Raw genomic sequence first — 61,969 nt, 5'->3', positions numbered from 1 at the left:
TAAACAAACGGCCAGAAGAGAACCAGGGAAATGAGGAAATGTATATTTTTTTGCCTAAAACTTGCTTAGCTTAGTTAGATATTTCTGCCCATCAGATTTACAGTGCTATATATATTTTTTTTCATAACTCGGACAACACCTTTAATGCTCACACCCCCTATTAGTTTGGCTAAAGCTGCCTATTGATTGTGGCAAAATAAAATTATTTTGACCATGCAGTAAAAAATGCTGTTGAAAACTCACTTGGTTTCACCGTAAATACAGTGGTTCTGTGATGTGGTTATTGGCCATGCAGTTTATATAAGTGAAATCTTTTATCTTATATTTTTAACCTGGAAAAAATGCATGTCAAATAACCAGAATACAAAACTGCAGCAAACCTGGGAACTGAGTGCGGTTTTAAACACCTTTTTAATTCAGTTTTGACTGTGTGGTTAAAAACATATCACCTAAATATACACTGCTGGTTTTTTGGGGGGATTCTGAGGTTTCGGTTGTGGCAGCGTTTTTTGGTGGTGCAACACTTGTCACAGCCAAACTCACCATGTAACCTAGCCTTAGGGCTCATGCACACGACCGTATGCCCTCTGAGACATGCGGGCCATATGCCCCAGAGCGGCATACATCATGCGCACGGTAGCGCACAGCATCATAGGTTATTATGATGCTGTGCGCATCTCATAAGATCATATGAGTGCGGGCGGACCGATGCACACAGCATCATAGTAACCTATGATGCTGTGCACTCCCGTGCTCACGATGTATACCGCTCCGGGACATATGGCCCGTTCAAGGGCCGTATGTCTCGGAGGGCATACAGTCATGTGCATGAGCTCTTATTCTACCTTCTTTATTAATTTAAGATTAAGAGTTCACAGCTGGGAACATTGACCTATGTTAAGAAATACACATATGTAGTACACCAGACTAGGGGTCTGCATTGCTGCATTCTTATATGTATTTCAATGCAATGTAATATGATTTGTATCATGTCATTTTATTCAGCAGGGGAGGTACTGGTTGTCAATGGCTGGCTGTAACAGGGCTAACCTCCCTCCTCCACCCCTCCTGGGATAGTAGGCTGGTCTGACTTCCTGCCAGTAGGGAAGTCTAGAGAGCAGTGGGTCAGTCTAGAGGAGTGCAAGGCGGAGAGAGGATGTGGGAGGTCCTATCCTGATAGTGGGGCAGTTGGGAAGTAGCTCATAGAGCACCAACTCCTAGGAACCATATACGGGGGCCAGGATCTCCTGCCAGAGAGTTTGGATGTAGCTTGTAGAACATCCATTCTCAAATACCTTTTGGAGAGTTGGGAAGCAATTTGTGGAGCACCCACTCTCCAGACTCATACTGAAGATACTGCTGTGAAGTGAGGGAATACAACTCGCCACTCATCACCAAGCAACCACTAGTCCAGTATCATCTAAATGCAGAACTGAAGCCTTCCAACCTGCCACCATACCTCGGCTGGTGCCAGAGAAGAATTGCAGTAATGCCTGCTGCTACCTTATGTGTCTTAAGTTCTACGTTGCGCTTAGTAAAAAGGACCTTGTTACGTTTAACTCTGGCCTCATTTTTCAGTACTATAACTTTTACTGCAATAGACCCCAGGGAGCGACGGCCGGAGGTAGGACACCATAACACAACAACCGCACATCAGGGCCGCTACCACTCTTATCCTCTACACCAGCTCCCACAGAGGCTCACGGCACATATGTCTTCATATGTCTTTTGGCTTCCATTTAAAAAATGTATATGTTGCATATAATAAACCCTGAAATGTTGCCGGATGTTAATGGACACAGTGGCATCATTAGATTTATTTAAAGGAGTTTTCCAGTAGTTTTTCCAGTACCCCACCCCCATCATCCAGCTGTGTGGGAATAGGTTCGGGGCTGGAACTACACAAGCTCCATCCTTTGTACAGCGGACAGAGGCGGTTACTGCTGCTCTGTATCCATTCAAGTGAATTTATTAGCAAAGCTACTGTACAACAGTTGATTGGTGGGGATGTGGGGTGTTCGATCGCTGCCAATCAGATATTGATGACCTATGCTAAGGATAAGTCATCAATGTAAAAATATTGGTAAATCCCTTATATAAATGTATTAAAAACAGTATTTGTCCCCCTTTACACTACGTTTGTTTTTGTTAAAATAAAGACACAATATATATATATATGAACATGTCCATGAAGGATCGCATTGTAAAACATTTTGGCATACGTTTTTGTGCAATATTGTCATACATGTAAAAGTATGAATGCCATATACCATTTAACTTACAATAGGGTTATATTTTTAGTTTTATTAATCACGGCAGATGGAGGAAAGTTTCTTCTATAATTTCCCCACTAAATGTATGGATCGCTGGTTAGCATAAACCCTAAACCCTATTTTGCTTCACCTGAATATAAAAAAAACTTTCAGGACAACATACAGACATCCAGAAAAATAAAGTGATTTGACTCCTTGTGCTTAGTTGCTGCAAATGTTTTATTAGCTGGTTAAGCAGACATGGCACATGTAATGCACATTACTATAATGCTAAAGGGTAGTGTCCCATTCAGTACAGACAGGAAGGAAATATATAGCACCAAAGTTGCTTTACAGCTGTATTTAAACAGGACCTATCACCAATCCAAAAAAGGGAGCTATTTGTATTTTCTAGTTGGCCATGCTTCCCTGAGCATGGCATACTTTCACTTATGAATATGCATCCCATCACACCTGTTTTGGAGTAATGTCCCCCGAGACTTCTGTTGCCACTTATGTTAATCTGAAGTGACTCCTGTTGCAGCGTGATCTCGCAAGAACTTAGACTTCCCACGAGACCAGGCTGCATCATAGTTTCCAACAGGACAGTGTCTTCCTGAGACCAAAGAGAGACACCACCGCACAGAAGAGTTCTGTGGCCAAAGGCAGGCTGGCCATAGATCCCACAAGGAAATTTCCCTGTTGCCTAGAGTGCTGCCAGCCGGGTACATAACGATCTGATTCTCTCCTATACACCTAGCCAACAGCAGCAGGTGCTCTCCTGAATTCAACTGTATTACTGTCCTCAGGATGGCAATAAGGTTGAATACTGTAGCACAAGTGGCAGTATTTTGTGCTATACTGTGGCATTTGGTTCTGCTGGAGTGGTATATTGTTCTGCACTACGGTATTGCTGGCTTTGCCTACTTGATTTGCTCCGTCTTCTGTCAATTTGGGCCCATCTACAACAAGGGGCCACTTTTTAGTTTAATTTTCCATGGGTACTTCAAGTTTTCAGTCCGCACATATCTGTGGCAGTGTCTCACTCCGGTCTGAATGAGATGCTGTCCCATTGAAAGCAGCTCAAAATCAACTAGTCAGGTCAGTGAGGCCATACTGCTATAGCTGTGATATTTACCTTCCTCTCATAGAATACACTAATGTAATATGACCAGTATTTGCGTCCACTGTACACCCATGTATTAAATAACAGTTACATTTAAAACTTGGTGAAATGTTCTCAGGAGGTGAGAAGATGAATGGGAAAACACATGTACATATATTCATAGTCTGAGAAATCATTAGACTATATAGACATACACAATTATGGGAACATAGGCACTTTAGAGATGTTTTACCATGACCGAAACAAATATTGGTAACACCAGAATGCCACATAAATGACATTCAAAATTAAAAAGGTCTCTAATTTAGTGTAGCACAAGCTGCTCCGTGGACTATTTAGGGGTGTTACATGGGTATTTTACTTCTCCCCTTCAGTAGACTTCTCCTTCCTGGATTCAGTCACAACCTGCTAGATGCAAAGACAGATGAAATATTGTTTTATAACATATCAATTTATGCAGAGTTATAAGAAAAGATGCCTTAAAGTTCTTATGAAAAGCATATGGACATCAACCCCTCATATTACGAGGCAAAGTGGACATCTGCTGCAAAAAGCAACTCAATGCAAATACAGTAAGTGCTACATGGTGATCCAATAAGTGCAATGTAATACAACATTTTCTGGGCCTTAGAGACCTGTACTGCAGTGACCAGCTAGTTGGCAGGTGCCTTCATCCTATGCATTAAGGCCATAGAATGTTGTAAAAGAAAGTGTTCTAAAACTTTCCATAATATGCAATTAATCCAAAAATTCTCCAAAATTGGGCAAAATAAACAGCACTGCTTCTAGTAATCTAAATTAGGCCACTTTCTGAAATTATGACATTAAAGGGGTTATACAATGACACAAAAAGTTCCTGAGTAGTTTCTCAAATAAAATGTACTAATACACTTTAAGGAGGTTATCCACCTTTTTCTTACTGATGATCTATCCTTTGGATAGGTCATCAGCATCTGACTCCTGCAGATCAGCAGCTTGAGAAGGCACCTGCACCTCCAGTAACGCCGCAGCCTTTTCGCTGCTTCCTGCAGGCCAGTGATGTCACGACTATAGGTCACATGGCTTGTGCGCAGCTAAGCCCCATTCACTTCAATTGCGAGTGCCGCTGCCTTCTCAAACAGCTGATCGGCGGGGGTCCTGGGGGTTGGCCCCCCGCTGATCAGATGCTGATGACCCATCCAAAGGATAGATCATTAGTAAGAAAAAGGCAGATAACGCCTTTAATTCTGAAAACTTTACAGATGACATAATTTCAGTCCCCATTCAATGGTCCCAGAATTGAAGCTTCTTCTGCAATCTGTTATTACAGTGGCGGCTGTTAGCCATCTCTGCAACACTTTTCTCCCCTCATGGCCCAGCCTCACCTCCTGTTGCCTTCTTCCCGGCGGGTCCAGTCACTGCTCCCAACACTTCCCAACAGCTAGGTCAGAACGTCCTAGATAGCAGGCAGTTCGTCAAAATGACCATTTTGCTTCTCTCAGTCCAATCATACACCCCCTCTCAAAGTCAACTGGGCAAAATGTCTTTAAGTGCATCATGGAGCCATGTCTAGTAGACAATGATCTCTCACCAAGAGGTACACTACCCAAAAGTAGCCTCCGAGAGAGTTCCTCTAGGAGAGTGGGAAAAGTGCTTTTACACCCAGTGTCTAATCAGACCTCATATGTAATCATTTACATATTTGCAAGAACTGTACGCCTAGTTTTTCAGCAACCCAACATTTCTATCTGAGAATAGTATTAATTTTCATTAATTTACATTTGAAAAACCGCTAAGGAACTTTATGGCATGTTGGACAACACCTTTAAAGGGAACCTGTCACCGGGATTTTGTGTATAGAGCTGAGGACATGGGTTGCTAGATGGCCGCTAGCACATCCGCAATACCCAGTCCCCATAGCTCTGTGTGCTTTTATTGTGTAAAAAAAACTGATTTGATACATATGCAAATTACCCTGAGATGAGTCCTGTCCCTGAGATGAGTCACATACAGGACACATCTCAGGTTAATTTGCATATGTATCAAATCGGGTTTTTTTACACAATAAAAGCACACAGAGCTATGGGGACTGGGTATTGCGGATGTGCTAGCGGCCATCTAGCAACCCATGTCCTCAGCTCTATACACAAAATCCTGGTGACAGGTTCCCTTTAATAAACACATTATTTTGGCATTGACATGTAGACATTAGAGCTCACCTCTCCATCTCGAGTCTCTATAGTTTTAATCACAACAGTTTTCCTGGTGTGAACTTCAGAGCTATGATCTATTTCAGGAGCTGCTGAAAGATAACATGAAAGCATGATTCATTTTAGTAGTAACATGGTTGAGAACCAACAAAAAAAAGTACTTAGAAGATCAGTTATGGCCATGTCCACATATCCGGCACAAACTGTGGTAGTCTGTTCTGGCAGAGGAACGGACTACTGAAGTTTATGGTATCGCTGGATCCCCAGGGATCTGGCAGCTTTCCGGCATAAATGGCAGCATTCAGTAGGAGAAATACCACAGCATGGTGCAGTATTTATCCTGCCGAAATCCCACAGTCAGTGGGGATCCAGTGGTGTGCAGCAGTATCTGGCTATGGCGGACACTGTAAGTTCCACTACTCTGTTCGTGTTGCAGAAGTGAACCTACCTCAGGGCGCATTTACACGTGCCGACTGAATAGGCAGTTATCAGGGCATAGCTGTCTGCTCGTCATTGGTGGTAAGAGCGGCATTTACATGCATCAATCACCTCCACTGTATGGTGACAAGTGATGGATACTGCAATCACTCGTACTCATACAGAATAATTGTTTCTGGGTAGCAGATTGCTATTTATTTGCTATGATTTGCTGCCCAGAAATGATGACTTAATGTGCTGCATAAGCAATTCACCTGATGAACAATTGTTTGGCCTGCTAATTGGGTGATCGGTGGTACCTTTATATGGGGCAATTTTCGCCTTTGACATGAGAGAAGGAGAGCTGCAAGACCCTTTTAGTATCTTCTGCGGAAATCAGTCCTTCTCTCCCATGATATCTACGTTGTTGGCTGTAACTTTTATTTCAATATGTACCTGTTAGGCTTGCATTCAGGCCTATTATTACCCCCTTTTTTTACTTTAGGGCCACAATTGATATTTTCTGATATAGCACACTCAGTTTAAAAAAATAGTTGGCTGATTCAATTGAAATCTATGATTTTGGCCTATTTCTATTTGATTTGCATGACTAGCTAAAGAAATACTGTACATAAGAATAGGGACTACTTTTATTACATTAGTATTGTTATGATTATGTTGTGTGACTGAAGCTGGCTCCCTAATTGGCCAGTTTAGTCTCTCCTGTTGCTGGCGGGATCTTTTGTACGAATAAACTCACGACTAAACGACTGGTCGGCCAAATCGCATGTGGCTTTAAGGTATGACCACACGGCATGGTCGTGTGATACTTGCAGTTTAGCCGCAATGTTTAGTCAGTCTGTATTGTAAATGGTTGCGGGACACCTTCAATACCACACGGCTTATAACCACTTCCCATATACTGGTGAACTCTTACCCTCTGTACTGAATTATCTTTACAGAATGAGTAAACTTCAAAGCAAGAATATGAATATATTAACCACAGTGTTATATCGGTAGCCTGTGCCTGTTGCCGGTCCACTCTCCCAGGTGGGCATGAGTACCGGCCTTCCGCTGCTCCCTTTACGATAGGCCCATTTACTGGATTCTGACCCTCTGCTGCCTAACCTGACCTGTGCCTGACCTCTGTATTGAACCTTCACTGCCTGCCCTGATCTCAGACTGACTACAGTTCAGCCGGATCCCTCTGTGCTTTGCACCAGTGTCTCTTGACCCCATGTGTCAGCTGTCAATCACACAGAGACTACTCTAGGAGTTGGCGGCCTGGTTGTTCCCCTGCAGTGAAGTCTAGATCCCTGTATAGAGGTTAGAGGGTGAAAACCAGGGTTCCAGAATAACGCCCTTAGGAACACAGTAAAACACAGATTTGTTTTTTAGATTTATGAGATATATTGAGGTGAACGCTGTTTCATTCTCCATAAGGTGTTACATAGAAACATAGAAACATAGAATGTGTCGGCAGATAAGAACCATTTGGCCCATCTAGTCTGCCCAATATGCTGAATACTATGGATAGCCCCCGGCCCTATCTTATATGAAGGATGGCCTTATGCCTATCCCATGCATGCTTAAACCCCTTCACTGTATTTGCAGCTACCACTTCTGCAGGAAGGCTATTCCATGCATCCACTACTCTCTCAGTAAAGTAATACTTCCTTATATTACTTTTAAACCTTTGCCCCTCTAATTTAAAACTATGTCCTCTTGTGGTAGTTTTTCTTCTTTTAAATATGCTCTCTTCCTTTACCGAGTTGATTCCCTTTATGTATTTAAAAGTTTCTATCATATCCCCTCTGTCTCGTCTTTCTCCCAAGCTATACATATTAAGGTCCTTTTAACCTTTCCTGGTAAGTTTTATCCTGCAATCCATGTACTAGTTTAGTAGCTCTTCTCTGAACTCTCTCTAGAGTATCTATATCCTTCTAGAGATATGGCCTCCAGTACTGCGCACAATACTCCAAGTGAGGTCTCACCAGTGTTCTGTACAGTGTTCTGTACCTTTTACAATATGGCTTTGAAGTACAACTGTGGAGGAGAATCACCTACCTGGGCTTTTGATACTGAAAGAGGTCATGGAATGAATCGGTACAACAATCCTGAAAAAGAACAAAGCTTGCATGAGAAATCAGATTAAAAAAAATATATAGGAGGCATTTACTTGTCTATTTACATCACTCTTGTGGCGTAAATAGGTTGGTAATTTTGTTGCACGCCATTTGTGTAGTAAATGGCTTTCATTAATGTCCTCTGTCCCTTTCCGCTGCTCTCTTAAAAGTTTCTATGGCTTTTCAGTCTCTGGTTAGAAGACAGGAAGACGGAGGGGCGGTCCTTCACACTGCATGCCTGCATTAGGCTTCAGAGTAAGGAGGCGCGTCTCTCAGTAATCCAATCTGATTGGCTGGCAGGGAGCTGCTGGCTACAGCAAGTGTGTATGGGAAGTGAGGGAAAGCAGTTTTGGCCTCAGAGAACTGGCAGAGGAGCTATCTTGAGAAGGTCCTCATATTGTAAATGCTTAAACAGCCGTAACTAAGGGAAAAACTCAAGGAAAAAAGTGGTATGTGAAGAAACTAAAGATTGCTTTATGCATAATGTTGCTGCAGCAGTAACATATGGTAAAATTGATTTTTTGATGAAAACATGACAGTAACCCTTTAAATCTATGTCAGTAAGAGGGTTGGAGTAGAGTTAAATCTGTTGCACATCGATGAAGAGCCCAACTCATGTAGAGGCCTGTGCTTTCTCAAGCAGTGCAGAGGAACTTGAGACCGACGTGTCCCCTATGTCCCCAAAAAGTACAGAACTTTTTAGGGTGCTTACATTTCGGGCACCTGGTAGAGGCGGCTCCATGTTACCCCTGGTACACTTTGTGTACTGTACAAGACTCAAAGGAAGCTCCTGTCTTTTTATTTTATACTGTATGCAAGGGCTTTCATTAAATGCATTGTTTTTCTGCTTACTTTGGCCTCATGCACACGGCCGTTGTTTAGGTCCGCATCCGAGCCGCCGTTTTGGAGGCTCGGATGTGGACCCATTCACTTCCATGGGGCCGCAAAAGATGCGGACAGCACTCCGTGTGCTGTCCGCATCCGTTTGCTCTGTTCCGTGGCCCCGCTAAAAAAATATAACATGTCCTATTCTTGTCCGCGCTTTGCGGACAAGACTAGGCATTTATATTGAAGGCTGTCCGTGCCGTTCCGCAAATTGCAGAACGCGCACGGATGCCATCCGTGTTTTACGGATCGCAAAACACACCACGGTCGTGTGCATGAGGTCTTTTTCCTACATTTTCATTTTACCTTTTTTTGAAATTACTAGTTTTCAATAGAGATATGGTCTCAATTTACAACATTTTTTGCATATAATAATTGTCCTAGAACCAGCTAATATTGTAATTTGAGGGATGATTTTATGTATAATATTGGATATTGGATAACAATGGTATAAATCACCTTATTGTAGAGAAACACTAGGGAGAATTAATTAGGCCTGGCACTTTTTACACCAGTCTTAATAGAAAGATACGCTAGTGTATGATGTTTCAAATTTATTAAAGGGCACATACCATTTGATAATTTTGGCACATCTTCGGGAGGCACGTGTGCCAGACAATGAAATCTGCACTAGCAAAGAGCTTATGTAGATTTCTGATGCAATGTACACCACCATGTTAAATGTGTCTGGCCATATAGGTCCCACCCACTACCTGCCTTTTCCACCCATACTCTGGCCACCTTTTAGAAAAGTGGAGAATGTGCCGTAAAAAGGGGGGAAAGTTGCAAATTTTGGCCCAAAATGGGAAAATTTTAGACATCTACCCACTAGAAAACTTGAGTAGGACTTTAATTATTTACCCTCATTACATGATATTATTCAGATAACAATAATTCTATGTAATATTAAAAATATTAAAATCTACAACTGCTGTGCTCTGGACACACATTTTTTTTTTTACTCAAATTCTCTCTTTCAGCTAACCTGTGAAAGGAAGAGAGTTTCAGCATTACTTAAAGGGGTTGACTCATCATGGACAATGGAGGCACATTGCTAGGATATGCCCCCGTTGTCTTATAGGTGGGGGCCCACCACTGGGACCTTCACCTATATCTAGAACGGAGCCCCATTCACTTCTATGGGGAGCCGGCTCGGACCAGAGTCCTCCAGCCACTACCTTGCCGGGCTTCGTTCTCGATATAGGTGTGGGTCCCAGTGGTGGGACCCGCACCTATAAGACAATGGGGGCATATCCTACCAATATGCCCCCATTGTCCATGATGAGACAACCCCTTTAAGGGCCCCTTACACGGGCTGAGAATCATAGTAACTATCGTTAGCGATGATCGTGTAAATTTAATGTGGTGTAATCTGATAGTTTGTGCGCACGGAAAAATTAATGTTTACCGGCAGCAGATCTCCTGCCGACAAACAACAAGTCCTTATGGGGAAGAGCGACGGCATGTAAATTCAGCGGTCTCCTCCGCTTGTGATCAGCAGATAATATCAGCAGTAATATCGTCCCGTGTAAAGGGACCTTTACCCTTCTGTCACATTGATGATTCTGCAATCTCCGATGTGATCACGTGACCACCTGAATGGCTGCAGGCTCTTCCTCTCAAGTACTAACCGGAAGTCCTCCTATGTCTTCCTGATTAGCTGTGTAATGTACATGTGGCTCAACAGGAAGAAACAATCACATCTGATCAGGACTTCAATGAAGAACCTGCAGTCAGTCTGGCAGTCACGTGATCACATCCTAAATCACGAATTTGGTGTCATGACAGAAGGGTAAGTACTGTTGAAACTCTGTTCCTTCCACAAGTTAGCTCAAACAGAGAATTTAGGTAAAGCTCCAGAGAACCCCTTTAAGTTACAGATACAGCTGCATTCCTTGTCCTCTGACATAACAAGATACATTCCGCATATCCGTATATATGCACAGTATGCATGTATACATTGTTATATTATGCTACATTGTTAACATAGACTATCTTGCACCAACTTGTCAATCTTTACCTGCTTTCTTCACCTTCCAGGAGTTTCCTGTAAGTTGCAATCTCAATATCCAATGCCATCTTGACATTGAGGAGGTCTTGGTATTCTCTCAAGTGACGAGCCATTTCGTCTTTCATATGGTGCACTTCCTGTTCCAGACGTCCAATGGTATCATGATAATTCGATGCTTCTAACCCAAATTGTTCTTCCATCTCCTTCATCTGACGGATCAGACCTTCATTCTATACAGGACAATAAAACAGGCCTCCACATAAACATATGACATACAATGGCATATTTTGCCAATAGGCTGCCATAGTCACAAATGCATACTGTGCAGTTATAGGTTTTATTACTAGATGCCTCTGTATGGCACACCACAGAAGATTGGTCCCCCCTTGCCCCACCTAGTTTCCCAGTAGGCGTGCATCAAACACTGTCAGGCAAGGTGAAATGCAAAGTGTGAATAGCCAGATTTCTGATTAATTGATTTTTCTATCAAGTGGAAGAAAATTTGTAATAAGAAAAACATGTCCTCCGCCTCACCCACTTTAATTAACGTCTATGTTAGAAACATTGGAACAGGTGCTTTATAAATATCGTCCTCATTCTGAACAGCATATTTCTCAATGTACTGGAGAACTGCAAGAGGACTGGCATAAACACACTGATAACTCTCCTGCTTCCCACGTATTAGAAATCCGGCTGCCTGCTGCCACCACTAGGGGGAGCTCAGTGCATTGGAATTCACAGTTACCATGCAACTGAAGCTTTAAAAAATCTCTTTGCACTGAACTCCCCCTAATGGCAGCTGTATGAAAATCCTTTGTTTTCATTTCAGGAACAGGAGTTCAGGAAAATAAGCTGAAAGATGTGATGTATACTATGTAGATTCTGTATCTACTGCATGTCAGTAGGACTATGGTTTGCTTTTCTATTATAAAGATTTGGGGGTAGCTTTTTACATTAGTTGTCAGGACCACTGTCTGCTAATTGCTTGAAAACTCAGAACAATGGGTATAGAGGCAGAAATACATAAAAGTAGGCGTGATGAGAAGAAAATACTCACTGTTCCTTTAAGTCCATCAATTTCACTGGTCAAGCTGTGGATCTGTCGTCGGGATTCGTTCATCTCCTGCTTGGCTTGACGCAATGCCTCATTATTGCGGTTTGCAGCATCAGACAAGTCAGCAAACTATACGACAGAATACAGAAGAAATTACTTTTGTATATGTAATGCCCATCGATAACTTACTTCTCTACCGTATATTACATCATAGCTTATACATTAGGCTGACTGAGATTATTAAAAATTAAAAGGTAGTGTTGTAAGTGACATTACCATGAATGGTATCACATCAGTTTAAATCACATTTACCCCCCCCCCCCCCCCATTCCCCAGATAAAGACAGATACTTGGTCTATTAATAGGCTATTAGAATAGCTTGTCCACATTTTCCATTTACCTTGGATTTATACCACTCCTCAGACTCTTGCATATTCTTGGCAGCAATGGTCTCATATTGGCTGCGAATATCTCGAAGAGCAGAAGTCAAGTCAGGTTGCTTGGCTGCTTCAATTTCTGTATGAATGGTTTGTACATTTACAGATACTTGCACATCTTGGAGTTCCTGTGTTGGGATGACATTACAAACTTCAGTATACTAATAGTATATGCCAAACAGCGCACACAATTTGTTAAAAAAAAAAAAAAAAACGCATAAAAATTCATAGAAGGGCAGCACGGTGGCTCAGTGGTTAGCACAGGTGCCTTGCAGCGCTGGGGTCCTGGGTTCGAATCCAACCAAGGACAACATCTGCATGGAGTTTGTATGTTCTCCCCGTGTTTGCGTGGATTTCCTCCGGGTTCTGCGGTTTCCTCCCACACTCCAAAGACATACTGATAGGGACCTTAGATTGTTAGCCCCACTGGGGACAGTTGTAAAGCGCTGCGGAATATAGTAGCGCTATAAAAGTGCATAAAATAAATAATAAATAAATAAATTTGCACAACACCCTCTAAAATAAAAATAAAAAGTTGTGCAGACTTCAATCATCCAATGTATGCCTACTTGCACATATTTTTTTAGAAAAACTATAAATGAGGATTTAAAAATCTCAAGATGCCAGTGAACATTTGAGTCATGGAGCAGAGAAGTGGTCTGGTTATATGCAGAAGGCGATTACATGTGCAACTTCTCACCTTCTCACCACTTAAATGTCCTAGATTGAAATTCCCCATTATGACATATCCACTGGGACCTTCTCCTATCTCCAGAACAGGGCCCTGACGCATCCGGCTGGCAATGGAGATGTGGTTATCCATGGCTGTGGCTCTTTAAATTCACTTCTAGTCAGCCCATCTCTTTTCAGAAGCTCTACTAAAGTGATTGGAGCCAGTGTCAGACTGAGGTTCCTTGGGCCAACAAGAGGAAATTATTCTCGTGGCCCAACCCCTTTATTATCAATAAAGTCTAATAGATTTTAAGTCAAAGAAATCGACTCTAGAGACAAGTGACTCCAAAGAAATGTTTTGTTTTTTTCCTGGACCTTTGAGGCCCACTTTAGTATTAGAGCTATGGTATTTGAGTTTGGGCCCACTGAAGGATCCTCCGGTACTCTTGCGGCCCTGACAGCTGGGCATGCACAGCCACTTCGTATGGAGATAAACAATGATCATTTATCCCTATACAATCATGGAAATGATCAGGAGCGTTTATTTTTATCATAATAATTGTCTGAGCATCAGCTTGTCTAAAAGCCCTTTAGGTATAAATACCCTCAGGCTGTGCGTTTACATGTTGGGGTAAAAAATGCAACTTATAACCTACCATACCACTGCACTTCTAGTGCCCTAGATAAGGTTTAAATGCAGCAGTCTAGGCAGATGTACAGAGGAACAAGAAGTGTGGCATTTGGGTAGGAGAGGAGGTGCCTCAGAGAGGCAAGAAGGGATTTCATAGATTAAGATGTAATCCTGTAGTTCACAGGAAGTAAGATGTAATCCTGTAGTTCACAGGAAGTCAGCCACACAGGGGAGACTGACCTGCTGTCTACATAGGAGAGCGTGCACTGGACTGGAAGTCAGACTGGGGATCGCAAGACACAACTGCCCATAATGAAAGGGATTAAAATGTATGGTTGCAAATGTAATACAGTGGGTGTGGACCCACTTTGTCACAAACAGATTTGGCACAGAGTTACTTCCAAGTGCACCCCCCAGGTCTTCACCCTTTAACCCCTATACAGTGATCTGGTCTTGGTAGCAGGAGAACCACCAGGTCATTATCTTGAAGTAGTCTCTGTTCAAGTGACTGCTGACCCACTGGGATGATGAGGCAAAACTGTAGTCAGGGACAAGCCAAGGTCAGGGCAGACAGAGTTTGTGAACACCAGTAAATAGTCCGAGGTCAGGGCAGGCAAAAAGTTTGATGGAGTACCTCTTCAATGCTATGTCAAAGCACGGGATCTGGAGTTTAAATGAGATTCCCTGGAACAAATATTCACCTGTCCACAGAGTAGATGATATTTGAATGGAATTTGAACATACTTGCTGCCGCTTCATTTAAATTATAAGCAACTGAAGGAGACAGCCATGTCCAGAACTTTTTAACTACATGAAGTTGATGTTTTTTTTTTTATTAGTGCAAGACCACGATATTGAAAGACCATTGGCCATGATATTGCAGCAACTTTTGCAAGACAGAGCTGTAGCAAAACTAATAATTGGGTGACTATGAGTGTTACAGATACCGTATACCTCATCATGAAGTTTCTTTAGGAATTCTATTTCATCCATCAGAGATTCAATCTTTCTTTCAAGCTCCAAGCGGGAGAGGGTTGCATCATCTACATCCTGCCAGATAATAGGGGAATTAGTAATTAGAAATATATTGAATGAGAATGTATTACACTGTCACTGTGGCCACATACTTTCCAGTTCTAAAATGGGTTGTTTATTTAACCTTGATCTATACTGTAGAGAACATGGAGAATTTATAAATTGGTCCTGCAAAGCGAGGAGCCATAAATAACAAGGCATTGACAAAATGTAACAAAGTGGCTGTGGATCCACTGTGCTCTAAACAGATTTGACTCCTGAGGGGTTAACCAAGTGGTCCACTAGTGTTCACCCTTTTACCCCCGTACAGGTATCGGGGGCTCACTGCAGGAGCCACCAGGCCGTTACATGGAGGAGTAGGTGCCTGAGCAATTAGAATCCTAGCTTGTCTAGTTCCTGCAAAGGTGTACGCTAACTTTTGCAGGAACCAAAGTAGGAAGCTTATTGCTCAGGCACCCTCCCCCCGCATAGAAGTACCATATATACCTCAGGGAAACATTGTAATAGGCTGGGGATAGATTAGTCTGTGTACGTGCGGAGCGGAGAAAGCACACATGCCCTATGGGAGAGATGCTGATGGACATGGACAAATTCCAAGCAATTACACAAAATCAAACAAGTCCACTAAGTATTGTCAGGAAAAAAAAGGAATTTAAATAAAGAGGACCCTACTTGCATCACCCCATGTAATAATAATTTTAAAGTATCTATTCTTATAACTCGCTAATGTGGCTTTACGTTATTATTGCTACTAGAAGTTAAGAATGAATTTTTAGCAGTTTGCAATGAAGGTCCAGGTGGGATTTATCAGTTGGAGTTCATCGTATTCGACATAGCTGGATACTGCCACTCACCACCAGACCCCATTGTCCATAATGGGATCTGGCCAGTTTCCGGTATGAGTGCTGGGTTTTGGGCGGACAAAAAACAGTGCATGCACTAGATTGTGTCTGGCTGAAACCCGGCACTCATGCCAAAAACTGTCCAAATCTCATTATACTCAATGGTGAATGGCAGTATCCAAATATGCTGGATATGGTGAACTCAGGCTAAAAGGGAAGATAAACACACACAGCTTTTATCTCACTGTATGGTGGGGCATAGACAACTATGTTTTCTGATACAAGAGAATCCACCCAAAAAACTATAGCAAGCATTATGGGGTCAATGCGCAATGTGTTCAGCCGTATGTAACACCTACACATTTGGCATATACTGTGTATATGTCAAACATGCACCAGAAATAGAAGGAAAAAGAGCTTTATAATCATCATGTATGCTTAAAGAGGTTGTCCAAGTTATATTTATTGATGACCTATCCTCAGGATAGGTCATCAATATCAGATCGGCTGGGGTCCGACACCCAGCACCCCCGCCGATCAGCTGTTTGAAGAGAAGGCGTGCAACGTGCCAGCGCTCCCTCCCCTTCATTGTTTACCTGCTCGCCGTTGCATCTGCAGCGGTGAGCAGGTGTAATTACACCTAACCGTCCCATTCATTTCAATGGGACGGATCGTTTCCATACACTTGTAGAGGAGTGATCCGTACCATTGAAATGAATGGGACGGCTTGGGTGTAATTACATCTGCTCACCGCTGCAGATGCAACGGCGAGAAGGTAAACAGTGAAGGGGAGGCAGCGCTGGCACGGCATGCGCCTTCTCTTCAAACAGCTGATCGGCGGGGGTAACGGGTGTCGGACCCCAGCCGATCTGATATTGATGACCTATCCTGAAGATAGGTCATCAATCAATGTAACTTGGACAACCCCTTTAATATTACTGGATTCAAAATGCTTAAAAGGGCTTCTGTCACCCCACTAAAGTCATATATTTTTTTGGGCTAGTTAAATTCCTTATACTGCGATATATAAATATATAATGCTCTTACTCACTTTCCTTCAGCAGTTTCTTCAAAAAACGGACTTTTATAATATGTAAATGAGCTCTCTACCAGCAAGTAGGGCGGCTACTTGCTGGTAGCAGCCGCATCCTCCTTTCATAATGACGCCCCCTCCTCATGTTGATTGACAGGGCCAGCGAACGTGCTCGTCCTCTGGCTGGCCCTGTCTGCGTTCAAAATCTGGCGCCTGCGCCGTACCTGTCTTCAGTCGGCGCAGGTGCACTGAGAGGAGGATGCTCGCTCGGCCGCTCCTTCCTCAGTGCGCCTACGCCGGGTGTAGATGTGACGTCAATGGCGCAGGCACATTAAGGAAGGAGCGGCCGAGCGAGCGTCCTCCTCTCAGTGCACCTGCGCCGACTGAAGACTGGTACGGCACAGGCGCCAGATTTTGAACGCAGACAGGGCCAGCCAGAGGACGAGCACGTTCGCTGGCCCTGTCAATCAACATGAGGAGGGGGCGTCATTATGAAAGGAGGATGCGGCTGCTACCAGCAAGTAGCCGCCCTACTTGCTGGTAGAGAGGTAATTTACATATTATAAAAGTCCGTTTTTTGAAGAAACTGCTGAAGGAAAGTGAGTAAGAGCATTATATATTCATATATCGCAGTATAAGGAATTTAACTAGCCAAAAATAAATAAATTACTTTAGTGGGGTGACAGAAGCCCTTTAAATCCCTTCATTACTAAATTAATTGTCTATGACAATCGTTATGTTTATGGTAATTAAATGGAAGAACATGGGAGCTTGTTTGAGCGGTATATCATCAGTGACTTCAGTAAATACATGATAAAATATGTATCGATAATACAGTCATTATTGGAAGGCTCATTTGGGATTTTTGCACCGATGATCACTTACCTTCCTGAACAGAACTAAATTGTTCTCAGCATCTTCTCTCTTGTGGACTTCTTCATCTAGTCTACAGAAAATGTAAATGGACAGTGAGAAATGTATATATCTAATTTTTATCTTATATGCTAATGGTCCTTTGTCCAACTATTATGTCTAGCACAGACAGTCTGGCTGGACATCTGCCAGATCTTCAAGGAGAAACCCTCTGCCACACCCTGTAATCAGTAATGATCAATCTGCCCATAAAAAAAGACAAAATGCAGCGATAGATGAGCACACCATGCTATGTCACTGGTCAGACTGGTTACTGACTGTCATACTACAGTATAGACCACTAGTTTTTACAGTTGATTGACTCAACACAATGGTGCAAACAAAATGGGGCAAAATGCTCCAGAATTCAGGTTCAAATTAAGTCAGAATTCTGGAACACATACCATGAGGCACATTTATTAAGTGTTTTAAGGTCCTTATACACATGAATTTTGAATGCCATTTTTCCCCTATAGAGAAGGTGATGTGATATGACAAAACACCAATAGCTCCAGCATGCTGCGATTTTGAAAATAAGACATTGGGGGAGATTTATCAAAACTGTTGCAAAGGAAAACTTGCTTAGTTGCCCATAGTAACCAATCAGACTTCACCTTTCATTTTCCATAGGAACTCTGAAAAATGAAAGGTGGACTCTGATTGGTTGCTATGGGAAACTAAGGCAGTTTTCCTTTGCACCAGTTTTTTTATAAATCTCCTCCATTGTGTCTATGGCCAGTGGTGGCTGCTGTAAAGCATATGTCTAAATGCTGTAAAGAGCATCTCAGGCAAGATGCCGCCCCCATAATCATGTTCAGAAAGTAGAATTACAAAATTCCCTTTAACTAAGGGAATAAATATTCATTGCCACATTCCCTTTAGACAGGCCCTGTCACCTCTTCCAGCATGTCTGTTTCACTAAATAATTGTATTCGCTGTGCAATAATTCTGGAGCATTTTTCATATAACTCTATGTTTCATTTCTTAGCTACTAGAAGTTTATTAATGAATCTGTCACAGGATGTTACCCATTGGGGGGGGGGGGGGGGGGGGGGTGTCCCTGCACAGCATTACATCGTCCAATCAGTGTCAGACCATGCAGGGACACATCCCAACTAGTAACACTTGTTTTCAAATTCATTAATAAACTTCTAGTAGCAATAACAGAGGAACAGGACTACTAGTTATGTGAAAAAAAATGTCCCAGAATCATTATTTCATGGGAAATAAAATTATTTAGGAAAACAGACACACGTAAGGAGTGGTGAAAGGTCCCCTTTAAGAGATCTCTCATTACTAACTTAAATAATTATTATGATTAGGTGACATTGTGTCATGTTAGGTGACGTCGTGTTGAGGCTTTTCTTCTGTCTGCTGTCTGACGGGTCTGCATGCCATCTTGCATAAATTAAGTCCTTTTGGCCAATACAAAGCATTAGTCAGTGGCGTAACGAGAAATGACTGGGCCACAGCAAATTCTTGAATTGGACCCCTCCCCATCAACTTGTTTGCAACCCCTCTCCTCCCGTGCAACCCCCACTCCTGCGGCTAGTCAAGATCGCTCTCTCAGAGGAGGCTTGGCAGCCGCTCTGTCCGTTTCCTACAGTGTCTCGGCATATAATGTAATTTTATAATATTGTAGTGGGGGTCTTGACAATAAAATCTTTTAGTTCTCTTCCTGGGTGTGTCCCTTCTGAGTTCCGGCCCCAAAGCAGCCGCTTTCCCTTCTTCCCCTATAGCTACGCCCCTGGCATCAGTATATATGATGCACCATATAATATAAAACATGGCGTATACTGTACTGCAGTAGGTTATTATACAACAGTAATTAATAATACTAACCAGATCTAGCACTATAAAGGGGTAATCTGACTTTAATAACAGCTCATGCACAGTCACTACTATACTAAAAATAATTAGAGGACAGTCTCGTTTTCAGGAGTGGTGAAGGTTCTGGATGGCATCCCCACCCCACCCCATTTTCTTGCAAAAGGCGTTTTTAAGTCCCATGGGACTACCGGAAATAGCCAAGTCAGTGCGTCTCCATTACTTTGGGGGGCCGTTTTGGATATAGGAACGGGTCCCAGAGGTGGAAAACCCACCTATCTGACATTGATAGTATATACTAGTCATATGACATCAGTGTCTGAGATAGGAATACCCCTTTAAGCAAGCTTTAAGAAGCTCTTCAGCCTAAGTGGTTGGTCTAGGCAGAAAATACTAACTCTCAACTGCAGAGAAAAGGTAGACTGAAGGTTTAGTGCCCCATGAGAGGCTAAAATGATAAATCAGCTTTCTTACTTAATTCAGTGGGAAAAATACCAATCTCCATGGCATCAATAATGGCAGACCTATGTCGTGGGGTCAGCTTTTACTAAAGTGCATACTAAACATGTCTCTTTCTTCTCAGTGACCTGGCTGGTGAGATATTCCATGGGAAAAGTAAGAGAACAAAAGCACAAATGCTTCCTTAATGTTATGGTAATACATTGACAAGTATGAATACCTGAGACAGCAAAAGTATGGTACATCTTTAACAAATCAATGTTTCCACATCAGTTATTCCCTATTAATGAATACACCTTCAGGCTACATTCTTAAGAACTCTAATTGGAACTTACTAGGAAAATATACGACTCAAAAAGTTATTAGAATCTGACACTAAGGCAAAAATTAAATTAAGAACAAAATAAACTTGAGTAAAATCATGTCAAAACATCTATAATAACTGCACAAACAACTCTAATGGGCCGTACCTATACTATTAGGGATATTTTATTTTATTCTATATTTTATTTTATTCTATTTTTTTATTCCTTAGTTGTTAGAATATAAACTATACTGGAGGGGCTGATAGATAGGTCTAATGCTAAATTTCCATCTTTACGGAGAACCACACCCCGTGTGTTCTAGGGATGCCTACCTGTTAGGAATATAAGAAAATGTATTCTATATTTTATTCTATTTTATATTCTTATTCCCTAGTTTCTAGAATACAAACTTAACTGGAGGGGCTGATAGACAGGTCAAATGCTACATTTCCATCTTTACAGAGAACCACACCCCATGTGTCCTAGCAATGGCTACCTGTTGGCAGCGCTCATCCCTCTGTGGTAATACATATACTATTAGGTATATATTTTTTTATTCTATTCTATATTTTTATTCCCTAGTTGCTAGAATACAAACTATACTGGATGGGCTGACAGACAGGTCTAATGCTGTATTTCCATCTTTACGGAGAACCACACCCCATGTGTTCTAGATATTGTTACCTGTTGGCAACGCTCATCCGTCTGTGGTATGATGTATCTTAAGAAATATTCATGCTGTTTTATGCAGTCTACATATTACAGAGTCTATTAGAATAAGTGATTAGCCAATATCAGTAATTCAACTGGTTTCGTGTATATAAAGTTTTGTGTCCATGACATAAAAAAAATGTTTGAAAAATGTCTTTGCCGCATGGCAAAACACATGAATGTTTTGCAGAATGTATTACAACTAGGTGACATGACACATATCACTTTTATGCTTCAAGCTACAGTATGTCATCACTGAGTTTTTAATACCATCACTCTACCAATGTTCCCCATCCTCCATATGTTGAGTACAAATTTTATGATATGAATATTTTTGTAGCTCTTGCTGAGATTCTTGCCACCCCTGTCCCCAGCCTCTCACCTCTGCTTGAGAAAACTGAGATCCTCAGCCAAGTTGTCTCTTTCTACCTGGATATGGTCCCTGTCCTTGCCCAGGGCATCCAGCTGTCTTCTCAATTCTCTCAACTCTTGTTGGCACAGGTCTGCAGCCCTTGTGGGCTCCTTAGACCTGGCTTGATTGATCTCAGTCACCAGCACAGCATTTTGCTGCTCCAAATAACGGACTTTCTCAATGAAACTGGCAAAGCGATCATTGAGTTCTTGCATTTCTGCCTTTTCATTACTGCGTGTGGTCAGGAACTCCTGGTTGAGGGCCTCAGCCACTGAGAAGTCCACCCTGTCTGTGACCCGGATTGGGGTGCTGGACCTCACCCTGTAGGCTGATGAGGAACGACTGGAAGGGCCTGGGGAGGGGCTCCCCAAGTGCCTTGAGGTTGAAAATCTAGAAGAAGAGGAGTAAGACATTGGGGATAGAAGAGGAGCCCCAAAAGTGCGTCTGTAAGAAGTAGAAGTGTTCCTTATTCCAGAGTGACTCATGATGATGAGTGAGATATTGCTGCTCCAAGTTGCTTCAGCGATGCTGTACACTTGGTCTGCTGAGAAGCTGTGAAGAGAGTCTGTGTCTCAAGCAGGCTGCTTTATAAGACTGCTGGAAGCATCATTGTGCCCCTCCCTGTGGGACCACATGGATCTATTATCCTGGCCTCAGGGAGGAGGGGGCCTGCTTCTCCATCCCACCACACCCACACTGTCTGCTACTGGCATCTCTGCACATTCTGCTTGCCAGTGCTGCTGAGATGCAACTTTGGGACTTTGTTCAAGCCATTTTACAGGAAAGTAGCCGATGATGTTGCAGATTTCTGCATCTTCATATAACATCCTGCAATAAATTTAGAAAGTGGTTTTTGAAGACCAGCACTTTACATCTCTAAATATTAATTGTAAGGAAACCAAAATGTCCCGCAGTAATAAAAATATCGGAACAGATTTGTTTAGTTTTGGGTCAGATGCGGCAAATCTTCAGTAGCTTATAATCTATTTTGTTCACATTGAAACATGAAAAGTTCCAATCTATACACATAGGGGGCATTTATAAATTGCACTATTTTTTCTGTTAATTTTAAGTCTGCCTTTGGTTTCTTGTGCTGTGCCAAATTGATGAGATGGTGCAACGGTTTTATAATTTCGGCGCACATGCAATGTGGTTTCTCATATTTAAGTGATTGTATGCCAGGGGGTTGCCAGGCTGCGACATTTTGTGGGACATTTATCAGTGCCGCACATCATAAATGCACCTTAAATGTGATCTATATTCCGAAACAGACCAACTTTTTACTCCACTACTGAAAGTGACATGGGAAGCCAATTGTTGCGTCAGCTAAAACATGACAATTTAATGCCACAAAACTGGAGTAACAGCCTTCATAAATGTCCCCCCTTAATATGTACAGGTGGCTACTTTGAAGAACCTAGAATATGACATATTTTCAGTTGTTTCACACTTGTTTGTTATGTATATAATTCCACATGTGTTAATTCATAGTTTTGATGCCTTCATAGTCATGAAAATAAAGAAAACTCTTTGAATGAGAAGGTGTGTCCAAACTTTTGGTCTGTACTGTACGTTTAAGGGAGCCAAAATGATGGTGCAAAAATATATTCCAGGCTGCATAATTGTTATCGAGCATCATTTTAATTTAACCCCTTAAGGACACGGCCATATTTCACCTTAAGGACCATGCCATTTTTTGCAAATCTGACCAGTGTCACTTTATGTGTGAATAACTTTAAAATGCTTTTACTTATCCAGGCCATTCTGAGATAGTTTTTTCGTCACATGTACTTCATGACCCTGGTAAAAAAGCAAGGGTTAACAGCCAAACAAAATGCTATATTTATTGCCCCGATTCTGTAGTTTGCAGAAACACCCCATATGTGGCCGTAAACTACTGTACGGGCACACAGTAGGGCGTAGAGGGAATGGTGCGCCGTGTGTTTTTTGGTAGGCAGATTTTGCTGGACTGGTTTATTTACACCATGTCCCATTTGAAGCCCCCCTGATGCCCCCCTTTAGTAGAAACTACATAAAAGTGACCCCATCTAAGAAACTACACCCCTCAAGGTATTCAAAACAGATTTTACAAACTTTGTTAACCCTTTAGGTGTTGCACAAGAGTTATTGGCAAATGGAGATGTAATTTGAGAATTTAAATTCTTTGGCAAATTTTCCATTTTAATCCATTTTTTCCAGTAACAAAGCAAGGGTTAACAGCCAAACAAAATGCTATATTTATTGCCCCGATTCTGTAGTTTGCATAAACACCCCATATGTGGCCGTAAACTAAAAATTTAAATTTTTGGGCAAATTTTCCATTTTAGTTATTGATTAAGGCTGAGCACTCACCACCTGGGCCATAGACGACAATGTAGTAGTAAAACACCTGGGTAGTTTATTATTAAATAATTCACATATATTGCATAAAATCCAGTGAGATATATAAGATCTAAAATATAAAATCATGCATAGCAGTGCTGGAATAAATACATATACAGCCAGGTCCATAAATATTCGGACACCGACACAATTCTAACATTTTTGGCTCTATACACCACCACAATGGATTTGAAATGAAACAAACAAGATGGGTTTTCAGGTGTCACACAGTCTTAGGTATGTGGGCATGCAATCGTCTACCATTGAGACCCTTGCATGTGCATAGCAGTCAGGGAGAGCTCTTAGGGTTTTAAAGGGCTCACCCATATGCTCCTTAGTTTGGGATCAAGCCAGTCGGTCGTTTTTTTATAAGTTCCAGCTATCTGCAACTTCATCCGTGAGAGGATTCAGGTTGAAGGTAAACTCAGACATGGATTCATTGGAAAGTAAAAGTCAAAATACAAAGTAAGACAAATAAAATCGTATATAATTGCATATCTATTCTGACAGGTGTTATATTATAGGTTTTGCTCCAACATAAACTGTTAAATTTTATCATATATCGCCATCAGGTATATCATGCGGTATTGATGCGATTATTTGCCTCATAGGTGCGATTTTTCCAAAAGTGCGTTTTGTTTCGCTTCACTGCTGGACGAATAAGGTAAGTAGATTCCATGTACTGTATTGTTAAAAATCTCAATATATGGTATTTGTTTTTTGCATTTTAGCAGACACTTTTGGAAAACAGCACCCTAGGCAAAATCTCCATTTGTGGTGTAACTGATAGATGGCCTCCACCCATTCTCTTTCTATCAGTTACACCACGAATCAAGCTTCAATTAACGCGAGAGATACCCTATTTTTAATCATATTTTTAATCTTATTTTCTATTTAGATCATTAGATTTTTCTAAAATTTATATATATTCTACATCCTTCATACATCAGATCTCACTTTAGAGCAGATATACAAAATAACTGCAGACATTATTTGACTGTATCAACGAAGAAATGCCTATTATAGCCTCCAACAATTGAGATAAATACACTGCTCAAAAAAATAAAGGGAACACTTAAACAACACAATGTAACTCCAAGTCAATCACACTTCTGTGAAATCAAACGGTCCACTTAGGAAGCAACATTGAGTGTCAATCAATTTCACATGCTGTTGTGCAAATGGGATAGACAACAGGTGGAAATTATAGGCAATTAGCAAGACACCCCCAATAAAGGAGTGGTTCTGCAGGTGGTGACCTGACCACTTCTCAGTTCCTATGCTTCCTGGCTGATGTTTTGGTCACTTTTGAATGCTGCCGGTGCTTTCACTCTAGTGGTAGCATGAGACTGAGTCTACAACCCACACAAGTGGCTCAGGTAGTGCAGCTTATCCAGGATGGCACATCAATGCGAGCTGTGGCAAGAAGGTTTGCTGTGTCTGTCAGCGTAGTGTCCAGAGCATGGAGGCGCTACCAGGAGACAGGCCAGTACATCAGGAGCCGTGGAGGAGGCCGTAGGAGGGCAACAACCCAGCAGCAGGACCGCTACCTCCGCCTTTGTGCAAGGAGGAACAGGAGGAGCACTGCCAGAGCCCTGCAAAATGACCTCCAGCAGGCCACAAATGTGCATGTGTCTGCTCAAACGGTCAGAAACAGACTCCATGAGGGTGATATGAGGGCCCGACGTCCACAGGTGGGGGTTGTGCTTACAGCCCAACACCGTGCAGGACGTTTGGCATTTGCCAGAAAACACCAAGATTGTCAAATTCGCCACTGGCGCCCTGTGCTCTTCACAGATGAAAGCAGGTTCATACTGAGCACATGTGACAGACGTGATAGAGTCTGGAGACGCAGTGGAGAACGTTCTGCTGCCTGCAACATCCTCCAGCATGACCGGTTTGGCATTAGGTTAGTAATGGTGTGGGATGGCATTTCTTTGGAGGGCCGCACAGCCCTCCATGTGCTCGCCAGAGGTAGCCTGACTGCCATTAGGTACCGAGATGAGATCCTCAGACCCCTTGTGAGACCATATGCTGGTGCAGTTTGCCCTGGGTTCCTCTTAATGCAAGACAATGCTAGACCTCATAAGTCTGGAGTGTGTCAGCAGTTCCTGCAAGACGAAGGCATTGATGCTATGGACTGGCCCGCCCGTTCCCCAGACCTGAATCCAATTGAGCACATCTGGGACATCACGTCTCGCTCTATCCACCAACCTCACGTTGCACCACAGACTGTCCAGGAGTTGGCAGATGCTTTAGTCCAGGTCTGGGAGGAGATCCCTCAGGAGACCGTCCGCCACCTCATCAGGAGCATGCACAGGCGTTGTAGGGAGGTCATACAGGCACGTTGAGGCCACACACACTACTGAGCCTCATTTTGACTTGTTTTAAGGACATTACATCAAAGTTGGATCAGCCTGTAGTGTGTTTTTCCACTTTAATTTTGAGGGTGACTCCAAATCCAGACCTCCATGGGTTAAAAAATTTGATTTCCATTTTTTGTTTTTGTGTGATTTTGTTGTCAGCACATTCAACTATGTAAAGAACAAAGTATTTCAGAAGAATATTTAATTAATTCAGATCTAGGATGTGTTATTTATGTGTTCCCTTTATTTTTTTGAGCAGTGTATATTGGTTTATCCATTGCTCGCTAAATAGGATGGACATTTTGCCTAGGGTGCTGTTTTCTAAAAGTGTCTGCTAAAATACAAAAAACAAATACCATATATTGAGATTTTTAACATTACAGTACATGGAATCTACTTACATTATTCGTCCAGCAGTGAAGCGAAACAAAACGCACTTTTGGAAAAATCGCACCTATGAGGCAAATAATCGCATCAATACCGCAAGATATACAGTACAGACCAGGTGGACACACCTTCTCATTCAAAGAGTTTTCTTTATTTTCATGACTATGAAAATTGTAGATTCACACTGAAGGCATCAAAACTATGAATTAACACATGTGGAATTATATACATAACAAACGAATGTGAAACAACTGAAAATATGTCATATTCTAGGTTCTTCAAAGTAGCCACCTTTTGCTTGGATTACTGCTTTGCACACTCTTGGCATTCTCTTGATGAGCTTCAAGAGGTAGTCCCCTGAAATAGTTTTCACTTCACAGGTGTGCCCTGTCATGTTTAATAAGTAGGATTTCTTGCCTTATAAATGTTAAGGAACACCTAAAGGGTTAATAAAGTTTGTAAAATCAGTTTATACCTTGATGGGTGTAGTTTCTTAGATCGGGTCACTTTTATGGAGTTTCTACTCTAGGGGTGCATCAGGGGGGCCATCAAAATCTGCCTTCCAGAAACCATACGGCGTTCCTTTCCTTCTGCGCCCTGCCGTTTGGTCATACAGCAGTTTACGACCACATATGGGGTGTTTCTGTAAACTGCAGAATCAGGGTAATAAACATTAAGTTTTGTTTGGCTGTTAACCCTTGCTTTGTAACTGAAAAAAACCGGATTAAAATGGAAAATTTGCCAACAAATTTCTGCTTTGGCACCGTTTTTATAAAAAAAATTGACCGTATTCATCTGAGGGGTTAGGTCATGGGGTATTTTTATAGAGAAGATTCTTACGGATGCGGCGATACCTAATATGTCTACTTTTTTTTTATTTATTTATATTTTACACTATATTATCTTTTTATAAACAAAAAAAAACATTTTAGTATCTCCATAGTCTAAGAGTCCGTTTTTTTAAAGTTTTTAGCCGATTATCTTAAGTAGGGGCTCATTTTTTGCGCGATGAGAGGGCGGTTTTATTGGCACTATTTTGGGGGGCATATGACTTTTTGATCGCTTCTTATTACAATTTTTGTGATGTAAGGTGACAAAAAAATACCTTTTTTTTGCACCGTTTTTATTTTATTTTTTTGACCGTGTTCATCTGAGGGGTTAGGTCATGGGGTATTTTTATAGAGAAGATTCTTACGGAGGCAGCGATACCTAATATGTCTACATTTTTTAGTTTTAGTGTCTCAAGTCTGAGAACCATAGTTTTTTCCGATTGTCAGTGGCTAAAATTGGGGAAGGGGATTATAAATTTAGTGTGGTACTCCCTGAAACAACTGTCAATGCAGAGGCCCGGATGATCGGGGCACGTGTCACACTGAGTGGTGGTGTCCTTCCGTATCCACCTCCTGTGACACACTCTGCACTTTTTTGGGGTCTGTCCCTTCTTTTCAGTATGAGGGACCATACCTGGAAAGTGTTGGCCAGGGACGATCCGGGCGCCTCCACTTCCCGAGGTACTCTGGCCTGCTCTTTCCTGGTCAGAAAAGATCAGGGCCTTGAGGACTGCCTCATAGAACTGCAGGAATTTCCCTGTGTTGCCAGCGCTCTAAGACAGGACAAAAGAGTTGTACAAGGCAACCTGTACCAAGTAGACCGCAACTTTTTTGTACCATGCCCGGGTTTTGCGCATGGCATTATATGGCTTGAGGACTTGATCAGAGAGATCAACTCCTCCCATATACCGATTGTAGTCGATGATACAATCGGGCTTGAGGACCGTTCCCGCGGTACCTCGCACAGGGACAGGGGTGATGCCGTTACTGTGAATTGTGGACAGCACAAGGACTTTTGTCCTTATATCTGACCAGCAACAGGTTTCCACTGGTGAGGGCCTGGGTCGCACCCCTGGGGATAGGTACCTGGAGGGGGTGGGTAGGGAGGCAGAGTTGATTTTTTTCCGCCCGGTCCCACAAGTGGATGTGGATCTGGTGGTGAGGGACTGGAACAAGGGGATACTAGTATAAAAGTTATCCACGTACAGGTGGTAACCCTTATCTAGCATTGGGTGCATAAGGTCCCACACAAGTTTCCCGCTAACACCCAGAGTGGGGGGAAATTCTGGGGGTTCAATACGGGAATCTCGCCCCTTGTACACACAAAACTTGTAAGTGTACCCTGAGGTACTCTCACAAAGTTTGTACAGCTTCACGCCATACCTCGCCCGCTTAGAGGGAACATACTGGCGTAAAATGAGTCTCCCCTTGAAAGCAATGAGAGACTCATCAATCGCGACCTCCCTTCCAGGTACATAGGCCTCAAAAAATTTGGCCCCAAAGTGATTAATGATTTTGTACAGGCGGTCATAGGCAGGAACACCTTGGGGGGGACATGCTGCATTATCTGCATAATGCAGGAGTTTCCGGATGGCCTCAAACCAGGTACGTGTCATGGCTGTACTGTAAAGTGGGGTCTGGTAGAGGATGTCCCCACTCCAGTAATGCCTGACACTGGGTTTTTTGACTAGGCCCATGTGCAGCACGAGGCCCCAAAAAGTCCTCATCTCGGCTGCACTGACCGGAGTCCAGCCACCGGCCATAGCCAAAAAGGATATTGAGCAATGAACTGTTAGGCGTACAGGTTCGTTTTCTCCACAAAGTGGTCACTGAAAAAAATGCAAAAATAGTCATATTCAGTGAAGCCCACTGTGGGAATCTGGATTCCTGCTTGGCCAACAAAATGTATCATAGGCTCAAAATGCTCTGGGGTACACCAGACTAGTTCACCGGTAGGGGGCTCAGGTGGACTTATCTGGTGGGCCGGAGAACTAGTACAAGCCCCAGAGCTGCTCGTACTAGTGTGAGCCACAGGGTCCCTGGCATGGCGGTCCCCTTGCTCCACCTGGCAGCATGAGGAGGACGCGGATGACAAGAGGAAAGTGGGGTCATCCTCGTCCTCATTGGGACTCTCGGATTCGGAGGCAAGCAGGGCGTATGCCTCCTCGGCCGAGAACGTCTGGCGGGCCATAGGGGAGTGTGTGTGTGTGTGTGTGTGTGTGCGTGATCAGCGGTACGAAGCTGATCAGTGGTGTGGTGGGCGATGCTATAACAGTGGCCGGACGCTAAGAGTGCCGGCCACAGTCAGCGCATGCAAAAAAACACAGCTTGTACAGCTTCACACCATAGCTCGCCCGCTTAGAGGGAACATACTGGTGGAAAATTAGTCTCCCCTTGAAAGCAATGAGAGACTAATCAACCGCGACCTTCCTTCCAGGTACATAGGCCTGCACAAATTTGGCCCCAAAGTGATCGATGACCGGCCTGATTTTGTACAGGCGTTTATAGGCAGGATCACCTTGGGGGGGACATGCTGCATTATCTGCATAATGCAGGCATTTCCGGATGGCCTCTAACCGGGTACGTGTCATGGCCATACTGTAAAGTGGGGTCTGGTAGAGGACGTCCCCACTCCAGTAATGCCTGACACTAGGTTTTTTGACTAGGCCCATGTGCAGCACGAGGCCCCAAAACGTCCTCATCTCGGATGCTCTGACTGGAGTCCAGCCACCGGCCCTAGCCAAAAAGGAGCCCCGGTGTTGAGCAATGAACTGTTGGGCGTACAGGTTCGTTTGCTCCACCATCAGATATACAAAGCGGTCACTGAAAAAAAGACTAAAATAGTCATATTCAGTGAAGCCCACTGTGGAAATCTGGATTCCTGGTTGACCAACAAAATCAGGAATCGCAGGCTCAAAATGCTCTGGGGTATACCAGACAAGTTCACCAGTAGGGGGCTCAGGTGGACTTATCTGGTGGGCCGGAAAACTAGTACGAGCCCCAGAGCTGCTTGTACTAGTGTGGGCCGCAGAGTCCCTAGCATGGCGGTCCCCTTGCTCCGCCTGGCGGGGTCTCCGCCGCCTTGGGGGCTCATCATCATCGCTAAATGATGAGGAGGACGAGGATGACAAAAGGAAAGTGGGGTCATCCTCGTCCTCACTGGGGCTCTCGGAGTCGGAGGCAAGCTGGGCGTATGCCTCCTCGGCCGAGAACATTCGGCGGGTCATAGGGGAGTGTGTGTGTGTGTGTGTGTTTGTGCGTGCGTGATAAACTTTATTTGGTGTGTGTGGGGGCACGGGTGTTCACGTACTTACCCTAAACCTAACAAACAATAAATAAATAAAGGCCGAAAAATTTGAAAAAATAAAATAAAATATTCAAACTCGCTGATCAGCCGTCCGAAGCTGATCAGCGGTGGGGTGTGCGATGCGCTAACAGTGGCCGGACGCTAAGAGTGCTGGCCACAGTCAGCGTACGCTGTGGGGGCAGGGGGGAAAGCTGCAGCACCCCTGGGGGAGGGGGGTCTAGGGTCACACAGCTTTGCTGTGGACCCCAGACACCCGATTTAGGGTGATGCAATCAAAAACTTTTTTTTTTTTTTCTTCACACTAACTTTCCCTGAATATCCCTGCCTAACCTAACCTTTACCTAAATATATTTTACTGTGGAAGGTCAGAAGGGGGTGCTGGGGCACAGATGGGGGTGCTGGGGTGCTGGCTCTGGAGATCCGTGCAGCTCCTCTCTCCTCAGCTCCCGGACACAAAAGGAGGAGGAGAGGAGCGCTGCAATAATTTGAAGCGCCCGCCCGCCCGCCCCTGCAACTAATCAGAGCCGACCCTGAGAGGTGATGTCACCATCACCTCTCAGGATCGCAGGATGGTGATTGGTGGTGTATTATCACACCACCGATCACCATCCTGTTCCGGGTTATCGGGTCCCCAGAGACCCGAATAACCCGGAAACGCAACAAACTGCAGGTCTGAACTAACCTGCGGTTTGCTGCGATCGCCGACACAGGGGGTCACAGGACCCCCCAGGCGCATTGTCCCCGGGTGTCTGCTCAATGATATGAGCAGGCACCCAGTTCCGATCACCGCCCACCGCGCGGCGGTGATCGGAACTACACAGGACGTACAGGTACACCCTGTGTCCTTAAAAGGTTAAAGGAGTTGCGCAGTGCTAGTATATTGATCACTTATCCTCAGTATAAGGCCCCTTTCACAAAAGCGAGATTTCCGTGCGGGTGCAATCCGTGATGCGAACACATTGCGCCCGCACAGAATCCAGACCCATTCATTTAAATGGGTCTGTGTACATGAGTGGTGGTTTTCACGCATCACTTTTGCGTTTCGTGAAAATCGCAGCATGTTCTATATTCTGCGATTTACACGCAACAATGGCTCCATAGACGTGAATGGGATTGCGTGAAAATCGCATCGCATCCACAAGCAAGTGCGGATGCGATGTGATTTTCATGGATGGTTGCTAAGAGATGTTGTTTGCAAACATTCAGTTTTTGTCACGCGCGTGCAAAACGCAGTAAATCGCATTGCACCCGCGCGATAAAAACTGAACAACTGAACGCGATCGCAAACAAAACTGAATGGCTTTGTTTGCGAAATCGCACAGTTGTCACTGAATGCATCCGCAACGCATCCAGACATAATCCGGACACGCTCGTCTGTAAGGGGTCTAAGGGCTCATGCACACGACCGTATGTATTTCGCAGTCCGCAAAACACGGATCCGCAAAAAAAAAAACATGACATCCGTTTTTTGGGGGATCCATTGTAACAATGCCTATCCTTGTCCGCAAAACGACAAGAATAGGACATGTTCTATTTTTTTGCGGAACGGACTTGCGGACATATGGAAACAGAATGCACACGGAGTCATTTCAGGTTTTTTTGCGGACCCATTGAAGTAAATGGTTCCACACACGGGCTGCAAAAAAAACGGAACAGACACAGAAAGAAAATACGGTCGTGTGCATGAGCCCTAAGTCACCAATATAAGATCTGCATGGGTTCGACTCCCGACTCCCTCTGTTTAAAGAGGCTGCTCGCTCATACTCTTCCATTATTTAACTGCACCGTCTAGCTTTTAGCGGCAATGCAGTGTAATTACAACTGCTCATCCCATTTTCAGACTCTTCAAACAGCCGGTTGGATAGGGGATGGGAGAGGGATTCTGACCCCCACCCATCTGATATTGATGACCTGTGGTCAACATGGTAAATGCAGACTACTACGCAACTCCAGTCCAGGGACTGCAGCTGCTTTGTTTGTCATCCAGCAGTCCTTAAAAAGCACTTGTGTCAAAACTACACAAGTGCTGTCACTTTATAAAGCATTCTTTAGATATAAAGAGAATCAAATCTAATTTAAATTGTTTCGGAATAATCAGAATGGTTGCAATTTAAAAATCCAGCACCAGATTTTTTTCAGTCATAAAAGGGTACTTTCACACTAGCGTTTTTGTTTTCCGGTATTGAGTTCTGTCACAGGAGCTCAATACCGGAAAATAACTGATCAGTTTTGTCCTAATGCATTCTGAATGGAGAGCATTCCGTTCAGGATGCATCAGTTCAGTCCCATTTACGTTTTTTGGACGGAGAAAATACCGCAGCATGCTGCAGTTTTATCTCCGGCCAAAAATACTGAACACTTGCCGGAATGCCGGATCCGGCATTAATTTACATTGAAGTGTATTAGTGCCGGATATGGCATTCAGTGTTCCAGCAAAACGGATCTGGCGCAGACCTTTAAAAATGCAAAACAAAATTTATACCGGATCCGTTTTTCCAGATGACACTGGAGAGACTGATACTGTATTGCAATGCATTTGTCAGACATATCCGGATCCGTCTGACAAATGCCATCAGTTTGCGTCCGGATTGCCGGATCCGGCAGGCAGTTCAGGCGACGGAACTGCCTGCCGGAATCCTCCTCCGCAAGTGTGAAAGTACCCTAAGTGAACTATTTCATAGTCATACGTACTTAGATTTGCAAACAAGTATATTTTTTTAGTCCAACATGTAGCTATGAGGGTACAGGGAGCAGTCATACCCATGTCCCAGTGTCTGAGGGTGCCCAAGTACCCCTTTACCGCCTAAGAAGATACAAAAGTTCTACAACTACTATGTCCAGCATGTTCTAACATCATCAAGACATGCTGGGGACTGTAGTCTTACAATACGTAAGGAACAGTAAACAGAGCACTGCACCATGAAGATAAATCCTGTTCACGTTGTAGGATGTAGGATGTTAATGGAACACTCTATACTAAGCATTACTGGTGACTACTTGTAAAATTCACAGCCTGTGCCGGTCCATGTTCACATCTGACTGTAAACGTTGTGCTAAATTGTATTTTATTTTAAGTTGTGGTCAACCTTAGAGCATATGGCTGTAATAGAGGGTAGTACCCCAGTAAGGATCCCCTTTGTTTACTAGGCTACAGAGCTGCTACAAAGACCAGCTTCCCCTATGGTATGGGTATTTTACTGGGCTGGGGAAGGGAAACTACACGCCCATTGGTCCCCTTGTAATAAAGGCTGATTCCAGATATTCTCTGCAGAATATCCTTATGAGTCACTCGAACGTCATATTTCCAGCACATGTTATAAAATGAAATAAGTCATCTGATTGGTTGGAGTGGGCAATCCCGCCATTTGTTGTTAAAAGCTCCTTCAGCAAAATATTGTCAGCTGTCAGAGGAGGAAGGAGACTGATTCTGCCCAGAGCCCTCCAGCAACAGCATCAAGATAGACACATGGAAATATAAAATTATGAGAAGAAATACTGTTTTTATGCAAGAAACATTGAAAAATTACTAAAACAGCTGCCTTTCTGGATTTTTGGTATAAAAGGATGAATGGGTTTGTATCATAAGGACAGCTGTTTGTTTAAAAAAAAATTAAATAAAAGGATCACCATGTGCCTGACTTTTCCAGTCAATGAACCAGCAGAATTTTGAAAGGAGCTGTGGATATCGATAGAGAATGTAGGATTAGATTGCATAATAGACAGGTGCCTCGTTTAAAACCATTACTTGGATAAGATTATTGGACATTTATTACTATGTCATTTCTATCAGGGAACAGATATTAGTAGAGGAGCTGGCTCAAAGAAAAGAATAAAAGAGGAGAAGAAAAATGGCTAAACTGATGCCAGAATAAATGCATTACATCCTCCTCTGGGAACATCCATGCCAGACCATTGCAATTACAGCTAATGGAGAGGCACAGACAGCTGCTGCTTACTGGTAATGGACCATATCCCTTCCTGTTAGACTCTGCTATTTATTCCACCCCCTCGCATTGATCTTTGAACCAATTGCAATACATCCACTTTTACACATCATAAAACATAAACTTCCAGCAACAAACTAAAAAAATGCCAATAATTAAAATCCTAAATTCATATTCCATTTTGAGCTTTGAAAGAGCAAATAAGCTTGTGTATTAGCTAATATTAATTATGTTTTATAATTAGGCAGAAGGGCTAGGAAGATGAATGGGTCAGAGAGCTGTGTATGAAATAACTGACATTACCCCCAAATATGACTAACAAGAACACCCACTCAGCCCCCCCCCCTTCCGTTTACAGGGGGAGAAGTGACTTATATATGGGAGCTTCCCGTTCTAATTAGGGACCATTTACACGTCCCTAATTCTGGCTCCGCAACCGTTCCGCTATTTTGCGGAACAGGTGCAGACTCATTCATTTCAATGGGGCCGCAAAAAATGTGGACAGCACACCGTGTGCTGTCCGCATCCATAGTTCCGTTCTGCAGCCCCACAAAAAATATAGAGAATGTCCTATTCTTGTCTGCAATCGTAGACAAGAATAGGCATTTCTATAATAGGGTCAGCCATGTGCGGTCTGCAAACTGCAGAACGCACGCGGCCGGTATCCGGGTTTTGCGGATTGCAAAACACTTACGGAAGTCTGAATGGACCCTTATAGAGGGAGTATAGGTTGTGCATAGGAGAGAAATCTGTCAGTCATACTCCGGAGGTGGGGGAGGGCGGACCAGCAAGCAGCATTTGACCAGATGGCGCTCGCTATTGGGGTTGGCAGGTCAGCACTCTAAAAGTATTGACTGCCCTCACTGCAATGACAGACCACTGAAATTAGCGGGTCTGTCACTACAATATGCTGCCCTCAGGCAGGGCAGCATACTGTAGGTCACAGGGTCCCTTTAAAGAACCCCCTTTTAGTAAACCAAAAAATAGGAACTAATAATGCTGCCTTTTGGCCTTTATTTCTACGATGGCTGGGGGAGGGGGGGGGGTTAAAATTACTTTACATCTATGTATATGTATTTTAATACTCCTTAAAGTGACTAAATCATTTCGCTAAATCTTATTTTGTCAAAAGAAAACTGATATCTTACGCATCAATTGTCATTTACAGTGATGCTTTGGAGAAGGACCTTCTAAAAGAAAGGTGTTATCAGGAAGGGATAACTCATTTAATGTCCTTCATTTAATGTCCTTAACTTCATAATATATATGTCTACATTATTCATTGCATTTTATGTACAATTTCTTTGCATCAGTGGGAATTAAAAAATAATGAATGATGTCTTGTAAAAAGTATGTTCATTATCTCCAGTGCTCACATTGGGTACGAAGAATACAAAGTCAGCCTATTTGTTGACGACCTAATGTAATCTCTCATTAAATCACTTACCGGTACTGCTGTCCCAAACATTATTAGATTACTGGAATAGTTTTCCAGCGTTTCAGGTTCTAAATATCAATAGCACCAAATATTGTCAGTAATTTTCCTCCAATGCTCACAAAAACCCATTGAATTTTTGTTATGCCTTTTGTCCCCTGTTATATTTTGAATTTGCCATAACAGCACCTATAGACAGTCTCTACAAGACTAACAAACCTCCAATGTTAAAGTCCATTACAGACAACCTGAAGAAATTGGACTCGCCCTTCTATCATGGATAGTTTGAATCCATGCTATAAAAATAGTGGTCCTTCCTCACCTACTCTACTTACAGTCAGGTCCATAAATATTGGGACATCGAGACAATTCTAACATTTTTGACTCTATACACCACCACAATGGATTTGAAATGAAACAAACCAGATGTGCTTTAACTGCAGACTGTCAGCTTTAATTTGAGGGTATTTACATCCAAATCAGGTGAACGGTGTAGGAATTACAACAGTTTGCATATGTGCCTCCCACTTGTTACGGAACCAAAAGTAATGGGACAGAATAATAATCATAAATCAAACTTTCACTTTTTAATACTTGGTTGCAAATCCTTTGCAGTCAATTACATCCTGAAGTCTGGAACGCATAGACATCACCAGATGCTGGGTTTCATCCCTGGTGATGCTTTGCCAGGCCTCTACTGCAACTGTCTTCAGTTCCTGCTTGTTCTTGGGGCATTTTCCCTTCAGTTTTGTCTTCAGCAAGTGAAATGCATGCTCAATCGGATTCAGGTCAGGTGATTGACTCGGCCATTGCTTAACATTCCACTTCTTTCCCTTAAAAAACTCTTTGGTTGCTTTTGCAGTATGCTTCGGGTCATTGTCCATCTGCACTGTGAAGCGCCGTCCAATGAGTTCTGAAGCATTTGGCTGAATATGAGCAGATAATATTGACCGAAACACTTCAGAATTCATCCTGCTGCTTTTTTCAGCAGTCACATCATCAATAAATACAAGAGAACCAGTTCCATTGGCAGCCATACATGCCCACGCCATGACACTACCACCACCATGCTTCACTGATGAGGTGGTATGCTTAGGATCATGAGCAGTTCCTTTCCTTCTCCATACTCTTCTCTTCCCATCACTCTGGTTCAAGTTGATCTTGGTCTCATCTGTCCATAAGATGTTGTTCCAGAACTGTGAAGGCTATTTTAGATGTCGTTTGACAAACTCTAATCTGGCCTTCCTGTTTTTGAGGCTCACCAATGGTTTACATCTTGTGGTGAACCCTCTGTATTCACTCTGGTCAAGTCTTCTCTTGATTGTTGGCTTTGACACACATACACCTACCTCCTGGAGAGTGTTCTTAATCTGGCCAACTGTTGTGAAGGGTGTTTTCTTCACCAGGGAAAGAATTCTTCCCCATCCACCACAGTTGTTTTCCGTGGTCTTCCGGGTCTTTTGGTGTTGCTGAGCTCACCGGTGCGTTCCTTCTTTTAAAGAATGTTCCAAACAGTTGTTTTGGCCACGCCTAATGTTTTTGCTATCTCTCTGATGGGTTTGTTTTGTTTTTTCAACCTAATGATGGCTTGCTTCACTGATAGTGACATCTCATCTTGAGAGTTAACAGCAACAGATTCCAAATGCAAATAGCACACTTGAAATTAACTCTGGACCTTTTATCTGCTCATTGTAATTGGGATAATGAGGGAATAACACACACCTGGCCATGGAACAGCTGAGAAGCCAATTGTCCCATTACTTTTGGTTCCTTAACAAGTGGGAGGCACATATGCAAACTGTTGTAATTCCTACACCGTTCACCTGATTTTGATGTAAATACCCTCAAATTAAAGCTGACAGTCTGCAGTTAAAGCACATCTTGTTTGTTTCATTTCAAATCCATTGTGGTGGTGTATAGAGTCAAAAATGTTACAATTGTGTCATTGTCCCAATATTTATGGAACTGACTGTATTTCTTCACTACCGATTCCAGTTCCCCTATCCAAACTTGGAAAGCTTGTTAAGATCTCACTAATTCTATCTAGTTAGAGAGATGTTCCCCGATTAAAAACTCCATCATGTTCTGCCTAAGGGTCCATTCACACGTCCATGGTGTATTGCGGATCCGCAATACACCGGGCCGCACATGGCCGGTGCTAAAAAAGAGAAGTCCTATTCTTGTCCGCAGCTGCGGACAAGAATAGGACATGCTCTATTTTCTTGCGGAGCTGCGGACCTGCAGATCGGGGCCGCGCTCCGGAAATGCGGATGCGGAGAGCACATAGTGTGCTCTCTGCATTCATTCCGTCCTCATTGAGAATGAATGGGTCCGCACCCGTTCGGCACAATTGTGGAACGGATGCGGACCACACTTGCGGACGCATGAATGGAGCCTAAGAGAATTGGGAACCTATCCTTCCTGAACTTTATCAAATAATATAGATTGGCTAGATTAGCTCAGCTTCTGGTAATACGCAAACCTTTAACAGCACAACTTTGGATCCATGTGGAGGCTGAGATATTCTCCCCTATTTCCTGGAAAAACCCTTTTTGGAACAAAGATCAAATCCGAACAAAACATCAAATGTAAATCATTACTTACAGTATCTCACAGAAGTGAGTACACCCTCACATTTTTGGAAATATTTTGTTAGATCTTTTCATCACTGAAGATATAACACTTTGATACAATGTAAAGTAGTCAGTGTACATCTTGTATAACAGTGTAAATTTGGTGTGCCCTCAAAATAATTAATCAAACAGCCATCAATGTCTAAACCACTGGCAGAAAAAAAGTGAAAATGGCCAAATTGTTCCACCATTATTTTCCAGCACTGCCTTAACTCTATTGGGCATGGAGTTCACTAGAGGTTTGCAAGTTGCCACTGGAATCTTCTTCCACTGTTGGATGTTAGAGACCTTGCACTCCTCCACCTTCCAGTTGAGGATGCCCCACAGATGCTGAATAGGGTTTACGTCTGGAGACATGCTTGGCTAGTTCAGCACCTTTACCCTCAGTTTCTTTAGCAAGGCAGTGGTCGTCTTGGAGGTGTTTAGCTTCGTTATCATGTTGGAATACTGCCCTGCGGGTCAGTTTCTGAACGGAGGGGATCATTCTCTGATTCAGTATGTAACAGTACATGTTGGCATTCATGGTTCCCTTAATGAACTGTAGCTCCCCACAGCCAGCAGCACTCATGCAGCCCCAAACCTTGATACTTCCACCACCATGCTTGACTGTAGGCAACATACATTTGTCTTTATACTCCTCACCTGGTTGTTGCCCCACACGCTTGACACCATCTGAACCAAATAAGTTTATCTTGGTCTCATCAGACCACAGGACATGGATCCAGTAATCCATGTCCTTAGTCTGCTTGTTTTCAGAAAACTGTTTGCAGGCTTTCTTGTGCAACATAGAAAAGGCTTCCTTCTGAGATGAAAGCCATGGAGACCAATTTGATGTAGTGTGTGGCGTATGTTCTGAGCACTGACAGGCTGACTCCCCACCCCTTTAACCTCTGCAGCAATGCTGGCAGCACTCATACATCTATTTTGACAAGTCAACCTCTGCATATGACACTGTACATGTGTACTTCACGTCTTTGGTCGACCATGGCGAGGCCTGTTCTAAGTGGAACCTGTCTTGTTAAACCACCATATGGTCTTGGCCACCGTGCTGCAGCTCAGTTTTAGGGTGTTGGCAATCTTCTTATAGCCTAGGCCATCTTTATGTAAAGCAACAATTCTTTTTTTCAGATCCTCGGAGAGTTCTTTGCCATGAGGTGTCATGTTGAACTTCCAGTGACCAGTGAGAGAGTGTGAGAGCGATAACACCAGATGTAACACACCTGCTCCCTATTCACACCTGACACCTTGGGGAGGGAAAATGGCTAATTGGTCACAATTTGGCCATTTTCACTTAGGGGTGTACTCACTTTTGTTGCCAGTGGTTTAGAGATTATTGGCTGTGTGTTTTTTCAAGCGGAGCGAAACGCGCATCGGGGTGCGCTCTTTGCCGGTCCAGGGTCCGATCCTTCTTGTGGTCCTACTAACTTTAGGTAATATGTTTTAGTTATTACTATTTTAGTCATTACTATTACTGTTGTCTCCATTACTGCCTATGGGCTTTTCCTTTGAGGTGCTTTGTATTTGGCCCTCATATTGGCTCATATTAGTGTAGTTTCTGTATACCTTGAGTAGGGTTCTCACATCTTATTGGGGGTTGTTCGAATATTGCCTGCCTTATGCAGCATTTATGTTTTTTGGAGTTTCCCCTGCATTGGGATCAGGTATACTCTTTGTCCGGCAAATGAGCTGCTTGTCGCAGCGCTAGCCTGCATTGCTGCTGCTAACATTATTTCTTCATTATGTTTTTTGTAATGTCAATTACTCAATAAAATTTGTTATTATTTTATATGTGTGTCCCTTTAGTTAATTTGGTGCAACTCCCACTTTTATTTGTCCAATAAGAGCACACTTGAAGGAGTGAACAAATTTAGAATCCGCACCCTTTTGTGGTTTACGCATGTATTTCCGGCTGAAGTAATTAACATGACATGAGTGGTGTAACGATTCCACACCCTCTGTGGAATTGTCTGTGCTGTCAAGGATACCAGTTTACACTTGTGGAATTCTGGATGACAAACTATAATTTCGGTGTCTACATCAGCAATTCCAAGAACAACAAACTAAACAATAATCGCTAGTCGTTCGATAGTTCAATGCTTTTACCCTACTCGGCAATTGATCACTTGTCCTCAATTATATGATTTTTTAAAGCTATTATCTTGTCTTGCCTTTAGAATCCACAGAGGTGGGGGCATACACAAGATTCTTCATGCTCCATCAGATGGCATATTATTGGGTATGGATTAGAGAGGAGAATATTTCTATTATAAGGTTATTATGGCTTTGTGCTGCAGAGACATTGGGACCCGCCGCTGTTCAGACTCTGTGTGCAAGAAACCTTAACTGCATCTTCACATTTAATATTACACTTGAAATTTCATATCAAAAACATTACAGACAATTAATTTGCCAAAAGCTCCATCCATTTATTTCATTTGATGTTTTGCTACTCTCCTTTGGTTTCAAGGTTATATTGTAGTATTCTATGTAACATAAAAACACCATCTTAAAATTAACCATTTTTCTTCAATGGCATTTTGGCCATCACATAAGTGATTCTTTCCTCATAGATTCCTCCTGGGAGCTTACTAATGGCACGGAGCACATCTGTCACCCTGCTAAATGGCCATTGATCAGAAGCCTGAAACCAAAAAAGGGGAGAGCAGGGAGCTGTACCAGCTGTGCTTGTTAATGAGAGGAGTGGGATAAAAGGGGTCACTGTCACTAGTATAGACCTCTGTGATATCTGAATCTTCATTCTGCATAGAACTACATTGAATGAAATAAGGAATTTGTTAGACAATGATTACATTATTTTGTGGCGGAACAGTTTAGTGCATTGGACACTGCTATAACAAAAAAAATATAGAATATAAAAAATACTACTACATTTCAGGCACAGATGGAGGCGCAATGGTTAGTTGCGCCGCTATTTGCGACCTCTCCCCACTCACGCCAGATTTAAAATCGTGGAAATAGTGCGAGCAAGGAAGGGCGCAGGCCCGTCTAATTCACCATTTTCTACGCCTGGTTTAGGCGTAGAAAATGGTCTAAATGTAAGACAGCTAGGAAGCTGTCTTACATTTAGAACTGGCCTCTTCATAACTTCGGCGGATCCATCACCAGCTTAGGACTTTATTAAGACCAGCGTCTAAAACGTAGGTCTTAATAAATGTGCCCCATAATTTTATATACTGTATTTATACTCATTTTATGTTACCATTTTTTATTTATCCCACCAAAAAACTTTCTCTGTACTATCAGGAATATCCCGTTAACCTGCTATCTACTGTACATTTGCCTAAAATAAGCTTGTCTGTTGTAGTTAGGCTACCTGCACACAGGTGTGGGCAAGACTTGCACAATTGTGCATGAATTTCAGTGCGGATTCCTGTGTGTTTACGCACCAAACCCGCACTAAAATCCACATGTTACTTGCAGATTTTGTTTGCAGATTTAATGCAGTTTTGTTGCAGATCTCACCTTTCCATGGAAAAGGGTCAAATCCACACCATACATTCCACAAACAATTCACATGATACGGATTTCTAAATGTGCAATTTCCGCACGAAAAAAGAAAAAAAGGAAAGTGTACATGAGATTTATCTAAACTCATACACTTTGCTGGTTCTGTATTATGCTGTGGTTTTTGCGCACAAGAATCAGTGCAGAAAAACGTGTGCAAGTAGCCTTCCAGCATCTTCCAAAAAACATTTGCATAGCTCATTCCCATTGCACAACGCACAAACAAAGCAAGTCATATAAGTGTAATGGACAGACGTGCAAAGTGTTCTTTTATGTCCCGGTGGCCAGCTACAGTTTGCATACAGATCCCTTGGTCTATAGTAGAAACACAGTACATAGCCATTCATTCAGCCTCTTCAGATCTCTTAAAAATGGAGGAAAATCTAATATTCTTGGTGGATCCAACCAATTTCAATGGGATCTGCAAAAAATTTTGTCAATGGGGACAGTCAAAATGTGCTACAATAGATTGGATTTTTATCTAACTGATCCTCCAAGATAAGCGATCCCTGTGTAGAAATAAGGCTACTTTCACACTTGCGTTTTGGCTGTCCAGTTTTGAGATCCGGCAGAGGATCTGAAAACAGGACCAAAATGGTTTAGTTTTGTCCCCATACAGTCTGAATGGAAAGAGATCCGTTCAGGATGCATCAGGATGTCTTCCATTCCGGCAGCATTCCATTTTGTGACCAGACACAAAACAGATGCAAGCTGCAGTTTTGTGTCCGGTCATCGAAATGGAGCAAACTGGATCCGTCACTTAAAACAATGTAAGTCAATGGTGACGGATCTGGATCCGGTTTGTTCTGTTTCGATTTAACACCGATGCATTATAACAGAATGGATGCATCCTGATGTGTTAAATGAAACACCATTTTGGTCCGGTTGTGAGATCCTCTGCCGGATCTCAAAACTTGAAACCAAAAAGCATATGTGAAAGTAGACTAACATCCCTGTTAAAACTTAAGCTGGATTTAGACGGCCCAATATTCAGGCTGATTATCAAGAATGAACATTCCTACGAACGCTCGTTCCCAATAAACTGCCCATCTAAAGGTGCCGCAGACCAACTGATGAACGGGCGAAACACTTGTTCATCGGTTGAAATGATCGGAGATATGGAAACCTTAATCACCGTACCCAGGCAGCAGATTGTGCTGTCTAAGCAGCGCTCTACTGCCCAGGATCAATGATTCTGTATGGGGACGAGCAATAGCAGCAGTTATTGCTCATCCTCATACTGTGGCGGTGATCGCTACATGTAAATGCAGACTGCAGAGCTTCACCTCCACTTAACAAGCAGCCAACTGTTGGGAAGGAACACTTTCTTCCCAACAATCTGGTGCTAAATGCACATTTAGTCTATATTATAATATGGAATTTTGGAAAATTACTGTCAGCCTAGCAATAGCAATCGGCAAACAATCCTTTGCATCCATATGGTACAATCCTCTGCTATATTTAAATTTGTTTGTTTAGGATTGATTATCTGCCAGTGTAACTGGACCCTTTAGGGGGTTGAGGAAAGTCTTTTGTTTCACTGCCTATAATTGTAGGTTGGACATCTGTATTTATACAGCCATATATAACATTACTTGAGTTCTTTTTTTATCCTTTATTGCGTTATGTTAAAAATGGTATTACAATGACAGGCATACTACTGTTTGGTTTGCTTCTGCAGTTACACACTGCCATTACATTGTCACAGACCTACAGCTATCTCACTAGTATCTCTCTGAACCCCAGAATACAGGAAAAATTTACAAGTTTTAGCCTTCGATGGTGTTACTGGAAAGCATATGACTTATTTGTTGTTGACTGTTTTGGTCTACACTTTCTAATATAAAATATTCAGTTCTGTCTTCCCTGAAAAGAAAATTAGCTTTAATAGCTTTTCCAAATATCAGTGATGGCCAGCAGCACTATCACAAAATGCAGGCTGGTCTAACCGTAATTTGCTGATATTTTTCTAAATATGACTTTTCTACTGATTTCATTATATTTTACCTTAGGTCAATGAAGATATATGTGTAAAAAAAATTTTTTTTAATAAATTCATAAATAAATATATGCTTCCATGCAATCTCTTTGTCCAAGACCACCAGGGGTGCTAACATTGACCCCTTCACTTTCCTAAACCACCAGGAATGCAACCATCATTTCCTTCACTACTGTACAACACCTATGCATTGCAAAGGGTGATATCCGCTGTGGAAATCCACTGCATAAATTGATTTAAAATCTGCACCGTAGGTCAAGTTTTGAAGCAGATATTTTCCACAATGTGTGGAGGAGAGTAAAGTCTCATCCACTTTGCTAGTAATGTAAAATGCTGGTGGTTTTCTGCATGCAAATTTGCTGTTTATCTGCTATGTGTGAACACACCCTAAAACTATTTCTCTGGACTGTGCATAAAACTATTTTCTGGGTGTTGTGTGCCACTTTCTATCTAGTTTCTGTATTGCTAATAATTTGTGTGCTATGCTAAGATATTACTCAGATACTCAGGACCCTAACACTAGCTCACTAGCATCTGGGTATAACTTCTGTGCTCACAAAGATGAACCATGGTCACGTTTTTTCGAGGCAACCATCTGATCCCCAGTAAGAACTGAGCAACAGTGTGCTACTAACTGAACTCGTGCATGGTACTCGCTGGATGTTGGACAATTGTGCAACAGCTTGACCGCCTCTCTATACTTGATGTCAGATCAAGAGGGAGAGTGTGCCTGGACGTTCCCTTTAATGATGAGCAAACTTGACTGTCGCTACATTTTGAAGTTACTCATTTTAGAATGAAAAATGGCAATTAAAAACTAGCGCTAGTTATTTTACAGTAATGGAAAGGAAATATGTAATTATCTAGATGTTGGTCACTTTGATGTCGTCTCTTCCTGCCATGCTTACAATATATGACCACAATGCAGAATATTTTTTTTCCAGTAAGGGTTAAGATGATTTGCAGAAAGCACTCCTAAAGGATTATGGGTAGATTTTCAGGATGCTGATTCATTCTCAGCAATAATATGTCTCTGCACTGGCAACACCCGGGCATACTGCCAAAAGTGGGCCAAGATGAGTTTGCTTTATTAATTTCTAGACTAAATACATCAGACAGTCAGTTCTGAGCAACACAAATGGAAGGCTGCTAATGTTCTTATCATTTGTCAATCAAGTAGCAAAACTCTAAATTTGACCACATTACACAACATCAATTTACACAGTCTTCATAACTGCCTGATACAATGATTAAGTCGATAATTGGGCCAAGCAGGGGACCAAGAATGTACGTTTTTAACTATTTTAGTCAGTAGTCATTGTTTAAAAGTTTTTTGTAAATCTCGGTGTGATACCCTTGTACACTACCAGTGTGACCAGCACAGCAGGGCCTATGTTTCACTGACAGCCATTAATGGTGAGACATCTGTGTGTGACCAAAAGCTGACCACATAGATAAATATATGATATGAAAGGCTATCTTGATTATTTTTGAAAGTGGCATCCAAAAACAGATATTCCCATGGTATGATTTAGTTTCTCCGTAGAAACTGATTGATATTGTGTCCATTTTTATTGCCCCACAGTGATGTAAGATGGTACAATGTAGGAAGTGTAATCTGCTTACTCATTGCATATTCCTCTACAAGAGAGTCTTGAAAGGGGCTTTCCAAGACCAGAAACCCCTTTTTAGATGGTATAGAGGTTGAAAAAAGACTCCCTGTCATCGGCGCTCTGGTTCAAGCACTGAGCTCCCTTCTTCTCTATTACCGATTCCTGCTGAACCAGAAGTGTGACAAGTGTTCTACATGCACGTCACCACTGCTGGTGAATCAGTGGCCTCATAAATTCAGAAGAAACCACGTGTCACAATGTAGGGGAAGGGGAGGAACACCAAAATGACAACAGAAGGAAAATGACCAGGAACTAGGCCTTAAGCCTAGGGAAAGGGAAACGGTAACCACCTAGGAAACCCTAAACCTAGTCCTGACTCCTGTCTTTATGAATAGACCCTGAAGGTAGGAAATATTCATACACCGTAAATCTAGGCCCTAGTAACCCTAAATAGCCCTAGGAGTAGTGACAGGGTCTGAGACTACTGGTTCCTTCCCAGATGAACGAACCGGCATCTCCCTGAGGCCTAGTAAACAACGAGCAAATGGGAACAACTAAATACAAAGAGAAGTACACTTATCTTCAATAGAAAATGGATGAGCAGGAACTCAGATGAGGACCACACACCAGCTCTTCCAACTCCAGGCAGATAATATCAACCGCATGGTAAGAAGTGTGAGTCCAGACTAAATAGAGGAGCAGTAATGACCACAAACTACACCTGAGACAAGAGGTGCGGTCATTACCAACAACAACACTGCAACAAGTGAAAATCGAGAGGCTGTCAGATAACCTCATATGCATCCAGTCTCTCAGATCTTCTAACTTCTGTCACGGGAGGATTTGTGACACCACGGCACTCTAAGTTCTGTGGCATGAACTTTTTATTTTATTTCGTTACAATTTTTAATCTTCCAGAAGTAATATTAAGTCACTGGCCAACGTTTCAGTCCAACCTCTACCTTTTTCACGGCCTGGTAAAGATATAGACAAGAGTACAAATCATAAGTAAAGATTTTTTTCGAAAGACATATAGGGTGTATTAACAATGGATAATATAGAATGTTACATGACGCCATAGCGGAGAAAGTAACATAATCGTCTAAAGAGAAAAACTTTATTGTTGCAGAAAGGTAATACAGTAGTAGTAGCAAATCTATTAGGATGTCCCAGAGTGGTAGGCAGAAGACCATCTTAGGGCAAGGTAATGAAGATCCCTGTGAATTCCAAATAGACATAGTCCATGCATGAGTAAGTATGATATAGTAAAGCATGTAATGGAAGAAAGACACCTATATGCACTCAATGGGTTAATTCTCAGAGAGGCAGATCTCTATTTATTTTGCATTTTAATTCTTTATAAAAACCCTTCTCTCTAAAAATGAGTATAATATCGCCATACACATATAGTCGTACTCATGTAGCGAATGACTTACCATAAGCATTTCTATAGGCATTTGTACCCTTATAAAAATGATTCCCTAAGGTAGGTAATATGTCTGTGTGGGCACTATGTATATGGGTTAGGATAGTTGTATTAGGAGGGAGAGTGCAGTATAAAAAGAGATATGTAAGACCCTGGGAGGTAGTTACATGTCACTCATGGAGAGAGCAATAGAAGATATGGAGAGCAATAAAAATATAGGAGATAGCAGAGAATTATCATATACAAGGGCGCAGATTTCAGTAGAATATCAGTAGCGCTGGTATAAGGAACAAGTTGTGGTTGTTTGTAGATGCATTGGTGGTCAGTGGTTACATACTTTGGACATTTGTAGGAAGGAGTATGCAGGATGGCGTGTGACTAGTGATGAGCGAGCATGCTCGGCCGAACTGCTGTTCGGCTCGAGCGTCGCTATGCTCAGCAGATTCAGGTGCTCGAATACAATTTATTACAGGGGAAGTCAATGGGAGACAACCAGGCACCCCTGCTTGGAAGAGAAGAGGGTGTCTCGTTCATTAAAAAAAGGTTAGAAATTGATGGAAACTCCATCAAAAAGGTTTAGAAACAGCATTAAGAGGATAGCTGGATGCATCTTAGACTCCTATTATATACGACCTACAATAGACAACCACACAAAAGCTATATGCCAAAAGCCAGGTATGTACAAGCCATCCATCTATCCATGAGACAGATAACAACCAGCATACCTTAAAACGGCAGCCTTGTGCACTATGAGATATTCCAAACCAGCTCTCAACTGACTGAGAACCAGTAAACCTTAAAGTTATTTTGCATCTGTTGGATGGCTTGGGTGGACCTGCACACCTAGATCAATATCATTAGGGCGACAAAAAGTTTTCCGATTGTCTAACATAATATTCAATAACCTTTCTATACAGTTTTGTCATGTAAAAACTCATTTGCATGAACATGGGCATATGGAAAAGACATGCAAATTAGCAGAATCTGCCTTGTTTTAAGACTATGAAAACCAATAGATGGCGCTATTGAGTTATGAACAGCGCCCTCTATTGGTTTCACAGTCTTATGACAAGACAAATATTCTTGTCAGAAGACTATGAAACCAATAGAGGGTGCTATTTAGTTATAATTATGAACAGCGCTTTCTATTGGTTTCACAGTCTTATGACAAGACAAATATTCTTGTCAGAAGACTATGAAACCAATAGAGGGCACTGTTCATAACTCAATAGCGCCCTCTATTGGTTTCATAGTCTTCTGACAAGAATATTAGACTGAGTCTTATGACAAGCTTATTAGTGTAGCCTTTTGCATGGAAAATGCGCGATTAGAATATTCGCGATCTACACTAGGATGATATCTGACACTGGGAAAGCTGGGTAATAACTCGCAAGCTACACTGAGTTATATTCGTAATATTCTAAAAAACAAATATATAGCAATATAGCAAATATTATGTAATAATTATGTAGTAACTCAGTGATAATATCTGACACTGGAAAAGCTGGGTAATAACTCAGTGTAGATCGCAAGTTATTACCCAGCTTTCCCAGTGTCAGATTTTATCACTGAGTTATTACCCAGCTTTCCCAGTGTCAGATATCATCCTAGTGTAGATCGAGAATATTCTAAACGCGAATATTCTAATCGCGAATTTTCCATGCAAAAGGCTACACTAATAAGCTTGTCATAAGACTCAGTCTAATATTCTTGTCAGAAGACTATGAAACCAATAGAGGGCGCTATTGAGTTATGAATATGAACAGCGCCCTCTATTGGTTTCACAGTCTTATGACAAGACAAATATTCTTGTCATAAGACTATGAAACCAATAGAGGGCGCTATTGAGTTATGATTATGAACAGCGCCCTCTATTGGTTTCACAGTCTTATGACAAGACAAATATTCTTGTCAGAAGATTATGAAACCAATAGAGGGCGCTGTTCATAACTCAATAGCGCCCTCTATTGGTTTCATATTCTTCTGTCAAGAATATTAGACTGAGTCTTAAAATATTTGTCTTGGCATAAGACTGTGAAACCAATAGAGGGAGCTGTTCATAATCATAACTCAATAGCGCCCTCTATTGGTTTCATAGTCTTCTGACAAGAATATTTGTCTTGTCATAAAACTGTGAAACCAATAGAGGGCGCTGTTCATAACTCAATAGCGCCCTCTATTGGTTTTAATAATCTTATGACAGCTGAAAAACAAGGCAGATTCTGCTCATTTGCATGTCTTTCCCATATGCCCATGTTCATGCAAATGAGTTTTTACATGACAAAACTGTATGGAAAGGTTATTGAATATTATGTTAGGACAATCGGAAAACTTTTTGTCACCCTAATGATATTGATCTAGGTGTGCAGGTCCACCCAAGCCATCCAACAGATGCAAAATAACTTTGAGGTTTACTGGTTCTCAGTCAGATGAGAGCTGGTTTGGAATATCCCATAGTGCACAAGGCTGCCATTGTAAGGTATGCTGACTAAGCCTGTCATCTGTCTCATGGATAGATTGATGGCTTGCACATACCTGGCTTTTGGCATACAGCCTTTGTGTGGTTGTCTATTGTATTTCATACATAATAGGAGTCTAAGATGCATCCAGCTATCCTCTTAATGCTGTTTCCAAACCATTTTGATGGGGTTTCCATCAATTTCTATCTTTTTTTATGGACCAGGCACCCTCCCCTCTTCCGAGCAGGGGGTGCCTGGTTGTCTCCCATTGACTTCCATTATACTCGGGTGCTCGGCCGAACAACTGAATACTTTGGTGCTCGCTCATCACTACGTGCGACCTTTACACCCTGCTTGGGTTAAATAAGAGAAGCGGATTGGCGCGCACCGCCCGGCATCTGGCATCATCCGGGGCGGGCACATGCGCACTAGTGTTGTGGAGCGCAGTCAGGGAACTGGCACGCTCTCACTTATGCTGGGTTAGAGAATGGATGTACTGTACAGTCGTGGCCAAAAGTTTTGAAAATGACAAAAATATTATTTTTCACAAAGTTTGCTGCTAAACTGCTTTTAGATCTTTGTTTCAGTTGTTTCTGTGATGTAGTGAAATATAATTACACGCACTTCATACGTTTCAAAGGCTTTTATCGACAATTACATGACATTTATGCAAAGAGTCAGTATTTGCAGTGTTGGCCCTTCTTTTTCAGGACCTCTGCAATTCGACTGGGCATGCTCTCAATCAACTTCTGGGCCAATTCCTGACTGATAGCAACCTATTCTTTCATAATCACTTCTTGGAGTTTGTCAGAATTAGTGGGTTTTTGTTTGTCCACCCGCCTCTTGAGGATTGACCACAAGTTCTCAATGGGATTAAGATCTGGGGAGTTTCCAGGCCATGGACCCAAAATGTCAACGTTTTGGTCCCCGAGCCACTTAGTTATCACTTTTGCCTTATGGCACGGTGCTCCATAGTGCTGGAAAATGCATTGTTCTTCACCAAACTGTTGTTGGATTGTTGGAAGAAGTTGCTGTTGGAGGGTGTTTTGGTACCATTCTTTATTCATGGTTGTGTTTTTGGGCAAAATTGTGAGTGAGCCCACTCCCTTGAATGAAAAGCAACCCCACACATGAATGGTCTCAGGATGCTTTACTGTTGGCATGACACAGGACTGATGGTAGCGCTCACCTTTTCTTCTCCGGACAAGCCTTTTTCCAGATCCCCCAAACAATCGGAAAGAGGCTTCATCGGAGAATATGACTTTGCCCCAGTCCTCAGCAGTCCATTCACCATACTTTCTGCAGAAGATTAATCTGTCCCTGATATTTTTTTTTGGAGAGAAGTGGCTTCTTTGCTGCCCTTCTTGACACCAGGCCATCTTCCAAAAGTCTTCACCTCACTGTGCGTGCAGATGCGCTCACACCTGCCTGCTGCCATTCCTGAGCAAGCTCTGCAATGGTGGCACTCCGATCCCGCAGCTGAATCCTCTTTAGGATCCTGGCGCTTGCTGGACCTTCTTGGACGCCCTGAAGCCTTCTTAACAAGAATTGAACCTCTTTCCTTGAAGTTCTTGATGATCCTATAAATTGTTGATTGAGGTGCAATCTTAGTAGCCATAATATCCTTGCCTGTGAAGCCATTTTATGCAACGCAATGATGGCTGCACGCGTTTCTTTGCAGGTCACCATGGTTAACAATGGAAGAACAATAATTTCAAGCACCACCCTCCTTTTAACATGTCAAGCCATTTTAACCCAATCAGCCTGACATAATGATCTCCAGCCTTGTGCTCGTCAACATTCTCACCTGAGTTAACAAGACGATTACTGAAATGATCTCAGCAGGTCCTTTAATGACAGCAATGAAATGCAGTGGAAAGTTTTTTTTGGGATTAAGTTAATTTTCATGGCAAAGAAGGACTATGCAATTCATCTGATCACTCTTCATAACATTCTGGAGTATATGCAAATTGCTATTATAAAAACTTAAGCAGCAACTTTTCCAATTTCCAATATTTATGTAATTCTCAAAACTTTTGGCCACGACTGTACATAGAGATCTACCTCTCTGAGAATTAACCCATTGAGTGCATATAGGTGTCTTTCTTCTATTATATCCTTTACTATATCATACTTACTCATGGATGGACTATGTCTATTTGGAATTCACAGGGATCTTCATTACCTTGCCCTAAGATGGTCTCCTGCCTACCACTCTGGGACATCCTAATAGATTTGCTATTACTACTGTATTACCTCTCTGCAACAATAAAGTTTTTCTCTTTAGACGATTATGTTACTTTCTCCGCTATGGCATCATGTAACATTCTATATTATCCATTGTTAATACACCCTATATGTCTTTCGAAAAAAGTCTTTACTTATGATTTGTACTCTTGTCTATATCTATACCATGACGTGAACAAGGTAGAGGTTGGACCAAAACGTTGGTCAGTAACTTAAAGGGGTTCTGCAGTTATTTTAAACTGATGATCTATTCTGTAAATAGATCATCAGCATCTGATCAGCGGGGGTCCGACACCCGGGACCCCCGCCAATCAGCTGTTTGAAAAGGCAGTGGCGCTGGCAGTAGTGCTGCGGCCTTCTTGCTGTTTACTGCAGGCCCAGTGACGTCACGACTAGTATCAATGGCCTGGGCGGGGCTAAGCTCCATTCAAGTGAACAGAGCTTAGCCCCGCCCAGGCCAGTGATACTAGTCATGACGTCACTGGGCCTGTGGTAAACAGCGAGAAGGCAGCGGCGCTACTGCCAGCGTCGCTGCCTTCTCAAACAGCTGATTGGCGGGGGACCTAGGTGTCGGACCCCCGCCAATCAGATGCTTATGATCTATCTAGAGGATAGATCATCAGTTTAAACAAACTGCAGAACCCCTTTAAGATGACTTCTTCTGGATGGATTACAAATTATAACAAAATAAAAAGTTCATGCAACAGAACTTAGAGTGCCGTGGTTTATTCTGAATTTCTGAAGACTTAAATTACCACTGAGCACCGCCTTCACTCTAGAGGTGTGCCGTTCAACTCTTCCGCATAACTAATCAGTGGCCTTAGACGTGACATGTGCAGGGACGTAGTGAGACCACTGCCACAGCACTCTGCAGACACAAATAAAGTACAATAATGCCATAATTATAGAAAACATTCTGGTGCTAATGCTACGCTTATTTTACAAATTTAAAAATTCTTGGCAAAAACATTTTGTACAAAATGATGTACAAACATAAACATTTTGTTCAAAAGGGATGCAAGACCAACACGAGTCAGCCACACCTCCAGATCAGGTGTGGCAAAATAAGCATAGCATTAGCACCAGAATGTTTTCTATAATTATGGCATTATTGTACTTTATTTGTGTTTGCAGAGTGCTGTTGCATTGTCTTTTTTTCTTCATGTTTCTAGCCATGGCAGCATGCACCTGCGCATTTGGATGTGCTGACTGACCCCCTTTTTTGCAGTTGTACTGGAGGTGTGGCTGACTCCTGTTGGTCTTGCACCCCTGACTAGCTTGACTGCCCCATAGGCTGATTTTAATTAGAGTAAGTATAAAGCTGTAGCCTGCTCTCATTGTAGTTATTGGAAGCCATTTGGCACCAGGAGAAGTAGAGTGGGCTCAGCATGCATGTTGGTACCTGCATCCATGGATTTAATGGAGGCTGTTATGGCACCAAAAATGGTAAAAAGCAGAGTGGACCCAACATGCATGTGGAACCTGCACTCCCTGAATTTTATGGTGGCCATTATGGCACATAACAGTTAGTATTTAGTGTTAGGTTCCTGTCTTATAGAGATTGCCTTGACGTTTTGCAGACGGGCCCAAATAAATTTGTACAAATTGTATTTGCCAAGAATCTCAAATTTGCTAAATAAGCGTAGCATTAGCACCAGAATGTTTTCTATAATTATGGCATTATTGTACTTTATTTGTGTTTGCAGAGTGCTGTTGCATTGTCTTTGTTTCCTGTATGTTTTTAGCTATGGCAGCGTGCACCTGCGTATTGGGAAGTGCTGACTGACCCCCTTTTTTTTGCAGTTGTAGTGAGACCACTGCCACTGCTGAGGCCAGATGGCAAATAGAAATGGATAACAAGTAGAGACTTAAACTAAAGCTACTAAGATGGGGAGCACAACTTACCATGTTCAATTTATGATTCTGGTGTTTTCTTATGTGTCAGAGAGGACTTTGGGCCCCCTAGGGCATCGGGGTCAGGTGAAACTGTCCTCTCTGCACCCTAATACCTATGCCCTTGATGGTAAGGACATTTTTAATTATTGATGTTTTTGAGCCAGCTTATTACCAAATTAAAATAACTGCTGTTTTGGGTTGACGAAGTAAATGAGGCGTGTGGAAAGGCATAGCTTACCATTAAAATGTAATAGTAAGATATATGGGTGCATGAGGGTACAACTGAGAAGAGAAAAGAGCAAGCATTGTGTCAGTTGCCGGGAAACTTTGCCACCTCTGATCACTGAGTAGCAGATCTAAAGACCTCTGCAAATACGCACCCTGTGAAGATTTATTTGCAGTGATGCTGAGGACAGAAACAAAGACCCAGTGCTAATTCAGGAAGGACCAAGTACAAGAACGGAGCCAGGATTTCTCGCCTGACCCCAGTAAACAGTGATGGGAACACTCTATGGATGTACTGGAAGACAGTAGAAATCCTTCATCCTCTTGAAGCTTGTCTCCCCAGTGAATGAAATCTTGTGTGCTGAGCGGCCCCTTTTGTGCTCACTCAGTGGCCACAGTGAATTAATAACGTGAAGGAAAAAGCCTGTAAACTAGAGGGTTCCAATGTGATTTGGTGGCTTTGTCTTGTAGGAAGAGAAGTAGAAAAGACTATTTCTTATACTGTGAATGACGATAGTTAAGAAGCCTATGCCAACGTTAGAAGTTAATCTTGCAGTCCTAAGAAACTTCCTTTTTCATACATTGGTTTGAAGGTGGTAAGAGTAAAACTTTTGGTAAGGGTTTTTGTTTTTTAAATGTTTAACTAGTTCTTTAAATGTTAAGAATTGTTAGACTGTACTGCTTACAAATGGGTAAGCAGGTGGACTTGCTCTATAAAGATAGACAACATGTTGTTTCTGTGACCTTTGAGTTAAAAGGATTGTCTCATTTGAGACATTGGTGGCATATTGCTAGGATATACCACCAATATCAGATATAGTGATGAGCGGCATAGGCAATATTCGTTTTCACGATATTTCGCTAATTTTCGCATAATATTCGCAATAAATTCGCGAATTCTAGAATTCGTGATCTCTTCATTATTTTCACGATTGCGCAAATTGGTACTAATGATGCGCATATTTTTTGCGCAATACATGCAACTTCACATTTTATCAGGTGTGAGTAGATACAGTATTACTGATTGGTGCACTAAGTATTGTTGTGACATCACAGCACTATGTCTGTAGCATTTATGTATGGACAGCAGAGACACAGTAATCCCTATCACACTACCTAACACCCTGCACTGGAACATCAACTACACTATATCACTCTCTAACCTACACTGACTATCTCCCACTAACTATCTGTATTATATATATGAGCTAACTAACTATCCAATGTAATTGGATAAGGAATAGGATCCAGATGAAAGCACAGAGCACAGCAATGTCACTGCTCTCTCTCTCAGAACTGCAAAAAACCTGCCGAAAATGGCTGCTGGGGAGGTTCTTATATAGTAGAGGGGTAGGCAACTTTCCTATTGGTTGCTAGGGATTTTGCTAAGCTCTGACAAAGATATTGCAGCCTTCTCATTGGCCCACAAGCAAGAAGGGGAGGTTACTGATGGGAAAAAAATCTAGAATATTCACGATTACCAATATATAGCACTATATTCTACATCTTCGTGAATTCTCAAAGTGCCGATATTCGCGATAAAAATTCGCTATTAGAATATTCGCGATCAACACTAGTCAGATATGTGTGAGTCCCAACTATGAGTCCTTCACCTATCTCCAGGGCACCACTCCATTTATTTCAACGGGAATGCTGGAGACAGCCAAGCCAGCGCCCGGCTATTTTTAGCAGTCCCATAGGAATGAATGTAGGGTGGCGGCGCAGACGGGCTGCTCTCCACTCATTTCAGAGTTCCTGTTCTGGAGATAGGTGCAGGTCCCAGAGGTGGAACTCGCACCTATCTGACATTAGTGGCGTTTCCTAGCAATAGGCCACCAATGTTTCATTTGAGACTACCCCTTTAACTCAAAGGTCAAAGAAACAACATGTTGTCTATCTGTATGGAGCAAGATCACCTTTCTTACCCATTTATAAGCACAACGGAAAATTCATCTATCTGACATTGGTCTCAGATGAGACAACCACTTTAAAGGGAAGCAGGTACAATGCTTTGTAGGGCTAGCTCAGCTGAATGTAATAATATCTTTTTAAAGGGGTTGTCCAGGATTGGGGACATTGTTCTAAGTGTACAACAGTAAAACAAATATTACACACGACTATCCTACGTTTGCCACACATGTCTGATGCCCCGTTGTCATATTGCAAATTTTCAGGTGGAAGTGCCTATTTTCTCAGTCAGTGACGTACGGGGTCCCTTGCTGCAGAGCGAAGCCTCTTCTTCCGCTTCGCAGGGAGCCTGGTGACATCACCATCAGCCTCTGTAATTATTCAGATCGCAGGGAGGGGCGGTAACTAGGCTGGAAGACATTGCGCTAAGCCACGCCCCTCCAGCCCGGTGACGTCACCATCAGCCTCAGTAATTATGCAGATCGCAGGGAGGGGCGGTGACTAGACTGGAAGACATTGCGCTAAGCCACGCCCCTTCGGTCCGGTGACGTCACCAGGCATGGCACTTTCTAATGAATGAAGGAGGCGGAATATTAATGAGGGGACAGAGTTACGGCGGAGATGATAGTTAGCTGTAACCTTGTGATGCCGCGCTGCGCTGGAACCCACAGTGCAGTGCTGCAGGAAGTTAGGCAAAGATAAACATATATGTAAACAATGCGTGGGAGACCATCGGAGCCATGTAGAAGTGGCGAAAATACCTCAACACATATGGGGGGGGGGGACTTTAATCAACTGTTAATAGTGAGTACACTTTGAAAAAAAAAATATATTTGATCCCGGACAACCCCTTTAATTGATCTGTTGCTGCATTCTAGACAAAAAGCACTTTTATTCCATATGCAAATGAGCAATTAAGTGCACTGAGGGCTCCTCCTGCTTCCTGTTCCAGACCCTCCCTCCCTTTCTCGATTGATTTTCAAGGTACTTTTTCTCCAAGATGAATGCTAAGTGAAAGGTATTATTGCATTCAGCTGAGGTAGGCCTACATGACATTGTGCCTAGTTTAACAATGAATTCCCTGGTGAGAGACTCCCTTTAAGCAGTGGCACAGAGGTCGCAGTACCATCTGGTATTGGAGCCTGAGAAGCCCCAAAAGGTCCCTCTATCTCATTTGCATAGACTAGTAGCATGATGTGGAAAAAAGGGCTAGGAAAAGTTATAAGGTTGTCCATTTGTCAGGCATACAAGACTTAGAGAAGGCTTAGAAAGACTACTGTGAGAATGATCCAAAAAACATGTTTATTATACACCATAACGTATTACCGAAGAACCTATGTAGCCATATCTATAGGATGCTTCCATACAGTGTTATGGAGGAACCTCCTTATTTAAATCATAATCCACCACAGTATTGTGGATAAAGCTCTTTATTTACAGGATACACCACTACAATAATATGGTTGAACCTCATTCTATATGGTATAATCCACCATAGTATTGCGTAGGGACCTTTTCCTTTTGATGATACTCTGTCACACCACTTTTACAGGATACCCTAATGCAGTAATAAGGAAAAATACTAATCCAATACAGGATACTTTCCTACAGTTTTATGGAAAACCTTTTTCCTTTACAGGACATTCAACCACAGTATCATGGAAAAAAAATACATTATAGTATTCTTCACAGCAGCATTATAAAGAAACCTCCTATTTTACAGAATCCTAATCTACGGTTTTATGGAGACTCCTTTAGGGTATGTGCACATGGGCCAGAAAAACCACAAAGTGCATGAGATCTCGTGCACGAGCTGCACGAAAAATGAGTGGAAGTTGATCAGCATGTCAATCTATTTTGCAGATTTTTACTGCAGATTTGCAATGCATATGAAGAATCCAATGCAAATCCACAATACAATGCTCCTGTAAAACCAGCAGATTTTGCTGCAGATTCCATTGCAAATCTAGTATACTCCATAACATTATTAGGAAGAAACCTGCCCTTTTACAGGATCCTCTCATCTAATGCTTTTTGGAGGAACTCCACTACAATAATATGGTAAAAACCTGTCATTTGCAGGATATTGAGCTACAATGTTATGGAGGTATGCTATTCTTTATAGGATCCAAAGTTTTATAGAGGAACCTCACCATTTATAACACGCTTCACTAAAATATTGGGGGTGAGCCTCATCTTTTAAAGGATATTCCCCTGGAGACAATATATTATTCCCACTTTAGTCATTTCACACTAAAGTGAAGCGGATAGGTAATGGTTAATAGGCTATGACTTAATTCTAATTAGAGCTTTCTGAAACTCATGGAAGTTCCCATGTCGAAAATAAAATACAATGGATCCACTTAGCTGAACTTAAAGTAGAAAGGAAGGCACTTTAGTGTTTTTTCAATAAGTATTGTTGTAGTAAATGAGCCATATGTTGCATAGCCATCTCCCATGAGAGCTGAACAATTATTGCACTAGATTTATACTTACATTTGCTAGATTGTCTACTTTTCCAATAGACAGCATAGTAATGTGAAAAAGAGAAATTAAGAGTGACTGTTACGAATCAGTGAGTCTGAACCAACTGTGCCAACTAACTGGTTTGGCTTTGGGCTGAAGCCTAAGGATGTTATTCTGGCACTCCCCTGGTATTCATCCTTTAGCCCCTATATATGGATCTGGACTTCGCTGCAGGGAAGCAACCGAACCGCTAACTCCTGGGATAGTCCCTGTGTAGTTGGCAGCTGACCCACTGTGGTCAGGGTGCAACAGGGAGCCGGCGACACGCTCCTTCTCTCTTCAGCACCACCGGCATCCCGCTCGTGAGGAGGAGCGAGGATGCGGCTGGCGTCCTTGCCTCCATGGTGACAAGGGGCCTCAGCGTGGCGGCGTCATCCATCTCCTAGACAACGAGCAGGTAGGGAACTGAGCGCCGGTGCTAGTGAAGCAGGTGTACAGAGATGCTAGACATGGGTCATGTGACGCTGGCCACGTCATGTGACCCATCAAGAGGACCTATTTAAACAGGTAACCTGCTGGCCACAGGTTGCCTGTGATTGGTCTTATTACCTCACAAGCGTATCCTGCATGTGTGACTTCGGTTTGTTTGACCTCGGCTTGTATTTGACTTCGACCTTGTGTTACACCTTGTACTGATGCGATATCTTGGCTCCTGACTTCGGCTTGTATTTGACTTCGATCTTGTATTACCCCTTCGTGCCTGCGTGATCTCCTGGCTCTTGATCTCAGCTCCATTGATTCTATTGCTATTTTGGTGCTGGCCTGGGAAGCTCTCACTTCCGTGTTGTCTGTCTTTGTGTATAGTTTCCTCCCTGTGTTGTGTCTCCCCTTCCTTAAGACCCTGCACGTACGTAAGCTAGGGACTGCCGCCCAGTTGTGCCCCATCGGTTAGGACGGACCTTGCAAGTAGGTAGGGATAGAGGTGTGGGTAGAGTTAGGGCCGCACTTATTCCTACCTGCTTGTGACACAGGGACTCTGGTTCAAGCCCCAACAAGCTCAGGGTACAGAAAATGCACCAAGAATGTTTGAAAACACAGGTATAGTCCGAACAGTCACCAAGACTAGAATGCATTTTTTTAGAGATCCAGGCAGCACAGTTAATGCAGACACAGGAAAGGCTTGCGGATGGAGTAGTAAACAGGTAAACACAAGACAGGCAGGCTGGGGACTAGACTGAAGCACAGAGAGGGTAGACTGACTGGGTTAACTTAAACAGAAAACGGAACTTGGAAGTGAACTTGAAAGTGCAGGGGCACACAGGAGAATGACACACTCTTGAAACACGTCAGGAATACAGGCAGGAGATAATACAGAATAAATGCAGGTAAATAAAAATAGCATTAGACAATCAAAAACTGCTGGAGAGGGTGCCTTCAAAACCCAGGAACGCACATCCATTGACAGGGAAAGGATTTGGGAGCATGTGCACTGGCCCTTTAAGAGTCCACGCTCTAAGGGAGCATCAGGCAGGAGCTAGGAGGCTGCATCATGGAGAGTATGTCTGTGAATAGGACACCGGATGACATGGTAAGTGGGGCGGTGTCTGCACTCACAGGGAACAGCAGGAGGTGGTGGGTATGGACCGTAGACCTAACAGTGACATAGTGAAGCAATCAGGAATAAAGAGTTCCTAGTGGAATTTCTTCTTCTTTATAGTAAATTAGAAGTTAAAGGTATGGACATGTTTGAAGCCATTTTGTATTATTGATGTATCTGTATTCTGGGCTAAAACATTAGAAATAGGTTTTTATAAAATATTTTGCAGTGTTTGGCTTCTACAGCTTTTATGTTTTGCACTACATTGCCAGCTGCAGAAAGACAATTTTTGATAAACCAATCAGACCGGCTGTCTGATTTCTTGTTCTCCAGCCCTCTCTCAAAAGCCAAACCATGCAACATTTTTAATAAAAACTTATTAAAATATTTTAATCTAAGGCTACTTTCTCACTGGTGTTTTGGTTTCCGTTTGTGAGATCCGTTGAGGGATCTCACAAACGGTCCAAAACGGATCAGTTTTGCCTTTAATGCATTCTGAATGGATAAGGATCTGCTCAGAATGCATCAGTTTGGCTCCGTTCCGCCTCCATTCCACTTTGGAGGAGGACACCAAAACGCTGCTTGCAGCATTTTGGTGTCCGTCTGACGAAACTGAGCCAAACGGATCCGTCCTGGCACACAATGTAAGTCAATGGGGACGGATCCATTTTCACAGACACAATATGGCACAATAGAAAACGGATCCGTCCCCCATTGACTTTCAGTGGTGTTCAAGACGGATCCGTTTTGGCTATGTTACAGATAATACAAACAGATACGTTCTGAACGGATGCATGTGGTTGTATTATCTGAACGGATGCGTTTGTGTAGATCCATGATGGATCCGCACCAAACGTGAGTGTGAAAGTAGCCTAAAATGCATGTAAATTAATAATAAAAAATGACTCCAAAGGTATACATCGCCTTTAACCCCTTAAGGACCCCCGCCGTACATGTACAGCGCTGGAGGATGTCACTTAAGGACCCGCACCGCACATGGCCTGCACCCGCCCGATCAGCGGCACGGACCCGGCAGTCACTGACAGCCGGGCCCCTGCTGCATACGCCAGCAACAGTGAAGACACCGATGCCGGTGTATTAACCCCTTGTATGCCACGGCCAAAGCTGACCGCAGCATGCAGAGGGTTTGCGGAGTGTATGGGTGCCCTCCACATCTCCATCGGGTCCCCGCGCTGCAGTGGCGGGGACCCAATGGCAGAGAAGGCAAGCCTGATGCCTAGGCTGTCAGCATACAAGCTGACATGCAATGTATTACAATACAGGATTTTTCAAAAATGCTTTATTATGCAAAACTTAAACAAACAACCAAAAAAAGTCATATTTGGTATTGTGGCATCCGTAACAACCTGCTGTATAAAAATAGAACATGATCTAACCTGTCAGATGAACACTGTAAAAAACTAAAAATAAAGACGGTGTCAAAACAGCTATGTTTTGTTACCTTACCTCACAAAAAATGTAATATAGAGCAACCAAAAATCATATGTACCCTAAAATAGTACCAAAAAAACTGCCCCCTTATCCCGTAGTTTCCAAAATGGGGTCACTTTTTTGGAGTTTCTACTCTAGGGGTGCATCTGGGGGTCTTCAAATGTGACATGGCAACTTAAAATTATCCCAGTGAAATCTGCCCTCCAAAAACCACATGGTGCTCCTTTCCTTCTGCGTCCTGCCATGTGCCCGTACAGCAGTTTTCGATCACGAATGTAAACTACAGAATCAGGGTAATAAATATTGAGTTTTGTTTGGCTGTTAACCCTTGCTTTGTTAGCGGAAAAAAATGGATTAAAATGGAAAATCTGCCAAAAAAGTTAAATTCTGAAATTTCATCTACATTTTCCATTAGTTCTTGTGGAACACCTAAAAGGTTAACAAAGTTTGTAAAATCAGTTTTGAATACCTTTAGGGTGTAGTTTCTAAACTTTTTTGGAGTTTCTACTCTAGGGGTGCATCAGGGGGTCTTCAAA

The 61,969-nt window shown here is 42.5% G+C and overlaps 1 protein-coding gene across 4 annotated transcripts; it reads right to left on the bottom strand.

Annotated features, from left to right (window-relative positions):
• Positions 1 to 3,290: 3,290 nt before the first annotated feature.
• Positions 3,291 to 21,877, bottom strand: PRPH (peripherin). Of its 4 annotated transcripts, none has more exons than XM_040422127.1 (9): positions 21,307 to 21,877; positions 17,596 to 17,656; positions 14,755 to 14,850; positions 12,461 to 12,625; positions 12,064 to 12,189; positions 11,016 to 11,236; positions 8,052 to 8,101; positions 5,577 to 5,659; positions 3,291 to 3,786 (listed from the first exon to the last, which is right to left on the bottom strand). In XM_040422127.1, exons 1-9 carry the CDS (start codon positions 21,819 to 21,821, stop codon positions 3,736 to 3,738), a joined length of 1,368 nt encoding a protein of 455 aa, XP_040278061.1. In that variant the 5' UTR covers positions 21,822 to 21,877; the 3' UTR covers positions 3,291 to 3,735. The 4 variants fall into 4 exon arrangements, with proteins under 4 accessions (XP_040278061.1, XP_040278063.1, XP_040278062.1 ...); XM_040422129.1 differs by having other exon boundaries at positions 3,291 to 3,783; XM_040422128.1 differs by having other exon boundaries at positions 5,577 to 5,656.
• Positions 21,878 to 61,969: the final 40,092 nt, after the last annotated feature.

This window comes from Bufo bufo, chromosome 3 (genome assembly GCF_905171765.1).
Source record: "Bufo bufo chromosome 3, aBufBuf1.1, whole genome shotgun sequence".
Taxonomy (NCBI): Eukaryota; Metazoa; Chordata; class Amphibia; order Anura; family Bufonidae; genus Bufo; species Bufo bufo.
This window is presented reverse-complemented; position numbering and strand designations above follow the sequence as displayed.

Excerpts from the sequence above, each read along its gene's own strand:
- PRPH (XM_040422127.1), bottom strand. The coding sequence starts at position 21,821 with ATGAGTCACTCTGGAATAAGGAACACTTCTACTTCTTACAGACGCACT. Across the intron at positions 12,190-12,460 it reads AGGAGTGGTATAAATCCAAG|TTTGCTGACTTGTCTGATGC; the intron begins GTAAATGGAAAA and ends TCTGTCGTATAG. Across the intron at positions 5,660-8,051 it reads TTTCAGTATCAAAAGCCCAG|CAGCTCCTGAAATAGATCAT; the intron begins GTAGGTGATTCT and ends GTTATCTTTCAG.